This window comes from Lytechinus pictus, unplaced genomic scaffold, assembly GCF_037042905.1.
Source record: "Lytechinus pictus isolate F3 Inbred unplaced genomic scaffold, Lp3.0 scaffold_28, whole genome shotgun sequence".
Classification (NCBI taxonomy): Eukaryota; Metazoa; Echinodermata; class Echinoidea; order Temnopleuroida; family Toxopneustidae; genus Lytechinus; species Lytechinus pictus.
In genome coordinates, this window is record NW_026974148.1 from 71,238 (window position 1) to 143,326 (window position 72,089).

General features: G+C 36.2%; 6 protein-coding genes and 1 long non-coding RNA gene across 7 annotated transcripts; 3 read left to right on the forward strand and 4 right to left on the reverse strand.

Annotated features, from left to right (window-relative positions):
• Positions 1-698: 698 nt before the first annotated feature.
• On the forward strand, positions 699-3,124 carry LOC135158069 (uncharacterized). The gene is made up of 2 exons (XM_064115355.1): positions 699-1,259; positions 1,784-3,124. Exons 1-2 carry the CDS (start codon positions 736-738, stop codon positions 2,661-2,663), a joined length of 1,404 nt encoding a protein of 467 aa, XP_063971425.1. The 5' UTR covers positions 699-735; the 3' UTR covers positions 2,664-3,124.
• A 1,367-nt stretch (positions 3,125-4,491) lies between these two features.
• On the reverse strand, positions 4,492-7,431 carry LOC129274430 (uncharacterized). Its single transcript, XM_054911240.2, has 3 exons — positions 6,695-7,431; positions 6,197-6,445; positions 4,492-5,865 (listed from the first exon to the last, which is right to left on the reverse strand). Exons 1-3 carry the CDS (start codon positions 7,254-7,256, stop codon positions 5,492-5,494), a joined length of 1,185 nt encoding a protein of 394 aa, XP_054767215.2. The 5' UTR covers positions 7,257-7,431; the 3' UTR covers positions 4,492-5,491.
• Positions 7,432-10,037: 2,606 nt separating this feature from the next.
• On the forward strand, positions 10,038-14,729 carry LOC129261234 (uncharacterized). The gene is made up of 3 exons (XM_064115348.1): positions 10,038-10,586; positions 11,019-11,273; positions 12,259-14,729. Exons 1-3 carry the CDS (start codon positions 10,038-10,040, stop codon positions 12,529-12,531), a joined length of 1,077 nt encoding a protein of 358 aa, XP_063971418.1. The 3' UTR covers positions 12,532-14,729.
• Positions 12,827-20,589, reverse strand: LOC129261065 (uncharacterized). The gene is made up of 8 exons (XM_064115352.1): positions 20,458-20,589; positions 19,497-19,733; positions 18,606-18,682; positions 18,251-18,358; positions 17,728-17,936; positions 17,309-17,377; positions 16,545-16,640; positions 12,827-15,682 (listed from the first exon to the last, which is right to left on the reverse strand). Exons 2-8 carry the CDS (start codon positions 19,675-19,677, stop codon positions 15,427-15,429), a joined length of 996 nt encoding a protein of 331 aa, XP_063971422.1. The 5' UTR covers positions 19,678-19,733; positions 20,458-20,589; the 3' UTR covers positions 12,827-15,426.
• Positions 20,590-21,511: 922 nt separating this feature from the next.
• Positions 21,512-22,934, reverse strand: LOC129261064 (uncharacterized). Its single transcript, XR_010296877.1, has 3 exons — positions 22,886-22,934; positions 22,159-22,275; positions 21,512-21,584 (listed from the first exon to the last, which is right to left on the reverse strand). It is a non-coding gene; the product is annotated as an uncharacterized LOC129261064 (long non-coding RNA).
• Positions 22,935-30,052: 7,118 nt separating this feature from the next.
• Positions 30,053-47,826, forward strand: LOC129282034 (uncharacterized). Its single transcript, XM_054917969.2, has 10 exons — positions 30,053-30,874; positions 39,559-39,669; positions 40,883-40,961; positions 41,552-41,795; positions 42,080-42,620; positions 42,918-43,104; positions 43,433-43,681; positions 44,362-44,533; positions 44,856-45,004; positions 45,483-47,826. The coding sequence occupies exons 1-10, from the start codon at positions 30,152-30,154 to the stop codon at positions 45,656-45,658; spliced, it is 2,631 nt and encodes an 876-aa protein (XP_054773944.2). The 5' UTR covers positions 30,053-30,151; the 3' UTR covers positions 45,659-47,826.
• A 1,506-nt stretch (positions 47,827-49,332) lies between these two features.
• LOC129282410 (uncharacterized) lies at positions 49,333-53,301 on the reverse strand. Its single transcript, XM_054918307.2, has 3 exons — positions 52,363-53,301; positions 51,184-51,420; positions 49,333-50,640 (listed from the first exon to the last, which is right to left on the reverse strand). Exons 1-3 carry the CDS (start codon positions 52,728-52,730, stop codon positions 50,472-50,474), a joined length of 774 nt encoding a protein of 257 aa, XP_054774282.2. The 5' UTR covers positions 52,731-53,301; the 3' UTR covers positions 49,333-50,471.
• Positions 53,302-72,089: the final 18,788 nt, after the last annotated feature.

Below are 72,089 nucleotides of genomic sequence, written 5' to 3' on the forward strand. Positions count from 1 at the left end.
CCATTTTCATAAAAAGAATAATATTTGTCCTCAAAATTGGATTACTGTTTTCTTTCATAATGCACATGTAGCTGTTGCGATTTTGAAAGAAAGAGAAATAGCTAGGCCTGTCTATGTCGTGTGACTTTATTGAACTTGAGAAAATTATAAGTAACATTATTCTGGCACCTCTTTCTTCCATTTTCCGATTTCCTTCCCTATTTTATTCAAGAAAATACAAATAGTCGTAGGGGCGTGCAACAACATCTTTCCCAGAGAATTTGTACAGTATCCAAGATCCACACAAATAAGTTAGACTAGACGATACCGGCCGTCCATTGACAATTCTCGCTACCCCAAATAGGAACAAAAGTCTCATAATGCGCGAGACGAGATAATTTTCACTCCGTCGGGTCGTCATCACCACTTCCGGTTTAGAGCTACCTGCTCGCGCGAGGTTCGCGATACTGAGTTTCCACTACGCTGAAATCGATGCCAATCAGCGTAATATGTACATATTATAATACTGTTTTATTAAATTTGGTTTTTTTTCAATTTAATTTGAACTATAAATAAAAATAAAAATATATTTTAGGTGAAAATAATTTTTATTTACGTTTTTACTCGGTAAAAAAAAAAAAAAAAAAAAATAGATATCTTAAAATTTTCGTTTAGCGACCGGCCTGACATCACGATCGTATTCGACTAGATATACACAACAGCATTCATTCCGTTCAATGTTTCGTCGACTACAAAATGGATAAAAAATCAGTTTCGGAACTTAAAAAAATCTTAACTGACAGAGGAATACCGTGCAATGGAAAGCGTCGGGCAGAATTAGTGACTTTAGCAGAAAAGGCCGTTAAACTGTATCGTGAAAGAGAGGGTTGTGATCACGAACTTTCCGAGCGAAAGCGACGTTGTGTTGTTGTGGATGACGGCACTGTTGATCTGAATGGCAAAACAGTGCATTGGACTAGTGACTTAAAGACACTGCCATCCATCACTTGTGGTGACGTTTTTGCATACTTGACGGTGGAATGTGGGTGGTCATCACAAAGACTGAAGCAACATAAATCTGATGATGGCTATCGTATGTTTGTTGACAAACACATAGAAATGGTTGAAGTTGGAAGGATTGTTGACACCAACAATGATTTTGTGTACATTCGAGGCAAAGTCAAACCGGAGCAGCGACACACTGCTGAGCGATATGATACATGGCTCTTGTGTTGTAGTACTGGGGAAGTAAAGTCAGCTGGTTGTGGATGTATAGCAGCGTAAGTTTGAACTTATATTAATTCATGTCATTTCGCAAGCTTGCATTTCGTACTGTCACTAGTGTCAGTCTCAGTGTCAACGATCTCCATGAATCATGGTCATGGAGGGGAGTCTGGCGCTGGCAAACCTGTCCTTTTTTAATTTTGCCACAAAAATCCTGGCATGCAAAAAACAAAAGGGGACAAACATCACTTCCATTTTTTTATTACATTTTTTTTTTTTAGTGATAATCTGATATATGACTGATGAGTGATGTGAACTTCAAAATGTGCTCATCAAATTGAATTAGAAATTTTACAAAACAAGGCTTTTTTTAGTAATCTCATCCTACATGTAGGCTTTATAGACCTATATCATATGTTTTCAAAATCAATTTTTTAGGAATGCCATTTTGTATAGTTATATTGCATGTGTATAATTACCTTATCAATAAAAACTGAATAAAAAAATTAAGTATAGAATCTAGTTTTGAACATTTCACACAATTAATCTTTTCATAATTTTTGTTTGTTTATTCCTACAGGGATGCAGGGTCATGCAAGCATGTTGCTGCTTTGCTTTTCACAGTCGAGAATTTTTCATCCCGACATGTAGACAGAGGGACAGCAGTTGGCACTGATCAGCAATGTAAGTGGAACCAGCCTCGACGTGAATCTATCCCAGTAAGAATAGCAGAGTTGGACTATCGTCACAACAAGGATAAACCACAAAAGCATTCATGTACATCATTTAAACCAGTCTTGACGATTGACAGTGCAGCAATTTTGAAGATACGGGAGAAAATTGTGGCTTCTTGTACGACTAGTGGACATAATGCGATTGTGTTAACTTCGGTATTACCACCACCACCTAAGAACACGCCTCCATCAATCCCAGAGTTGTGTGCTCGATTCCAGTCATCAGATGAGGAAAGCATTGTTGAATTCATCAGTCAAGCAACTTCGGATGAACATCTGGACTACTACCGCAGCCTCAGTCAAGATGATGGAGAGTGGTTGGACGCACGAATTGGGCGCATCACTGCAAGCATTGCTGCTGACGTTCGCAGTTTGAAAGACACTTCAGAAGGGAAGACAGTGATACAGCGAGTCATGGGTACTGCACCAAGGATCCGGACAAAAGCGATGGACTATGGTCATGCACATGAAAGTGTTGCTCGACAGATATATTCTAGTGAAATGGAAACACACCACAAGGACTTTGAATGTAACACGACAGGGTTACACCTCCTGCCAGAAGCACCATTTCTGGGAGCATCTCCAGATGGCATATCTACATGTGCATGCCATGCAAAGAGAGTTGTAGAAATCAAATGTACTCTGAAGCATAAGAATTTGTCTGTGAAAGAAATTCCAGCGATAGACCCTTCATATCATCTGGAATCTTCCAGTGGAGAAGTTTGATTGAAGAAGACATCATCGTGGTACTTTCAGGCCCAACAACAGATGGGAGTTCTCGCGGTTGATAGGTGCGACTTTGTCATTTACACCAGAAAGGGCATCCATGTCATTGACATTCCATTTGACCGTGTTCTGTGGGAATCACTGAAGGACAAAGCAACTCATGTTTTCTGCAAGAGAATAGTGCCATTGCTCATGAAATGAACTTGTGTTGAAAGTTAAAACTCCATGATTGACATTCCTTATGACTGTGTTCTATGAGAATCTATGAAGGTGAAACAGACTTGTGTTTTTTATGATGCTGAGAAATGCATCTATCAAAACTAAATGTGAAATACCGTATGTGTATACCGTCATTTTTTTTCTTTCATTTTACTGGACAGTATGTACTTCGTGCTCGAGGTTCCTGTCTATTTACTGTGCTTGATTAAACTAAGACATGATGTGTTTGAATATCAATTAAATTATTTATCCACCAGTATTTTGTTACAGCTGTCATTTCCATTCATTGCATGAATATTTATAATAACATAACATAAAATTTTGGGTGATTATGTGCGTTCATGAAATGTTAATTTCAAATCCAAAACTATGTTATGCAAAAAAAAAAATTATTTCATTTTTTGTGGGGGGGGGGGGCATCACTTGAGAGAAGTATGATTGTGTGTGAGCAAGTCTTATGTTAGTTTTGTTGGTGTGACTGCCGACTGATGTCTTTTTAATGTTTTGTGAGAAGTGTGGGTATGCATGTCTTGCTAGTGATTGTGCACGTTTTAGTTAAATATACAAAACTTACTCCAGACTGACAAGATATATTATTACTGTCATGTACCGTTAATCACTTTGGAGTCTGTTTTGTTTGTGTGACTGTAGCATTTGGCTGACATCTATGTTTGGATTTTTACTGAGAAGCATGTTTCTGTGTTGGTGTGCATGCCCTTGTTGAATATGCAAAACCGACTCCAGACTGACAAGATTTATGATTACCAGTGTTTTAACATTGGTCAGTTTGAAGTCTGTTTTGTTAGTGTGATTGAAAGATTAGTTTGATATCCATATGTGTGGGGTAGGTATGTACAAATATAAACATTTCTTCCTCTCCCCTTCTGTCTCTCTCACCTCTACCCAGCTCTCTCTTTCTCACTCACACTCCCTGCCCCTCTCCATATACATGTACATGTATCTTTCTCTCAACTTTCCCCTATTCCCCTCTTCTTTTTTTTTACCATTCCTCCCTTTATTTATCTCTACATATATCTCCCCCAACCCCTTCACTCTCTTTCCCCACCTTTTTTGTTTACCTTTTCTCCCTATCATTTATTTCTATATATCTTTCTTTTTCCCTCCCCTTGACCTTTTTTTTTAAATATATTCTTCCTCTCTACTCCCCCTTTTTAAAAATCTTGCTCCCTTTATTTAACTCTTTCTTTCTCACTCCCCTCTTCTTGTGTTTCATTCCCCCCCTTTCTTTTACCCTTCATTTTTTTCTATTATCTCTTTCTTTCTCCCTCCCCTCCCATCTCCTTTACTCTCCTTCTTTCTTCCCCCTCACCTTCTTTTCTATATCTTTCTCTTCCCTCCCCTATCTTTTCTTTCATCCCCTTCATGTTTTCTTCTTCTCTTCCATTTTACCACTCTCGATCTCCCTTTTCTACTTTCCTTTCCCTTGCTCCCTCCTCTCTCTTTCTTTCTCCTTTTTGTATAATTAAGTTTTATAATGGGGCATGTACACATTCAGGTCAAATTCAATCCAATGATACGTTCAATTTATTTATTATTTCAAGCAAAATAAACAAAAGTATTGCTCATTGTTTATACATAATTATATATTTAAAGCTCCATAACAAAATGCAGCATCATCCAGCATGGCAACTTTTGGCTTTCAATAGTATGACAATAAGTTCATTATTATTCTCTATCATATAACGACACAACGATGTAGGGTCGTTAAAAAATAGAGCAAAGGCATTAGGCAAGTAAAATATGTACGATAAAACACTGGTTGTTTAACACGTTCAATAAGTCACGTCAATGCACATTAAAACATGTCTATGGAGCATGCCATGTATGACAAACTAGTAAAGCTTAAGCAGACATGAATTTTATCAAGTGTGAACTGAATGCCCTACAAACAAGAAGATTTGCTCTAAATAAATTCTATAAGAGTAGCATAATTTGTAGGTATATTATGTGCATCCATCTGACTGAAGCATGGACGAGTACTGTTCTGATATGTCCTAGCAGTCTGTAATTCCCTTCCTGGGAGACGAATGAAGACGTTTCAATGGTTTCTTGCGTTTTGATTGTCCAGATTTGGGGTCTCCATGACTGTAAAATAGGGGACCTTTCAAATTGCAAATTGCAGCGACAACCTGAACTAACATTGAAGACATATCCTTGAGAGAGTGCGGTATTTGGTGTTTCAAAATACGAAATGTTTTGATACGTTGAATCGCTCGCTCAACATGGATACGTAGTCTTGCAATGAGTCTGGTCCTATTGATTTCTTCGACGTTCAGACGTTTTCCCTTTCCTGAGGTCCATTTTCTGGTAAAGGGCGGTGCTACCAAGGTTGAACCGACGTGCAAGAGCAGGTCTTCAATATGAAATCCTCTGTCTGCCATAACCTGATCCCCTTCTTCTAGTTTTTCAAGTAAACCAGAGTTCTGTGTCAAAAATTTATCCGAGACATTTCCACCCCAAAAATCACTCACAAAAGTGAATGCTCCATTGGGATTAATACCCACAAGGCACTTATAGGTATTATGACTTTTGTATTGAGAGTATGTGCGATATTGCTCCTTCTTATTTGCTGGTCTATCAATGAAGAATTATGTGCAGTCTATAACAACTCGCGTTCTTGGAAAATACTTCTTGAATTCAAATGGCATCCTACTCCTCACTTGTAGCTGAGATGGCCAAATAAGCAGAGCTGGAACTAGGGTCTGATGTAAGTATGCGATCCAAGTTATTGTTGTTTTGGTGACACAAGTAGCACTCACGCTGAAAAGGTCGGCAAGTAACAGGAGCGGCAGGTTTAGTCTGATGCGCATTAATGTCATGACAAATTCAAAGAAAGGATCCAGATGACGTTGTTGACCTGGTTTCTTGTAACCTTTCTTCTCGTACTGCTTTTCTTTCATGCTTTCTGGTCCAGTCCAGTATTTCATCTTTGAAACTCCATCACTGATGCTATCCCAGACACCTGGATAGTAGAATGAAGAAAATACAGGAAAAAATAGAAAAATTAAGATTATGGAAAAAATACAATTCATTCATATATATATTTGGCTTGAAAAGAGGTAATAGAAGTGAGCAGTCATAAATGACTTAAAGAGACAAAGAGAACATCAGCTAAGAAAAATAGTATCAAGCTGAGGAAAAAAGTTAGTAATCCCATATACATTACTTAAATCACATGTGTGTTACAGTGTTTGGATAAGTTTTCGAATGAGCTTTTTAACATTATGATTTTTGAAAAGATATTTGAACGGTTTAATTTTTTTCTCCAATAATGAAAAATAAATATGACTCACCATTCAACAGGGTTCTTGATTCAAGCCCAGTATAAAAGTTGACCCGTTCATCACTGTCGAGAACGCAGTCAACAGTATCTTCTGCTCTGCTCTTGAATTTCCTTGTTGATGCTTTCACAAGAGAAGCAATATCCTCACATGTCATGTCTGTTTGAGTTTGTACTTCCTGCACCATCGGTTTCATTTCCGCTGAAGACAAATAGTCATGTTGATCAGAATGACGCAAGTTTTCGGGAAGAGCATCCATATCTGTGAAAAACAAAAAGAGAAAGAGAATCTGATTATTAAACAGATTATCATTGAAAAATAACAAGTAACATTCATAAAAAAAGGGACCTACAATGAGCTTATTTAAATAAAGCAGTTTATCATCATTAGATCTGGCACCGCAGACAGTACAAAGTCAAAGTAAGGGCTAAGCCAAAAGGCTCCAGATCGATGGCAAAATTAGACATTTATATCGCCAGGCATGGGCTTGGAATTTAGAATTATACTTACGTCCAACATGGCCATGATGTCCAAGAAAAGACTTTGAAGGTTTGGCCTTCTTTGACCTTGTCCTTGACTCCACCTCAACTTCACTTCCAACAGTACCGATGACATTGTCGTCTGTAGTTAGTGCAGGGTGATGCAGGGTCCCAGAAAAGACCCGGCGAGAGCTGGCTGCTTTAACCGGCGAACTGGTGGGGTCGATATCAGAGTCGGTCTGTTGCCGCTTACGAGCTGAAACTTCCCTGGCGGTGTCCATCTTGTCAATCGCTGTGGTAGGACGTTCTTCTCCAGTGAGACCGAAATTGTTCCAAAAAAAGTATCTAGGATAGCCTTTAGCATGACCATCTGGAGTAATCTGGTCTCTATCAAAATGTCTCGAACAAAGTCGCGATTTTTTTGTCAGATTAACTTTGTCCTTGCGCCGAATCAACCGCAGCCATGTCGCTCGTGTGCTGGCATCGGTGGGAAATTTCACCCAAGTTACGTCCTTCATCCATCCCCATTTGTCAGGGTTCTTGCGCTTCGAATCATGAGCCCAGCACTGTGCGGACTCACAAAAGAAGACCATCGTAACTGATAATCAACAGACGTAATAATACTAATAAACAATCAACGAAATATTCAAATAAACATTAAAATCTTTGCGACGGCAGGAGAGTGTAGCGAGTTCGAGCAGACGATATATGCATATGCATGACCAGCGACGACGGCGTGCGGCTTCCGAACAGGAAGTTGTTGTAACGAAAAGCTATCCCATAATGCAATGCGCGTTCCAGGGATTTTCCCCGGATCTCGGCGAAATCGCTATTTGGGGTAGCGAGAATTTCAATATGATCTTCTCTTGGTGTATATACATCATGATTTCATGTAGACGATTGCTTTAGGGATGGAGTTTTATAGCCCTCGACATTATTGAAATAAAGAAGGTTCGAAAGCAAGGCAATAAGTCCCATATATAAATTCAACCCGAGCGAAAATCACGTTTTGCTCAATTCCATACATGAACAGTTGCTTCTTTGGTCAATGAACAGGGGTAATGGGTATCTCCGTACGTTCCTCCCAGGGACTCTCCCTGCTCCAACATTGCTCGGGTTGTGTGGTGTGTGTGTGTGTATGCAGATGGGAGGAGGGGATCCACGTATTCTGCATAGCCCGTGGCATGGTGTGTATCTCGCGAGGGAAGGCCTTTTCTGTTGCGTTGGAGTGGTATCTCCTTGGTTGGATGGTGAAGGCCCGACTCAAAACATGAATTGTCGCTAATTACACTCCATTGCTACAAGTAGGCACATCGGTGTGATCATACGGGGGGGGGGGGGCAATGTTGGCACCGGCGGAAATTCTGGCCAAGTCAGCTATGTCTTTGGAACTGAAATGACTATCTAGGGCCATGTAACACAAAACTTAGCAATGATCGTATAATATTTTTCTACGATTGATTCCAATGATTACGTACAATGTACAATAAATTGTGAAAATCAAGCGTACGATCAATCGCTAACCTTTGTTATTGGACCCTGATCACTGGCGATTTATTCGTGTGCCCACTGCCCAGGGGACCTTTTCATGAAAGTTGACAGCACTGACAAGTTGTCTTTCTCTGACAGTAACCATATAAAGTAACAGAGGCCAGACGTGCCTTTCAGTCCGATCAAAACTAAGGATTTCATTGAAATTGTCAGTACTGACAATTTAGTCAGTGCTGACAATTTTCATGAAACACCCACCTGGGTGTGTGCAGCAACCCATTTCGGCTCAACTTCACCCCAAACTTTCAAAAAATTTCCTGTGCCCTGAAGATTTGCAAAAGTTAAGTGCTTTTTAGTGATTGCTATAAGTAATTACTACAAAGCACCGAACTTTGTTTTATTCCTTTCAAAATGGAAGGCTGTGAGATTTTTGTCGCAAATGGATACGTGGACCCCAGGGGCATGCATGGGCGGAAATCACAGGGAGGACGCGTCCCACCCAAACTAGTAGGGGGACCAATATCGATTGTCCCCCTACTATTGTTGGTCTTTTATGGTGGAAACAAATACATCATTCAGAATCTAAATAAAACATGCATTTATGGATGAAATGGCCTTACATTTGAGGTGATAACTTTCTTTTTTTGCTTGTCAAATTTATTTCGGTCGAAATGACCTTACATTTGAGATGATAACCTTTTTTTTTCCTTTTCTTGCTTGTCAAATGTTCAAGCCCCTGGTCCCCTTTGGAGAGAAATATTCACCCTTGCCCGGGGTGGACCCATTTTGGCGTCAGATTGGTCTCCCTTCCAGAATTATTTATTCAGTCCTTAGTTATCAATCTACCCCCTCACGGCAGCCTTTGGCATATGCGATCTTTGAAAATTTTGATGAAATTATTTTTCGATGGAGAGCCGACGAGGCGATGAATATGCATGTCACCAAGCTCAAGCTCGTTGTGCATGGTGGACCGGGCCTCAGCAGATCATCCGAAGATTTGCACTGGACGAAAACAATATCGTTTGTCCACCTGTTTGTCCAGTGCCATAGACGATAATGCAGTTTTAATTCACAAATATTCGACAAATATTTGACAAATGGCGTTGTGCATGTGATAGCGAAAACTTCCAATTTTGTGAAAGACCGCTCCAGCTGGTAATACATACGTATAAAAGAGTTTTTGCAATTACCCCCTCTTCATGCAGCAGTGAGCCCTCTTAGATCACTTTGTTATTTGCACTATCTACCCCATTTAGACCCAGTTTGTCGCCATCAAATCATTAACTCCGTCACACAACAGCACCAACAAGTCAACAACATATAGTAGTAAGGAATAATGATAGCAATAATAATGATAATAAAGGGGAAAATGAAAATAACATACGCATTGTTCGTTAATGATTCATCTATCCATTAGTATAGGCCTTTCTCATGGACTGCCATCGACATCATTATCATTACTTTCATTGGAAAACCATAGCACTATTCCGGATATGTTCATATGCGAACAGTAACCAGCATGAGAGTATTTTAGCAAGCTATCATATTGAGGGATGGGGAGGGGGGTGGGGGTATATAGCAACTATCAATAAGCACCACCCCCTCCAAATCTGCACAAAATATAGGAGAGTATGAAATCAGACATAAAAAAAAACAATGGGAAAGCAAGCATGGATGATATTTGCATACATTTTATCTAATTTGACCGTACATGTAGGCCTATATCATTCTGTGTTGATATGGTTAAATAAAAAAAGAATAAATACAAGGAAAACCAGTCTGATCGTATGTAGGCCTATATATAGTCAGTGCCATGAGCCCCTCCCCCTGAAAGAATGGCCAATTACATTATTTTTTTTTCTCGACATGAATTTGTTTTTCTAATGCAGGGTTCATCTGAAGGCTCTGACTCTGAACTGGATGCTACAACACCTAAGAAGGCCAGACTAGAGGGACATGGGGATAAACTGGATCCATCAGAGCCAGTCACCACAATATCTGAACTCGAACCAGAAGGAAATATCGGGAAATCTTCAAGGACAAGAAGGGGGCGAGGCAGAGGAAGAGGAAAGGGAAGGGGCAGGGGCAGAGGTAGAGGAAAGGCTAGGGGAACTGAGGCCAGTTCTAGTCACCAGGCTGTACTTCAAGAGAGCACTTTGGCTAGTAGTAGTACCGGCCGTCGTGGACGCCGAAGAGGCCAACGCATTCAAAGCAGACACAGTGAGACTGATGAGGACCAGGCGGGTCCTTCAGCACCTTTAACAGCGACCACCACACCAACCACCACAATAACAACATCCGTTCGACGTAAGGGAACCAGGAAAACAAAAAGTGCAGGTGGAAGGAATATAGGCCCACAAAATCTACGGAGTATCGAATCGGATGCAGACCGAATCAACAACTTACGGGAAAAACGGAAACAGAAAATGCAGGTATAAATAACAATTTTTTTTATACATAAACCTGGATGAATCTTTGCTTCCTTTCTTTCCAAGTTCGCCCAATGAAACACTACATAGTCCTGTAACAGGAACTTGATTTCATCTTTTTTCCCAATAAATAGGCCTAGAGGCCTACATTAGGCAAGCTAGGCCACCTTTTCTGGAGGGGGGAATGATTTTGGATGCAGTATGTGTATAAGACTTGGAGCAAGGCAATCAGGCATTAAAAAAGTTGAAATAAAGAAGTTTATAACTGAATGAATTGAAAGAAATACAGTTGTGAGATATATTTCAATGAACCCAAGAATTCACCCCGAAAAACCCTAAACATTGTGTCACTCAGCCTGGTGTCACTGTTAGTTTGGAGAAGCTATTCAAGTGTTGTTCGTATCAATCAGCCTTCACATGTCTTCTCACTTACAGGATGACATTTCGAAAATGACCAGGCAGGAGATAGAGAACCTACTCTTCAAAGCAATAGAGCGAAGGCCAGGGATGGTCTTCGACGTTATGTACGCGTCCGGAGGTGATGGCTCTGCACCAAGTGGTTCACCTCCGAGTCCATGTGGCGAACCTGGACTTCATTGGTGCCGATGTGGAAACTGCCGCGACATGCCAACAGATGCTGAAAAGCTTTGCTGTGGCAAATCCCCCGAGGAATGCGTCAGAGAACATGCGGTAAGTCAGTAGTATAAGTAGTGTAAATCACAATTTAGGGGTGATTTGGAATGTAGAATTCAAATTCCTTTAGATGTATCAAATCAGTCTCAAATTCCCATACGTGAGACTGGACGATGTTCCAGTGTCCTGGGAACGACGCTAGACTGGGGTGCTGATGAACATTTGTCATGCCAAAAACGGAAAAAAGTTTTCACTACAAAATGAAGGTCATTTTGGTCCCGAGGAACAAAGTTTACAAGAAAAAGTTTCACTACAAAATGGAGGTTATTTGGATTCTGAGGAAAAAAGTTTCCTCATGACCCACAGTTTAGCACATTTTACTGTAAGTGCTACAGAACTTGGATTACAGATGCACTTGTGGTACTCTCCAATTGTGTATCTTCAGAAGTTGCATGGTCATGTCAAGTGATAGAACTCAGTTATGGAAAATGTATCAACAGGTCTATCTCTTATTTCAACTTTGGTTAGGCCTGCTTCAGACAAAGAAAAAAAAAAGAATATTAATTGGTGTTTTTATTGGTCGCACAAATGGTTCAAACAGATTTATCGACAAATTTTCAAATTTATAACTCTTCGAACATAAGACTTCTTTTACCTTTACAGGGGCCCAGACTGAGGCTTTAGGCAACCCACTTGTCACATGTAACTGTGTAAAAATTACCATTTGCTTGTGTCCTTTGCATGGTCTGCCCCCTCCCCACTTTCTGCTCAGCCCCCCTCAAAAAAAAATTCAAACCATTTCGCAGTCTGTCTTTAAATGGGCCTATGACCATTACTCAATTTGAGATACCTTGTGTAAATATTATATTTCAATTTTTTTATTTTTGAAGAGAAGATTGCTAATGTAATGTAGCCAAAACTTTGTGAAGGGCCTTCCAAGAATTTGAAAAGAAGATCTCATCACCACACCATTGCATGTAGTTGGTTGAACTTATTTTTGCATTATTAGTCCCTTTTTCATTTTTGTCCTTGTCGTTTTCAGGTATTCCAAATGATAACAGATGAAGTGTGCTTGCTTCTACAAAGGGCTATATGGGTTGATGCCTACAACCTTGAGGGTGAATCACAGGAGCCAGGAGAAGACAACAAGTGTATGAGACATGCCGCATATCGAAGCTTTATTTTCTGGCAACATGGTAAATTAGGCCAGAGCAACAGAAGGGTAATTCCCAGTTGCTGTGTATTAGGAATTCGTCGCATGTACCCAAGCATAAATGGACACTACACTGGTTATATTCCTGGAAGTTTCGTTTAATCATGTCATGCCTTCCACATACCAGAAAACAAGGCTATTATCACGAACAAGAGAATTGACACTTTTCATACTCAGTTGTACCTGTATTTTTCATATGTTGCCTTTTATAAAAAAAAGATGTTCCTCACTGTAGGATTCCCTTGACAGAAGACCAAAACAATTATTGGATTCATCATTTTTCAATCTCCCTGCTTTTAAATTTCTATCCCACCCCCATCCTCTCTCTCTCTCTCTCAAACAAAATCAAATTTTTAGTGATTTTATGACTGAAAGAAATGAAACATGACAACTCTGATGGTTTTTTTTCCTGAGAAATCTTCATGGGTTTAATGTTGTTTTCTTCTTATATCAGTGTACATTTTTCACTGTTTCATCTATTTACAATCAACATTGAATAACAGTTACATGTACTTCCCAAAATAATGAAGATCAAAACAGATGCCAGGTGCCATATCAAACTTAGCATCTGGTCTAAATAAATAAGGCATAACAACTACGGCATAACACTGTATGCAATTGTATTATGGGAAACCAAGAAGAAGGTACATGCAATGGTTCTAGTTTTCTGAGCACAGGGGAAGAATATTTGCTATATACATTGTACCATTTGGAATTGTTTGTATTCCAATCCCATTGTAACTCATTCTCCCAACCTCCACTAGAGTGTATCAATGTATATACTTTAACGTTTTAATTGCAAGTGTCGATTACTAGCAGAAACAATGAATTGAGAAATAATAGGATCATACTTCACTTATAACAGTTGCACACAAATATTACAGTATGACCTCCAGTATAACAAATATTTATTGTGTTAACAATGGGATTACAAATTGATGAACCATTGATGAGCATGCCATACAAAAGCAAAAACAATTATCAATGCATTATCTTGTGGTACTCTTGTAGTAAAGGACATTAATATTTCGAGCAGTTAAATGTGATGAATGTTGCTTTCGAAACAGTAGTAAGAAAAATATCAAATGTATTTACATATGTACATGTATGAAGGCAACTGCACTTTAAAATAAATGTGTTCAGTGGGAATGACGTGTCAAATGGAATATTTATTTTAGAGATTACATGGGGTCCTCATCACCCCCCCCCAAAAAAAAAAAAAAAAAAAAAAAAGAGTAAATTGGAATCCATGGCCAATCCCTCATGATGTAAATCACTGCATGCTCATGCAAAAACTGGTAACATGACGTTTGCTCTGATGGAACATCAACACATCATGCCCCCAAAAATATTATGCAACCTCCAAAATTAAATAAATCTAGGTCCCCTTCATTACATTATTCTGAACAATAAAAGGCTAATACAATCATGACTTTAATCCCATACCCTCTTTAATAGATATTAAGACGGGATCAAATGTTGCAGGAACAAATGTTGTTTAACTCCTGAACTAGTTGGTTGGATACTATGTTGCCTTCAACAAGAATATACAATTTACATGACCACAAAAGAAAATGAAACATGATAAATGATGAAAAAAAAATCATTATTCACATGTATATCACTCTTGTTTTGCTTAGATTTGTTCTTTTCCATACAAGTACACACAATAATTCATATCCACTTTGAAACAAGTAAATAAATTTAATGTTTACATTTTGTTTGACCTAAAAACTGACATAGACTATTTTGGAAATCTATACTTAGATTAATTTGGTTCAGAAAAATCATACCAGTATGAACTGATTTGATGTCTGAGACATGGCTGTTTCATTTGACTTGCATTGCATGTACTGCACCAGCCAAACCATGCCCCAGAGCACAGTTGTGTTACGGTCCCCTTTAGTTTCTTGATACAAGCACCCTTCCCATAGCAGTCCATATATCTATACCATAACATGACAGAACCTGAATGACTACCAAATATTTGTATGTGTGAATGATAGATTATAATGAAAAACAAGTATTACTTGCGTTTCTCAAATATGTGTTAATAATTCTCAAATTTTTGCTTCCATTGGTGTATAACGCATCACTGCCTTGGAATGCATGGCACTGCATATTCACTACTGGAATTACATGTTGAATATGCATACGTTGAAAGTCAACCTGAGTTTCGCCCACAGTTACAGCACTAACATCCCATGTCTTCAATTTTTTTTCATAAGATAAACTTGGGTAATTGCTGCAAGAAATGATTTCTGCGCAAGTCTTTAACATTACAGTTAGTATTCACCACATCATCACAGATCTGGATTACGTAAACACTACTGTAGAATCATGAAATGATTTGCCTGCGCCACAATGAGGCTGCGATGAATGCAAGGAATGCTCCCCAGGGAGTGGAAATTGTGCACTTTTCGTGCGAATTGAAAAGAATCCAATGACCGGGGTAATAATATGCTTAAACGCGCTTTGAGCCATTCTGGGAAAAGCGCTTTATAAAAATTGGCTGTTATTATTATTATGAAATCCAAGCTGAAAAGCCAGCACACTAATAATCACATTCCTGACGGGCAGATCGTAACTTTTCTACATGAAACATTGGCTGCATATTTTTACAATTTACATACCATACAAACACATAGTCGTTCTAACGGATTCTGCTCAAATTAATTATGAGATCGTAAAAGAATAGCTTTCTAGAAAAATCATCTCACAATTATATCTATGAAGTAATCAAGTCTGTAGTACGAAAAAAAAAATGTCCTTAAACATGAAAAACCCATAGAATAGACTGACAAATTCTTAAGCTATTAATATTAACTATCTCAAACAATGAAAATCATTAAAAAATCAATCTACAAGTTTTACCATATATTCAACATCACCTCCTGGCCATCTGGGCAGTATATCTGAAAAAAAAGGCATGGTGCAGTTTACCCAAATCATCTAGCCTTTACTGTAATTGAGTTTTGGAAGCACTAATGAATACCTCTAATTATCATCTAAACGGCCTTGCCTCCTGCTCAATATCTCGTCGACGGAAGGTGGTGGGAAAGGAGCGAGATGTGGTCTGATTGCACGAGGATCTCCTGGCATAAGTTCCGTCTTTGCAAAGAGTGGTGTCTCATCTCCTTCTCTCCTTGTCATGATGTCCTTCACAAGAGCTGGTATGTAGTCGTAGGTCTTGGGAACCATCACAGGTCGTGCCACATAGTTCTTAGCATGTTTTGACCATACTGCGACATGTCTGAAAGTAATAAAAAGAAATACAGTCACATAAAAATAAAAACATCACTGAAGGTGTTTATTACCTCCCAATGCCATGGTCATGAATTTTCTAACAATCATTCCAATCATGCAAATGCATCCTCAGTGGGTTATCCAAGATTTTTGGCCATTATGTGGTTACCAAGTCAACACAATTTCTGACAAATTTGAAAAATGTGTCTTGCACAGCTTCAGTGCAATATCTAAATGAAGTAGTACAATCCGAATGTTAAAATATCAACTGTGATATATCGTTACCATAGAAATGCATTTTCCAAATAATATGCCCGCCTGTAACGCGGAAAATGGAGTTATTTGTCAAACAAGAAAAGTAGAAGGTGGTGACTTGACCTTTGAACCTCACAATCAATAATTTCCTGGGATAAACTTTTTCTTTTGCATTTTACTATATGGAATTAGGTTTATTAAAAAATTTTCCTTTAAGAAATACCAAAAAAAATTAGATTGACAACTGATTTAGTACAATAGACATCCTTTCTAACTTCTTCTTCACTATAAGTGTGACAAGTCATTTAGACGTGTATGAAAACTGAAACTAGTATGATTTCACGTAATAACATAAGAAAAACGAAACTGGCTAAGCGACATCATCAGCCCTCCCCGTGGATATTATTGACGACGTGCCTTTAACTGCTTTCACAATATTTTGCTTAAATAGAAAATTCAACAACTTTGTGCTATTTTTCATCAGATTTTGATGAAATTTTCTGCATTTTGCTGTCTGAAATTTTGCTCTATTTATTCAAATGTAACTATTTTCAGCCCAGAGTATCTCTTTAAGAATTATATTCCAATTTTATTGACATGCTAGAGGGACATACTTTTGCTTGCCTTGACCATCAGTTTGAACAGGTCTATCTTTGTGAGCCATGTAGTCAATGACTGCCAACAAGTTCCTAGCTCTGTAAGCCTGGTACCTACAAAGAAATTGAAATATCATAACAGTTAAATAGGTTTAAACAGAAATTACTAAAAAAGCAAAAAAAATTGGAATGTGCAATTCTTAAAAACATCCATTTGGGTGAACTTTAAAGCTCTATAGAAAAGAATCAAGCACATGGACCCATGCTATTTTGTGGGGCATAATTGGAATATTTAGGTGCTAAAGTATCTATGATAAAAAAAGACATTTACATTTTACTTAAACTGTGGAACATCCGTAAACTGCTTATTTCCAATTTTGCCGAGATGAAAGGCTATTTCTAATTTGGCGAAGATGACAGTTTCAAATAACAGTGATATTATATGTTAAAGATACCTACAGGCAGAATGGAATAGTTATTGATACTTCTGAAGATTTCAATCCACTAATTTATGTACTTCATGAAGAAAAAAGTATTGCCGTTAAAAAAAAGTCCAAACTAAATACAAAATAACATGTAGATATTACACTAAAATTTTACAAATAATGAAAACATACGTAAACATTTTAATACTGAGAAGACTTCTCATTCACATTTGATTAAAAATCCAGTTAAGAGTCTCTTTCTTTTTTTAATAACATGCCTGTTTGCATAGTGTACTGATTTTCATAACATATCTCATTATATCACCGAAAACATCCATACATGCATGTTATACATACCCAAATGAATACCGCTTTGATGCATACATCAGAATGTGGTTGTGAAGGGATTCCAAAGTACCTGTATGCCTGTTTTTAGCAACAACAAAAAAGACAAACAATTAGTGATGCTGTCACAACAACAGAAGGGGATATCTTGATTTGGATAGAGCCTAATCAGTATTAGGGGCTTGCTGGTTTATTTATTTTCCACTTCTTTGCTTGCAAAAATTTAGTGCACTTTTCAGCCGTGCATATCCCCATGTTTGGTCAAGTTACGGTCTAAAATAAAAATAAAATATTTCAATAAATTAAAATCATATCTAGTTTGGTTAAATAAAAGTGTTTGCTGCATAAACCTATTACAACCAATCAGCACAGATAACAGAGATGAGAATATGGGCTAAAGTTTTGTGAATGAAAACATTACTTAGAATTACCTGAAGTTGGAGAAGTAGTGGAAGTTGTTAATGAACTTCCTTTCATAGGCAACCTCCACCAGTGCCTGATGTGCCTTGTATCCAGGCTTTAGCCACTCCTCCCTTTCCGGGTTCTCAAGGGGCCCATGGTCACATGTGTTGGCTCCTCCTAGGCCAGACACCCAAGAATGCTTATTTGTCACATGGTGGGTGAGGCCGTGCCACTTAGCCTGATGATACAAATGACAATCAACACATACTTACGTTATTACATAATCAAGTAGCTTCTGAAACTGAAGTAGTATACCGGTAAATGTAAGATATATGATCTCTTTAAGGGTACAAATATTATAGACCGGAACTGTTCTTAGTGAATTCAACACTCAATATAATTTTAAAAGATTGGGTTACAGTACCACAAAAACAGAAATTTAATAACATATAGACAAATTTCATAAAGATTCAAGGATTTTATAAAGTTATATAAAAAATTATCATAGGTGCTTGGTGTGGAATTGGTAATAATTGCAAAGATCATTCTTACTTTGAAAGACCCGCTGTCCCCTTTGCATTCCTTTGAACAGTACCAAAAGTGAAGAACCACATGCCTAGCCCAATATGCTAATGGTCTAGTCGCTGCTCTGGAAGATGCCTGGAAAATGAAGGAAACTTCCTATTTAATATGTAATTATTATTTTTTTCTTGAATCAGCCTCCATGTGACAAAAGACTAATACAAACATTTCTGTACCATCACTACCTGTTCAATTCAAACTCTAAGACCTCACTTGTAAATCTATACACATTAATGCATATCTTACCTAAAACAATATTATCATGGCTAAAACTATTTCTGAAAACAAATTTGATGTTTAGCATTATTCATGAAAGAGATTTTACCTTGGATAATTTCTTTCCAAGATTCTTTGCTCCATGCCAAGTGTCCCATGAGTGAGTAATCTGTGGTCGCTGCACTCCTGAAAAGTGAAAAAAGAGAAGAAAAAAAATCAACACCTTCAACTTCACCAAGTACATGATTGCTTGTTATTGTCCAAGCTTAGGAACTCTCTCCATGTCAATTTCTTTTTCATGCACTTCCATTATATTCGTTACAATCAAGAGACATTTGCGAAGTAAACACAGAAGCATTCACTCAAGCACACCACATCCAACACACTTTGTGCATGCACATTTCAGTGCATATTGTAACATAGCAACAGATTGAGATTCAAGACTGAAAGCTTTCCATCCCCAGAATAGTGTCATAACTGTTTTGGGGCAGCTAAGCAATTAGTTATCCATATCGCTATTACATTTACCATCATTTGGTGGACACTGCAGTACATAATTGAATGTGCGATAATACTTTGCCCATGGCGTCAATCGCAGGGAATGGGGAATATTTCAATATTTCAGATGGCTTGCTTTATCATTCCCCAATAATCCCAGGTAGAACGTCATAATTACTATATCATGTTCATTATGATGACGGACAAGGAGATATCACGATGATAGCAATGATTACTAATGAGAACAGAGTCCCACCTTGTACCTCTGCATCAATTTGTAACTTCCCAACATAGCTTGAAATACAGGCACATGCCACAAATATCAAATGTTTAGTGTTACAAATGTTTATTATGTCAAATAAGTGGAGAATATACAAACTAAATGTGAATGGAAAATCAAAAGAGGTTACGTATTCAAACAACCCCTCCCCCCTCAAAATATAAAAATGAAAAATAAATAAATAAAAGGAAAATACCCATGATAGAAACAGAATTGACATACTCATAACCTTGGCAATGGAAGAGTGGGCATCTGTTACCACCTCCTTGACATCCAGGCCACTGTCTTCAAGAGCCAGAAGGCTCTCCTTGAACCCCTTCATTTCCATCAAAGGGCTTTTGTCTCCAACCTCTCTCTTGTCCACAAATTGGACGTTGAGGACATCTTTTGTGGTGTGCTCCATCAACGTATACGTCAGGAACTGGGCACTATGGCCAGGGCTGTCATTCCTACCGTCGCCTAAAAGACAACAAAGAAATATCAATTTGATTTTAAAGAAGACAAAGATTGACAAACATTCAAATCTGATTACAATGATCATTGAACCAATTGCGAAGTTGTGATTATCACTGTTATTTTTTATCTGTCAACAAAAAATCATTTTTTAAAATACCACATAGTTTTTAACCCAAAGATTAAAAAAAAACGCATAATGCCGAACAATTAATCAAGAATTCGAACTTCAACTAGGAAAGAGCTCCCCAAAATCATATGAATGATAATGATAATATGAATATCCTGGTAGGGAAACATTTGAAGAGACTAATAAGGACACCTCACGATTTATTTTGTATATTATTTGAAAAAAAATGTGAAGATTTGATTCCTAAATGAAAATTGTAGAATAGCAGTTACTAGTGCAACCTATCCGCATACAAGTATCAGCTTCCTGTTTAATGAATTCTTAAATAAATGAAACAGAAATAGTGAGTTTGTGAATTCATCTGTGTTGTGCATATAACTGTTATGTGAAAATTAGCAAAACTTTGGAATGTAATAACTTTCTTCTATTACATCTGATATTGACAAAAATAATTGAGCTTCTCAAATATTTCTGTATTTATTCAAATGGACATTTGGCTGGCCAGGGTGGACTTGGCTTTTGAAAAATACTCTTCAGCAATTCATCCACTTTTAATCGATAGATAGCTATATATTTTCTACAAACAGAATAGAAGATGACTGCATACCACAACCGGAGTGCCAGAATGTTTTTCGATTGTATTCTTCCTAACATTCTTCCAATGGGCCTCTACAGCAGGGCATACGTATTTTTTTTTGCACTGCCGCAAACATCGAGTGCCCCATGAAATTCAGACGGGCAAACTGTGCCATGAGGGACACTTTGCGGAAGTTGTTCCCGGTGAGGATCAAGGCACTCGCCAACTTCAAATCCCCGATGTGCGACCGCCTGATAGTTTCCTGGGAACACCAGGATGGTGTCCCATGTCCATTTGGGCAGATCTGAAAGATATAAAGCGGAAATATTATATTTTTCTTATTCTATTGTACATAAGTTCTGGTTTAGTAACATGAATTATACTTCATTTCTTTTCACGCAAGTTTATATACTGGATCTGTAAGATATTGTGATACAAATTAATCAACTTTGTAACCTTTGATCTGCTCACTCACAAGGGTAAACATACATGTATTATTGTTAGGAGTGCCTGGATTGTTACCAAGAAAAGAGTTTTTGTGAATAAATTCTGAAAGAATGCCAACTTGTGACATGAAAAAGTAACAATTTGCCTGTAATTTGTGTTGACTCAGGTACAATTTGAATAGTAATTATATCCCCTCACACAGAAGATTGACAGTCAACACTTTCATAAAAAATAATATTTAATTGTAAAACTATTGTTTCATTCAGAAAAATTAATGTTTGTGTTACATGTAAATGTAATATAGGGTACATTTTAAAATGCAGATATAATTTTAATCACAAATACCACATCAAGTCGACAAAGCAAAAAAAAAGGATGACTTATTGGAGAGGCAAAAAGAAACATATAAAATCAATGAATCATTACCCAGTCTATATGGGCAGCACTCCCATTTCCCTGTCTTACATGCACAGCAAGACTTGATGCACATTGGGTGCACTTCGATATTGCTTTTTTAGCTATATCTAACAGCCTATTCTCTGTGATGACGAACAATTTGACGTCTTCCGCTTCTTGAGCTGTTGACTTCTGGTGTAGACCAGACCTTGTGAACTGTGACTCCTGTGGGGTGTCCTCCAGCCTAATATCCTCCCCCATCTCATGCTCCTCTTCCCCAACCTCTGTCAGTCCTTTACAATCCTCTCTGCAAAAGACATGGAAACACTAGTTTTTAAAAAAATTGCAAAAAAGACAAGTTGCAGTATCATCAGAGATGCACAAAACTGATTTAGTTCCCAACACAATGCCAGGAAGCCTCAAGATAGAGCTATATGTAAATATTTAAATGTGCATAGCAATAATGAAATAATAAAGATTAAAAAGTACATGAAATCTTTGAGAATTCTGGCATCAAAATTCTTCCCATATAATGTTACAAGGATATTTCATTGAAGTAGCTCAGAAATAATTAAAGATAATAAAGAAGTTTGAAGAAAAAAGGTAAGAATACAGAGAATTAGAAAATAATAAATAAATCACAGCAAAATTTAGGTTAGTAGATAAGTTTAAAAACATAATTCAACAGATTATTACAAAGGATACAACGACAAAGACTGAATACCTAATGAACTGCTTTGATTTTATACATGAATTTGCACAACAACAAAAAATACTTTACAATCCAAATTTCTGGGGGAGGTGATCGTTGGCAAATTAAAAATGAAATATTAGAAATAAGTAAGATTGTGTCTTGCACCAACACTTTCAATATTATTTACCCAATTTGAAGCCGCAATGTAAGCTCGGGGTCCTCAAAGTCAGAATCGGATTCTTCATCCAGAACATCCTCTGTTGGGTAGACAAAGTCCCCCTTTTCATAATAACTAACGCTGATGCTGGTGTAAAAACATAAAATATTGATTTAATATACAGTCATTCTCTACTGCAAAAATAACAAAAAAAAATTAATATTAACCTAGTGGTATATGGTCTCACTTTCCCTGCATGTACTTTATTACCCTGCTTTAAGAATACAAAACAAAATTGAGTACCATTAATCATTGACTTTCAAATCCAAAATTTAATTCCATAATTTATTGTTCGAAATAGACATGAAATGAAATACTCCTAAAATTTGCTTTGCCCAATTGATCGTGGGCCCGGCAGCCACTGTGCAGCGCCAGATCGACGAGGCTCTATCCCTTTAAACGTTGAACGCCAAACAGGGTAGCAACAACTCCCATCTTTTAACGTCTTTTGGTCTGACGCAGCCGGGGTTTGAACCCCCGACCTCCCGGTTCATGTGAGACGAACGCTCTACAAACTGAGCCAACACACTGGTCTTTAAACTGCCTCTTCTAATTGTTAGCACTAATTGCATACAAGGCCCCAATTCATCTTATTCATGTATTTCTAAAATTAATGAAAGAGGAATCACATCAAATACGGTACTGTACACCAGAGCTTGGTACTTCATGCACATATTGAGGTATTGGGGATACTTACTCAAACATGTCGGAATCACTTGCAGCTGGTATACTGTGACTTGATGATATACAAAGGTGGATAGCAGAGCATGAAATTAGTAAGACCATGTTATTTTAATGTAAAGGCATATACCATTTCCAAACAAAGGTTATTAATAAGCTAAAATAGTTTATGTATAGTAACATTAACATGTAATTCTTGATGTTAACATCTAAATACAAAGTATTTCCCATCCCTTTTGGTTACATGATGTTTGCTCAAGCAACAATTGCTCTGTGGCAAATTCCACAAATTAATAAAAGGACCAACTGCAACCCAAGATTTAACACTACCGGTATATCCATCCTGAACAAAACCCGAAGCATAACTCTTAACCTAACATAAAACCCTATTGCAACCCTCACCCTATATCAGTCACTGAAACAAATGTTGTGTCTCCTAAAAAACCAGGGTACTGGTATAAAGCTTGCAACAGTAATTAATACAATGTTAGGCATGACACACAATTTTAAAACTTCCAATCACACCGCCATGTCATGCAAATCTTAACTTCACCTGTTTCATCCAAATACATGTAGATCTATGCAGATAATAAGTGCAAGTTTCATATAAAAGTATTAGCTTGGAGTAAAGGCCTATCAATCATGATCTGCTTACAAAGAAACACATTGACACATATCTCCTTATGATATATCACTCACACGAAAATAAAACCGAGATCAACTTACATGGAAGGTCTTCCTGACCCTATCAATGATATTGCAGAACAAGCATCAGAATCCCTAAATTAACAAAATTAAGAACAGGGTTAAAATAATATATTTTGTATTCAACTTACGTGAACTTATTGTCTGTGTCTGTATGTATGAATAATAAGATATTGGCAAAATAATCATGGGAAGCAAGCAACATGTCAGGTCTGTTAAAAAGCAGTAACAATACATCTACACTGTTTCATCCAAATACATGTAGATCTATGCAGATAATAAGTGCAAGTTTCATATAAAAGTATTAGCTTGGAGTAAAGGCCTATCAATCATGATCTGCTTACAAAGAAACACATTGACACATATCTCCTTATGATATATCACTCACACGAAAATAAAACCGAGATCAACTTACATGGAAGGTCTTCCTGACCCTATCAATGATATTGCAGAACAAGCATCAGAATCCCTAAATTAACAAAATTAAGAACAGGGTTAAAATAATATATTTTGTATTCAACTTACGTGAACTTATTGTCTGTGTCTGTATGTATGAATAATAAGATATTGGCAAAATAATAATGGGAAGCAAGCAACATGTCAGGTCTGTTAAAAAGCAGTAACAATACATCTACACTGTTTCATCCAAATACATGTAGATCTATGCAGATAATAAGTGCAAGTTTCATATAAAAGTATTAGCTTGGAGTAAAGGCCTATCAATCATGATCTGCTTACAAAGAAACACATTGACACATATCTCCTTATGATATATCACTCACACGAAAATAAAACCGAGATCAACTTACATGGAAGGTCTTCCTGACCCTATCAATGATATTGCAGAACAAGCATCAGAATCCCTAAATTAACAATATTAAGAACAGGGTTAAAATAATATATTTTGTATTCAACTTACGTGAACTTATTGTCTGTGTCTGTATGTATGAATAATAAGATATTGGCAAAATAATCATGGGAAGCAAGCAACATGTCAGGTCTGTTAAAAAGCAGTAACAATACATCTACAATTGGTTTTTCAGCTTAAATCTTACAATTCCACAAAATTCAGCTCAAGGAACTGTACCAATTCTAGATACACTCTGATAAAGGACAATTAATCTTGGTTTTGGTTCTACAAACTTTCTTGTGAATTCAGTATTTACTGCACATACTTTCAGTTTTGAATTTGTGGCAACACTTGACATCATAATCATTTCATTCTAATTTGATCTATAACAAGCTTTACACACCCAAAGCAAAATAAATTTAAAAAAATGTTGACATAATGGCAAGAAATGTGCAATAATGGCCCCGTCTTACAAAGAGTTACGATTGATCCGATCATCCTGAACTGTGTACATGTATATACTTTTTTTCCCAAAAAATTAGCACCATGTCCTTTTTATGAAAAAAAAACATTCTAAATTGTCAAGCAGCAATGAACAAAGGAATACACATGTACATCGTATCTAGAAAACATTTTCAATATTAATTTCATATGTTGGCGACTTGGCGCTGTTGGCTTTCCATAGTTGTGGTTGATTGGACCACTCTTAACTCTTCGTAAAACAGGCCTGGTATGCTTATTATCGTCTTGAAAGAAACTGCAGTATAACTGTACATAATTTAACATATCATTGATCATTACTGCCTCAATTTAAATAAACTTACTTATCATCGGCAAATTTGCCTGAGGCTCCACTTCCCTTAAAAGGTGTCGAAGCAAATGCGGTACTCCTGATAATAGAATGAAGGTTTGAAGATAAAGAGGGATTTTTTTAAACAAAATCAATAAGAAAGTATCCCCACAATTACCAGTCTCATAATATGAAATTATGAAGACACAATTTCCTCTTTATAAATTACTTTGACAGATCACATACGTGCAAAAATTAGAATATGCAGAAAATACACATGTACAGGTACAGTATGAGGGACTGCATGACCATCTGACTAAAAGTACTTGGAAAAAACTGATTTTTTGCAACCAGCATGGAAATTATTTGTGAAAATCACGATGTTCCCACCTTCTTATATTGTGCAAAGTATGTGAATGTACATTCTCTGCATCACTGTTATTGCTTCCTTTATTAAAATTTGATGTATTGAAAATAATTCTGACTATATTAGTACATGTACATCCGCATGTTGGGTTACTGACAGGTAATTTTACTGTAGAGTTCACAGAGTCTGATTCTCCCTTCCCCTGAAGAAAAAAGTTTCCCAAATGTAATAATAAAAAAATAATAATAATAAATCATCAATATCCAAATACGTTTATTAAACCTACATGTACTTTAAAGAGACATCTCACCTGTTCTCTACAGTTTCCTTCCTTGTACACATACTTGATTCCCCGAAACTTTCACTGGCACACTCATGGGACTGCTCTTGGGATCTAAGGTTAGATGAGAGAATATACAAATACCCTCAATAAAGAAAATATTCTTCAAAAAAATTATAAGAGTTCAATACACACACACATTTACATGTAAAATCATTCCACTTTGTTTCTGAAATAATTTGCAACCTAAAAAAAAAAGTCAGCAACGAATTGAAGAGATACATGCATTTAATGTACATGTAGAAATGTTCTTACCACAAAATCTAATAAAACATTTATCAACTTATATGTGCCTGCTTAGCTAGGTATATTTTATGTTGTCATTTTTTTATGTTGAATTCTAATATATATCATGTTGTTTATTTTTTTATTTTTGTTCAATGTACAGTGACGAAGTAAATGAGAACATACAAATAAATACAACATTTAAAAAAGTATGTTCGTGATACAAAAATCTTCTGTAGTAAACCAAATCACAAGGCACGGCACAATTTGAATAAAAATGCATGTAAAATATTTGAATCTTACCTGTCATCGACATTTCCCACACTGGTTCCTGCACTGATACCGGTGCAATTCTTGGAGTGTTCTTCGTGTCTGAAGTGTGATGCAAAGAGACAAATGTTAATAAATGATGTATAAGTAACATGTACATGTATACTTCCATAAGGACACATTAAACACTCTGTGATTCTGTGATTTAAAAAAAAATTCTTTGGTACCTTTTGTTAGATTTAGATAACTTGTTAAATGTTGGATCTCGTCTAAAAACTTACAGATAAATAGGTATAGGCCAAGGTATGCTATTTGACATTGTAAAAGTATGTATCTATTTCTGTCGGAACCGGAAATATGCTCCGCTAAGACTTTATCTGGCTCCGCAGCATAAACTCTTTGACTGAGTGTTATGTCATTACACTAGCATGATTAGGAGTAGGACTAATTAGGACAAGGGGATGTGTGCACCTCACGTTAGGCAAGGACAAAAAAAAAAAATCTTTTTTTTTTTTGAAAAACTCCTCCGATACAGCGGATTTATCATCAGTCTTTGAGCTTTGACACCCCACCATAACACGGTCACTAAACACACATGTAACGTTAATTGGGGAATGGATGGAAAATTTGGCATATTTCAAGTAGGTCCTAGGCGCTAACGATAGGCCAAAACAGAGAATGGATAGATTCAATCAGTCAATGCTAACTTATCAACCCGGCTTGAGCCCAGGCCAAGTCCCAAGATCTATCTGAGGAGTGCACACGCTGAAATGGAAAATCAAGTCGGGTGGTCATGTTGTCATTGATTCAGACTGTCTTGACTTGAGGACAAAAGTCAGAAAAAAAATGCATGTAATTAGTTGGTCCACGTGGAAATCTTTCCCACGTATGGTACGGTACCGGTATGTCAGACATGTATACAGTATAGTACCCAGTTGTTGTGTGTCCGGACGATCAATTTTAGAAAGTCATTTGGAAAAATTAATACAAGCGAGGTTTCAACAATTTTTAGTAAAAAATGTTAGGAAATATTATAAAGAACAAAATAAAACTTAGAAATGATTACAAAGCAACAAGTATTGAATTCATATTTTAGTACTTTTTAGTGTAATCCAAAGACAAAAAAAGAAGGCTTCTTCAAAGATCAAGTGTCCGGACACCCGACCCCCCATCCTACTTTCTTTCAACAACAGACACATCAATCAGTATCACGAAATTACGGTATATCTACTTACGTGTTAATGAGCAACTCCAGAAAACTATCATTCTTGCTTTCTCCGGTTGAGAGCATTGCTATCCGGAACTTGTCAAACATTGCTGTTGACAATGTCATGCGACTCCTTTTTGCCTCGTATCTCTCCTTCCACCCATGGCAACGGCCCCGCGTACATATGTTCACATGAACAAAAAAAAAATAATTAGCTCTGACCAAATTTATCGATATTAAACGAACTGGACGAAAACAATCTCGAAATACCGATTACCGTAGACCGCAACGCACTTGAAAAACATGGGAAACTAGTGTGTGCACGAACGGCCGGCCGGCTCGACGCGACCGCGCGCCGGCCCGCAAGCTAGCGTGGCTTTATTTGGTGCGACAAACTCGATTGCAGAATCGCCAAGATATTGACATGTACAATTTCACGCCATAGAGGGAGTAAACAGATATTTGAGTCGGATTTGAAAAAAGACCCGACGCCCTGATTAACGGTCATTTTTTTGCTTTCTCACTTTTTTTTTTCTCACTAAATACACGATTTCTTCGAAATTTCTTTGGCAGTTCCTATTTATTTATCAATCCCATCAAATGGTGTAAGTATGAACAAAATCCGTATTTTAGTCAAATTTACAGGCTACCAAAGCTGGAACTTACCTTTAAGGATGGAAAATAGTTTGAAAATATATAGATACAAACTTCATACAAATTATAAAAAAGAAGCAAAATAAACTGGCATCATGATACTGTGAACAGAGATACAAGATTGTTCATGCAATTAAAAAACATTTTTGCAAACTATATAGCCTCGCATCATAAAAATAGATTGAAAATATCCAATTTTTTTTTATTTAAAAAGAAATAGATATAAACCAGCCGGGCTAACATATTGCAAGGTTGCAAAGATATAAACCGGGGATATAAAGCAAAAATATAGTAGGCCTAAAAATGGAAATTAAATATCCTATTTTTAGTTTAGCCTATTTCACCTGTAAAATAGCAAAAAAATAGTATGAATAGGAGAACAAAAATTGAAGCAATTTCATTTATAAAAATATATTTGTAAGAAAATAGGCCCTTTTTACAAAAAAAAAGTAAAAAAAAAAAAATAGATGGGAAATTGGACAAATGTATTTTCTCGCAACAAAAACTTCAAGGGGCCAGTATCACATTAAAACTTGGTTATCAAACATGTAAAACAAAATCCTAGATGGCATTTTAACTGAGATTTATTTTTTTATCAACATTCAACGCTGAATTTTCTTATGTTAATTGTTAAGTGATGAACCTTAAAGGGATGGTCCGGGCGCTGAAATATTAATTCTAAATAAATAGAGTGAAATTCACAAAGCAAACTGCTAACAATTTCATCAAAATCGGATGACAAAATAACGAAGTTTATTAATATTTTGTGAAAACAGATATGTGCACATCGTCATGAATATTCATTTGGTGGGCTGATGATGTGTCGACATCCCCATTTTCCTTTTTTTATGTTAAATATGAAATTATGATTGTTTCATTTTTTTTCAATACATGTGTATAAATGTGTCTCCATTGTGATGAAGTTGCTGCATTTAATAACTAATGCGGTTAAAGTTGATATAAGAAGACGATCACAAAAGTAGAGATCTTTACATCATCAGAAAGCTTTCAACCTACTTAATATCAATAAGTTAATTTAAGACAATAAAACGAATTGAAAATATTAAAAATAAGCGATTAAAACTACCTAAATATGGAAGTCATCGACGCCAATTCTCACGGCGTGAATTCGGTTCGTTTTGTGTGACGTCACGTCATGGCACTATTTGTTTTGACAAAGTGGTGGGGCCCTGTGTTGTGTGGAAAGTCTTCGTCGATATACTCCCGATACATTGTTGTTTGAGAGCTTATGATGTTATTACGAGTCAATTTGTTGTTTTCTTTCGATTCATTTTGAATAGATAAACAACACAAAACATTATAATACCCAAAATATTATTTTTATATCATGTAATATACTTTTTTTTTTGGGGGGGAAGAGAAACCACAGTGGTGCAAGGTGTGTGGGTATACTGTACTGTAATGAACAAACATACTTGCGAAACTTGGAGCAAATAGAACGAAGTGTGTTAAACTATCGTCGATATTTCAAACTTAATTGTGACTATACACATAATCAACTATGTTTTTTAGCCTAAATCATCCCATCGAAGAAATACTTAATGTGAGGATATTAGTTAAAAGGGAAGTTTAAATCACGATTTCTCGACTGTCAAATGCAAGCCGACGACATTTGTTGTGATATATCTATCCGCGAGTGATGCGGCTATTGCACACAAGCGAGCGGAATCGACAAGGTTTGAGGCGCCTGGCCTGTGGGGCTGGTAAGTTGCACGCTCCGATCCGATAAAGTTATGCTCTAGTGATCCGGTTACTCCGTTGCTGCTTGGATTTTATACTCTCGGAAATTTGGTAATTTTGTTTTGATAGTCTGATTTTCTGCTTTATAGTGCTTGTCTGTGTAGAGATTAGTAATGAAGGATGGTGATGGGCCGTCAGGTTTGGAGAAAGAAGAAAAGGGGAAGGCAAAAAAGAAGGATTCCGGAGGGTATCGATGCATGGTGATGCATTGTTCGTCGACTTATGCAACCACTACTGTACATACGATGCCAGGGCCGATGCCTCGACCTGGAGGTACCGGTAGGTTTAGCTCCTACCAAATGGCATGGATCAACTTTATCAAAAGACACCGTGTGTTCGACCACTCATGGTTGAGACATATTCATGTGTGTAGCCTGCATTTTGATCAATCACAATATGATCAGACACAGCTCAAAATGTTTGAACTGGGACTACGTAAATTGCCTCCGAAGCTGCTGGCAAATGCCATTCCCCATATCTACAATCCTACTGCTGACCCTGCCAGTGGCAGTGGACATGGACACCGTGATGGCACCCTTCTACATGTATCTCCTAAAGTGAGATCTAACTTTAGTACTTCAACATTGGCTAGCCCTTCATGTCCTTCCGCTAATGTTGTCCCGTCTGCCTCATCATCATTGGATGATCAGGACCCAGATAGATCATCTACATTTGTTGGCCTTGAGCATGAACATGATGGTGAAGACTACTCTCACTCTCAGACTCCAGTGAGCGCAGTGTCGGCACCGCTGGAGCCAGTGGCTGGAACTGCAACTTCGCCGACCTCTCAGGATGTTCGTAGGAAACGACAACGAACTTCATATAGCCGGAAGAAAGTGAGTAAATCATTTACAATTTAATAAGGCATGTTAGGAGTCTAATAAAAAATCAGTGTATTATTTTTTTTTGTCACGATAGGTCATTTGGGCAAAAATAATTTTCAGAGTAGAATCTAGAGTAGATCTACATCTAGACTTGCCTCTCATCATTACGGGTGTCTAATGTTAGTTCCAACAATCAAATATGGATATTTTACATGTCTAGAGCCAAATCTAGACTCATTAAATGAAACATCAATATGAGGGGGGGGGGGGTGTAATGTAGGCCTTCATATATATCTATATATAGAGTGTGAAGCTCAACACTCAGTCATATTGGTGTATCGGTATATGGAGATCGTGGCTGGATCGTGGGCGCACGCATGGTACGTTAGGTCGTGACCTCAGTAGTGCCGCGACGGACCATGCGTGCGACCACGCCATAAGTATAAAAGCCCCGATCTTCGAGTGATTCGAGAGAGTTTTCCAGAGTTTTCCAGTCAGTTGTTTGTTCCAGTCAGTCATCAGTCAGTAATAGTACAGTCAGTAATGAGCACGTCGAGTCAAAGGACATATCTAGTGGTAGCCATCGCCCGCAGATCGGTCATCATCAGACGCGGATCCTAAGAAGGACTGGTTCAAGGTAAACCCTCGTCTCCACTATGGCGGGCAAGGTTACTACACAATGGCGCTACGTCTAAATTCGAACCTGCGCTGGTTTAATAATTTTATTAAAGTGATTCAGCGCTTAAAATAGCTTTCCTAAACGTAGATTTAAGTATAAAACCTATATCACTTCCAAAAAAGAAAAGGAAAAGGAAGGAAATATCGTAGCTAGTTTATTAGATAATTTTGTAGTTTTACACATAGGTCATTTTGGTTGGGACCCGCCGCCACCGTAACGATATATCTTTTTACACAACTATTCCAAAAAAGATTAGTGTTTTAGGGTTTTAATTGCCGTTTTGTGCACCGTTTTACCCTTACACAATTCCCTTAAACCAAAATCTGGGTGTGTCGGGACGCCACGTAAGGCACGCGGAGTTTAACAATCCATGCATATTTTCTTTTGTCCGCCGCTCCCCGCGTCTATTGTTCGTTAGTTGAGAGCGCATGCCTTGCCCGATTGTTGCTTAATTGTGGCTGATTGCGGTAGATAAATCTACCCACCCCCATTTTCCCTGACCTTTTTTATTTAAATAATAGTTAGAATTTAATTGAATTAAACTTTGGAACTGTACTAAATAAATCAATAGCTGACTTTTGCTGTTGGTGATTTTATAGACTCTCGGTGAAGGATTATTTGCTTTACCTTGCTTGTATTTTTCTCTTAAACTGGCTGGCAATATAGGATTTTATTGCAAGCTGAATATATCTCGACGTAATAATAAATTCGCGCGCCTTCCAACAGTTAATTGCTTCCTTTAGCTTTTACGATTGGAAATTAGTTCCCGAGCGAAAGCGAGTTTGTATTAGTACATTTAATTTTTGTTTTTGGCGCCGTATACTGTTGCCAATCTGAAGAGTAGGGATTGGGATCTCGGATCTTGGTTATATTATGAAGGATTTGTTTTTGTGCTGCGGCGACCACAAATTAAATAACATTGCCGTGCAAAGACTTAAAATTCCGTAATATTATTTATCGTTTACATTCATCTGTATTCCCGTACGTGTTACTCTTCAGATTTCGGTAACTAATTCGCCCTGAATAAATCAATTTGTTACAGTTTGAAAACCTGGTTGAAAACGGAGTTGCCCTCTTGCAAAAAAATATAAGACGGGTTTCTCGCTCCGGATATAATTTCTTAACTTATTTTTCTTGCAAATCTAAAAGAAGAAAAATAATTATTTGACGAACGCTATTGATCGTGAAATACATATGCGTCGTCGTCTTCTGGATTGTTAGAGGACGGGATTTATTGTAAACTAATTTTACCACCCATGATCACATTCTTGTCAGCAATCCATTGCGGTATCGTTTTTAGTCAGTCCACTATTACAGGCTTAACATTTATAAATCTCAACTATATTTGATAAATGGTTCGTGCGCGTATTTTTCTGGGAATTATAAAGCTTGTTAGTTGTTATTTTTTACATTCAGGCACTCATAATTCTCATATACACGCGCCTCTCTAACATTTCATTTCGATTAAAAAAAAAAAGAAAAGGAGGGGAGTGGAGTGAGTCAGAATTATTTATCATCTCGAAAGTTCATTGACTTGTTCTAATTTAGGTTGTGCATTTGCCCCTGATTTTAAGGTTGGGCTTTTTCACTCTAGTTAGATTTGTTGAATCAGGATTTAGACTTGTCAAAGGCTGGGCTTCTTGTTTAATTCGCAGACTCTCGACCAAATATATTAAACTTTCCCCTAATTAAATTTGTTTAAACATATGTTAGTACATTAGTTAGGGATTTATTTAACATTAAGGATTGCTTCCCTCACTTTAAATTTATTAGAGAATCCAATGTTTTAAACGTCTTACATGTAGTTGCCTCCCTATAGGGATACCTTTTTTATATTCGTGGGTTCCTGTTATTAGCAAGTTTGAAATAGTAATTAGCAAAAGCAACGTTATTGCCATAATTGAGTAATTGCAAGTTGGATTTGGGGGTTTGTCCACTGAATTATTAGGATATGATAGCGTATTTCTTACTTAATTTTCAGTTTGGACTTAGCTTAAATTCCAACTGCTAATTCCGGCGGCGGTATCGCAAGTCACTCCCTCAATCCAAGCGTCGCTTAAACTTGTCTATTTCATTACAGTTAATCCAGTTATTATCTTGTAAAAATAAGTCAGGATTCATTGAAGTGAATATATTGTTTTGTTTTCTGAATTTCAGGATCGTAACTGTAAATAAATTCTGAAGATTAAGAAATTGAAGTGCGTTACTGCTGCACCGTTTTAAGAATTTGAGCAGCAATTAGATTATTTATTCATTAAAAGTGTTTGTTATATACAGTCAAGTAGACTGAGTAATATTTACCATTCATTTGGCGAGAAGACGCCTGACACAGAGCCAAGTGGGCTTCTTGATTTTGATTTAGCTCATTTATTTATTGTTGTCTTTGACAAGCAAGAGCTCATTGTCTATATCTGTATAACTTGTAAATATATATATCAAAATTCGTACCCTTAATGTACGAGGGTGTACGGGCTTTCAATTAGTGGTTATTGTATGTTCATGCCTTCACTTTATATCTGTGCATGAATAAATTATCAATTGTAACTTTGTTTACACATTGATATTTTGGGTTGTGCACTTGTACAAACGGGATTCTGAAATTATTCAGCATCCCGATTGCTAATTATTACATTTAAAATAGTTGTCTTTGTAAATGTTTTCAGATTGTTATCGTATGTATGAGTACACATAGCGTCCAAATTGCGTGCGTTTGCCAAAATTTGATCGCATAAATTTTTGTAAGCCTATTTGAGCGATGCGCGTTGCATAAACTATAAGCATTTCAAGTACTTGTATAAAGTGTACTCAAATTCACAAGTTGGGCATACTATTTATAATTTGTATAGTATTACATTTTGTGACTTGTGAATTCCCTTTCGCGAATTGTATCTATTCAATACCATTCGTAAAACAATTTGCGACTTGTATTTTTGCAATTTGCAGGTTGTTCATTTGGACTCCTCTTGTAACTTATAATATTTTGTAGAGTATAGTAAAGATAACATCGTAGTATAGGTATATCAGTAGTATTGTAGGTGTAATTGTAATCTGTACACATTATCTCCGAGAGACTTAAATTACCTTTTATATGTCCCTCCTATTATTCGTGTAATCATTTTGAATGATAATTGAAATAATATGCCTGGGACACGGGACTATGAATATTATAGTTCAAGTTCCTCCAGCGATGAATCTTCCCATACAATTGACAGGTACCATCGCTGGTGGAGTGAACGTAAAGTCTCTCGTAGATACAATAATCGTTTGGATTCCTCTGAAAGAAGGAATCCTAGGTTGATGGAAGATCGTGATCATTCCCCTCAACGTTCAAGGCATTACCGCAATGCTCGTGGCAATGCGGTAAGTCGTGACGACAGGCAAGGGGAAGAAAATAATCATAACCGAAATAGGGATTATATTGACAGATCCCATTCGCGCCGCAATCGGAGAGATCGCTCTATTTCCCCACGACACGATTATAGGGGAAATAATTGCTATTCTAGCGAGACTCCATTGCGAGGCGAATGCGATCGTCATCGCTATGACTCATCAAGAAGCGATCATCATCATAGGTCTCCCCTCCGTCGCAGTGGTAGGTCACGTCGTGAGTCCCCATCAAAACATCGGGATCATCATTATAACTATTATGATAATCAATACAATTCTCCACCACAAGGCCGAGGTGATTACCATGAGTATGATTACCGAAGACACGATCCATCTCCTCCACGTCGTGGGAGACGTTATGAATCCCCACACTACTATATGGATGATTATTATTATCACGAATGTAACGAATCTCCAATCCGACGTAGGGGAGATGATTGCGAATCCCATTCACATAGATACCGAAATCGATCTCCATCACCTTATGAAGAAAGACGGAGGGGTGAAGGTTATAGGCGGGATCCCCCGAGAGAATCATTTTATGATTCAAGGATGCGAGGATTGGATACTCGCTCCCCTTCACCTATTCGTCGTTCTCGATCACCATATGAAGGACGGAAGGATGACGGTTTTAGTCGGTATCCTCCTCGAGAATCATTTTATGAATCAAGTAGGTGGGATGCTCGCTCTCCTTCATCCGTTCGTTACTCAGAATGGAAGGGGAAAGACCACAGGCAGTCTTCCCCTCGAAGATCTTTTCGTGATCCTCATCGGCGGAATACTCCCTCTCCTTCACCCGTCCATTCTCGAGTAAGCACTGAGTACCCTAGCACATCTTATTCCCGGGTAAGATCGAAAGATGAAGGAAACCATGGTTTACCCCCTCGATCCTCTCATGATCATCGCAGGCGTGAGTCTTGGTCCCCTTCATTTTCTCATCATTCAGACATCGATGGGTACCCAAGTGTTTCTTCATCTTCTGAGAAATGGACAATTGAAAATTATAAACGGCTAACCCCGCAATCATTCCATGAGCGTTCGAGGGATACTCGTTTATCTTCATCTGTCCATCTTCAAGATAATAATGATGGATACCAGAGTAATAGTTGCAGATTAGTGGCATCTTCTCCAACATATGAAAATTGTGAAACCATAGACAATAATATGCCCTCTGCCACTAATACTTTCTCACTGAAGCATATCAGGGTTACCCCAGATTCAGTAGAATATAAGGGACCGAGTGGGTTTAACTTTCCCCCTCCCTTTAAGGCTCAAACCGAAGATACTGAGGAAACTGAAGTAGAAGTTACTACTCAGTCTCTTAAACATAGGTCAATTGAACAACGAATTCATGTTTTGGAAGACAAGATGGACTTCGTGCTTAATCGCCTACAAATCCTTAATACACTGGAGTCCTCTGTCGAAGACCTAGCCACTCAGATTTCCAAACTTGAGCAACTAACACGAACTTCACAAGAATCAAGGGGTTCCCTTAGAACTACTCCTGAGTCTATAGAGAAGCAGACCTCTCTCAGCCAACCTAATTCCTCCCCAGTCTTGACCAAATCCTTAGAGGAGAGTATTTCAGGTAATGGATGTGAGAGGCTTGATCCTAATGAACTCGGTGACCTATATGCTAATAAATTAGTATCCATCGAAACTGAAGAATATCAGGGAAACGATCTGGGATCGGAGGAATGGGTCCGACCCCGATCCCAATATGTAAGGACCAACACCCACTCTCTCCCCCTGTTTCAAGTTCACATCACATAACACCTGTCCAAAATAATAATTCTTCCCGTTCAGGTAGAAGTTTTGATCTATCATTTCTTTTGGTTGAGTGTGATGAGTCGAAACAGTTGGGCCAGCAGACAACTAGGGATGCACTGGGCAAGCAAAGTAGCCCCCCATCTCACGAGGAAGGGACTCCTCTGCATGTCCATCCATTCTCCTATGGAGATAATCCGTCATTTATGTGCACCCCTTGGCTGCTTCCTCCTTGGCCTCCACCTTAAAAAAAAAGTGGAGATGAGAGGGAGAGGGTGAAGTAGAGTAAAGTAGACAGGGATTTTATTGCAATATTACACAATTATTGTATTATTACAATCATTACATATTAGAAATATGCATAATTATATTGCCAGTTATTTTTGTATTTGTGCTCAAAGTTATATGAATTACATCATTTATATATTTGAAGTCTGTTAAATTCTGGCACATACACATTTCATGAAACTTCCCTCTTGCCACAAATTCCAGAATACAGTTTGAGGGGAAGGTTCTTCTGATTAGAATATAAATTTATGCTACAGATTCATGACTCTATAATTAATGTAATTCATGGTAAACATTTCAAGATTCTTATATACACAGATACCTTTTTGTAATTAATATAATTCATAGGAAATATTTGAAATGTTGCAATGAGATCCCTAACTCACTTTATAAGAAACGTGCAGTAAAATGCTGATTTTGTAAACAAGGACTTGCCGTTTGTTGTGGCAACAATATTGTCAGCAATGTAATCTGTATACTTGGGATTGGACTTTATTTTTATGTAATATACAATATGCACATTCATCTTTTAATCAAACAGTCATACTTTGACCTTCAATACAGTCAATGAAAATTGTTTAAACGATATTATGAACGATGTGCAGGTACCAGAAGTAGATTTTCCCACCTCTTTTAAGAATACTGGAGCTAAAAGTCTGCTGACAATATAAACATTCTAATCATAAACCATGTTGCGAAACCAGTCTGACAGCACGTTTGATTCCAAGAGGTTTTGGGTCGTCTGCTCAAGTGCATCCTCTACTGGTTTCGATCTTTGTAATACAAACCTGCTTGAGAAGAGAACAAGAAAAACAGGGTTTGATTTGCTGAATATGCATGTATATAAAAAGGTCCTTTCTCTGTTTTTACTATTGTCCTTTTTTGCGCAGGTTTACCCTAGGAGGTTCACTATTACGTCATATTGCCATTCTGGGTATTCTCAAACATATATTGCGATAAGTTGGAATCGTATTGGAGAGGTTTACATGAAATCATGTTAATCTGACCTATTTAAATAAAAACCTTCTAAACAAATATCAATACGACAGAATTAGAATAGACCCTAAACAGTGACTTTTGGAAAATATAATTTTCATTTATATGACCGTTGTTGAACCTCATTGGGTAATCCCAGGTAACATTGTAGGCTTTCCTATACTGTCCATCTGCAACTATTATCCACACGATTATGAATGCCCTCCGGTGAGATTATGGAATAAAAACTTGTACAAGGGCATATATATATACTTTACTCATATACTGACAGATACCTAATATGTTTTCGTCAGTCAATAGTTTGTTCAGGGGGACACATTATTTACATGCCAAATGGAATAGAGGTTTTAATGGATGACACCGTGTTTAGTAATGTAATATTTTATACCTTTTTAAATTAAATTTGATGTGTGTTTTGTTGATCGGGGATCTTTATTGGCATCATTAATTTGTAACAGGCCAAGACAAAGGTGATGTTTAATTCCCCTTTTAATCTTTTAATCTCCCCTTGGTTTTTTATGGTTGGGAGGAATATGGAGATCGTGGCTGGATCGTGGGCGCACGCATGGTACGTTAGGTCGTGACCTCAATAGTGCCGCGACGGACCATGCGTGCGACCACGCCATAAGTATAAAAGCCCCGATCTTCGAGTGATTCGAGAGAGTTTTCCAGAGTTTTCCAGTCAGTTGTTTGTTCCAGTCAGTCATCAGTCAGTAATAGTACAGTCAGTAATGAGCACGTCGAGTCAAAGGACATATCTAGTGGTAGCCATCGCCCGCAGATCGGTCATCATCAGCAGCTTCGATACTTCGAGGACATTACCAGACGCGGATCCTAAGAAGGACTGGTTCAAGGTAAACCCTCGTCTCCACTATGGCGGGCAAGGTTACTACAGGTAAATAGACTTCTGTTGAATGCTGGTGTTCTACTTCTGACAACTTGCTTTGGTCTAAAGGAAAAGCAAATTTATTCAATTTCGGTCAGGTCTGAACAGCAGTGCTTGGGTCTGATGGGTCGTCAATTTTTTTTTTATGCCATGCCGGTGACGATATTTCCCAATTGAATAATAGGGACGTTGTATACACATTCCAAATTCATCTTGTTTATTAATTTTTTTCCAATAAGAAAAATCATAGGAGGCACAACATGCCCCCCCCACCCTTGCACCAACTGCAACTTTTGGATGTCGTTACACATTCTACATGTAGCACACATGAAATTAATTTTCTTGATTTTGAGTAAGATGTAAAATTTACTACATGATCTCCAAGCAAAAGAGGGATCAGAGAGAGCATAACCAGTATATTCACAATGTTGACTTGATGACCTGAATAAGTGTTCCTTAACTTCCTTTAGTTTCTGATAACACATCAATGTATATGTAGATTTAATCTTAGCAGATTTATACGTAGGACTCCTCTCTCTCCTGTTCTCCAACTCTATACTCTTCAATGTACAGTATTTATAGGTTCTGTTTGTACTGCTTTTTACATTGTCATGACCGTATTTTGTTTTCCCCACCAAAATTATATTCATGAGATCATGATGACCATAGTTACTTCTCTACTTTATTTGGTAGGAGGTTGTCGAGATAACCGAGGAGTATACACGGAAAGATGATGAGGAACGAGCCTCGGCACGTACCAAAGATATTCTTGGGCGTAGTAAAGGTTTCCAGTGCTCGGTGAAGGTAGGTGAAATTGAACTATTGAACGATAATGCTATGACATGAAAGGACAAGTCCACTCCAACAAAAAGTTGATTTGAATAAAGGAGAAAATTCCAGCAAGCATGACACTGAAAATGTCATCAAAATCGAATGTAAAGTTTTCATGTATGACATTTTTAAAGAACTAATGTCACAAAATAGGCAAGTGAAGGAACTGATGACATCACTCACTATTTCTTTTATATAAATATTCAAAATATTTTAATTTTCTCAATTGTCCTGTGAAACAAAGTTTTCTTTCTCCCTGAACGTATGGAATTGCCATTGTTTTAACATTTTATGGTTCAGTCAAGCTGGTCCTCATTGCCAAATCTGTTTTAAAAAGAAATGTTGTGTACTGTAATTCAAACAAAGAACAAAAGAAATATTGAGGGGCATCATACATGTACATGTAGATTCTCTCATTTGCTTACATGTGACTAAATTGTGCATGCATATAACCATTTAAGTGAAAAATAAGCAGAACTTTTAAAATGTACATGTAATTATTCAACCATCTTTTTTTTTTACATCTTAATATTGATGAAATTTTCAGCTTGTTTGTCTTGTTTGTTTTATTTATTCATTATTCTTGACAAATTGGATAATATATGAGGGGCTCAATGTCCCTCAACCCTGGGTGTATTGTTGTTGCACAGGTTATTTTGATGAAACTGGATTTGTTTTTTGAAAAAATTTCTTCACCTCCAACTTTTTAAAAATTGAAGTAAACCATACACTGTGTGTGTATGGGGGAGAGTGTATTTGTACAGTATATAATTGTCATGGGTGTTATCAAGGATAGTACTTTTTTTTCTATTTCATGCCATAGGCAGATTTTTTTAAAGCAAATTAAACAAGTTCAGTACATGACACAAATGTTTTATGGATATTGGAGGGAAATGTACAAATTTTTTTCTGCTTGTTAATGGCCATCATGGATGTTTTGATCAGAAGCAGAATGTTCATAACAGTTTGAATGCATACAACATGTAGTCCTGGTAGTGTAGCAAAAGTAACTCAAGAACCATCACTTATCCAAAATACACATTTATTTCAGTAGCATTAACTAATTTACATCCTTAGGTTCATGGAGTTGCAACTTTTTAGTTTCTATTTCAACTACCAAGTGATTCACATGTCTCTTTAGTCAAAATACTTGTGAGTAACCATTAATAAACTAATCAATTTTCAGATGGTTCATCGGAGAGTTGGCATTCGGAAACAGAGGCGCACCTGCAAAGTGCAAGTAAAGCCCATCACTGTGTCAAAGGGTAAGTGGAGAAAATGATAAAAGCAAGTCTTTGTGATTTTGATAAATGGAGGATCATTTTGAATGCGTTCTAATTGAGCATAATACATGCACCAACAATGTTCATGATCATGGGAGGCTTGGGTGTTGACAACCTGAAATTTTCAGTAATAATAACGTCGACTTATCTCTAATATTCAATGTGAACAAATTTACTTGTATGTATAATACAGGAATTTTTTACCATATTATGACCCCCCCCCTTTTTTTTTTTAAAGGAGGATACATAAAAATCTTCAATGTCAAGTTTATACACGTACATTCCGTATTCCTAAGTGATGGTACATGTAATTTCCATTTGACTGAGACAGAAATCTGTTGAATGATCCCGAGAGATGTGATAACAGTTTGAGCCACAAATTATTTCTATGGTCTTCAGGATTTCTGTTTAGTTTTATTTCTTGTTTTTGTTTGCAGTTTTTCATTTAGATTTTTTTTTTTTAGTTACTGTTCTAATTTATTATTTAGTCTTACAGTCCAAATAGGAAAGTAGCCTACATGTAGTGTAATAGGAAATATGTTGCTTTTACATTTTAATGTTCTTCATGATAGGAAAGCAAGTGAATTTTCCGAAAGAGCGTGCAGCAGATCTTTGTGATGCAGTCACACAGACTGAAGGAATTTTTGTGTTGAAAGCAGCCAACCAACATGTTGAAAAAGAAGCAGTGGATGATGTCGAGGATGAAGCAACGGACGATGAACCAGCAGATGATGAACCAGTGGATGATGAGACCAAGGACCCCACATATATTCCAGGTGAAGAGACCAACTCACCACGCAAAGAAGGGCAGTCAAGGTAAATTTTGTTTTATCCTATTAAATTCATTTGACATAAATATACAATACCCTATTCTTGACATTGTTCATTAATTTTAGTAAAATACAAAGCTGTTTGACATCACAAAAATACATAAATATAAAACCTGATCTAAATAATATATGGTGAATATGCAACTACCTGTGATCAGTACATGCAAATTCAACTGTATTTGTCATTTTTCTTTTCAGTAATGCCTCGGAATACTTGTAATCCTGAATTCTTTCTTCTTATTTTCTATTTGTTGTTTGTCTTCTTTACAGATCTGAACCAAAGAGCCCTTTAATGCAGGAGAAGTTTATCGTGTTTGAGAGTAACCTGATGGAGCTCTTTGAAGTATGCATCTCTTGCCTTTCTAAGAATGTGCATGTGGAAAAAGTTTCTTCACAATCTTTAGGATCTGCACTGAAAGTTGTGACAACCTGCCTAGACTGTGGTCTTCGCCGGGAATGGCTCAGTCAGCCAAAGGTTGGTGACATCTACGCGGGCAACATGCTTTTGTCTGGTGCTATTCTGTTTGGAGGAAGTAGTCCCACTAAAGTGCTTCGTGTCTTGCGACACATGAATGTGAAGGCCATTACAGTGGAAACATTCATGAAACACCAGCGAGAGTACCTTCAGCCAGCAGTCATCAGAGTAGCCAAGAAGGAGCAGAGGAAGCTGATCAACGAAATTCCAGAAGGGGAGCCTCTCATCCTTGGTGGTGATGGGCAGTCTGATTCTCCGGGCCACTGTGCAAAGTATGGATCGTACACCTTGATGGATCTCAAGAGGAACAAAATCTTGGATGTGCAATTGGTCCAGGTATGGCAAGAAATTTTCTTTTACAATTCTTTTACAATTCATAATCAATATTTGGGTGAGTGCTATGGGAATCAAACAGATCAAATTAAACTGGCATGCATTGTTATATAGATATATGTATGCATAGCTTGAAAAAAAAGTTATTTTTATAACTTTAAGCCACATTACTCTTTCAAAATGTATTTCTTCTACTCATAATTTTTCATTGCAAAGGGAATCAATTTGCCATTTTTTTTTCCTATCACATTTCCTAAATTGGTATTTAAATTGTTGTTGCATCCTTATATTTTCTTACAGAGCAATGAAGTTCGCAATAGCAATGCGATGGAGTTGGAAGGTCTGGCAAGGGGACTCACTAGTCTGAAGGAGAAGGGGGTCAATATACGTATGCTGGTGACTGATAGGCACCTCCAAGTGGCTAAATGGCTCCGAGAGAATTATCCTGACATCAATCATAGATATGATGTGTGGCATATTGCGAAAGGTATGCAGGAAGTACTTTCATTTCTCATAATTATCCTTTGTTTTTATGTTTTGTTATGTATTATGTTGAATTGAGAACAATGTCCGGTCCATTATGTTGAATTAAGAATAATTCCAGGTCCTTCCTCCATTTTCCCCTTTATTTTCAGAACATGATGGGGGGGGGGGGGCTGGGTCACCATATGCCCATCAATGAAAAATTGTATCCTCTGTAAGTAAGGTTTTCTTTCATGTTTGCTCTGATAGTAACAGTCCCTTGTGTAGAGATCATTTCTTATTGACATGCATAGATATATTGAATAAGAAACTTGGTTGAATTATCATCTTAGGTCTGAAGAAAAAGATCATCGCAGTGTCCAAGCTGAAAGATTGTGAAGTTGTTGGCAGATGGAAGCGGTCCATCAACAACCATGTTTATTGGTGCGCCTCATCAACCCCAGATGGTGATGGAGAGGTCATGGTGGCCAAGTTCAAGTCTATCCTAAATCACATGCGGAACATACATGAAAACCACAGTGACGTCTATCCTGCATGCTCTCATGGAGAGAATCATGGACAAAGAGAGTGGATGAGGCAAGGTTAGTATTGCTAGGACAGTTTTTTTGCATGTTAAGTAACATATTTAGTGAAGATTAGTGGATGCAAAACAATGATAACTGCTTGATTGCTAAAACAAACGATTACTTGCCAGTAAAATTTGCAGGGGCGATTTTAACAATTTAATGATGCCCTACCAATTTTGATAATTCAGCTTTGATGTGCAAGTAGTCAGGTTGTCACAATTTTTAGGCAGGAGAATGTGTCTTAACTTTGGTCTCCCTAAATTCAGTGTGAAAGGAATAATGTATGAACTTAAACTTGCCTACATGTACATCCAATGCTGATTTATGGTACATATGGTGTGCAGAGTGAGATTTGAATTGACTGTGATAAGAGAACATGCATGTATCATGACCTGAGAAGCGAGTCAATATCAAATGTCAATTTATTTAGCTATGCGAATTCACATAAAAAACAAGATACTGTAGATTGTGTCTTAATCGTGTCATGACGAAAAAGGGTGATGGCACAACAAATGATGACTGTGATGGGTATGCAGACTTTTATAGATATACACCATGTGTAAGTTATTTATCTAATCCTTTTCATTTTGATAATTACAAAATAGTACATACTACATTGGATCAAAGAAGTACAGGAAGCAATGAGAATATTTTACATTTAAGTTTAACTCCTGTTTTATTTTTTAAATTCACAGGTACGAAACCGTTTGAAAAGTTGTCTGAGGAACTATCAAAAACCAGACTGTTGAATGACATGAAGAAAATGTCTCCTGTTGACCAGACCAGTTCAGTCGAGGCCTTTCATAGTGTGATGCTCTATTGGTGTCCTAAGATGCTGGCCTACTCATATGCCGGGATGAAGTGCAGGTAAAAAAAATTGCAAGTCTATGTAGTTGATTTTTGGGTTGAATGAGTGTGGAAATACGTGCTTGACCGAAGCGGTGATTGAAAGTAAATGGCCCTCAACCTCATTACAAAGATTTATATATTATTCTTCATCATATTCTTGAAGAAAAGCTTTGTCATAGTTTTAATAAAATAGATTAAAGTTTTTACATATTAGTCATGATATGTCTACATGTACTGTACATGTATAAAGCCCAATAGTGATATCGTGGTAGAGAACATCTTGTACTAAAATCGATTACAGTTATTATTTTGTTTTTCTTTGTACTCTGGTTATTTGTAGATTACATCTTGCCGCCTTGCACTGGAATGAGAATGCTGGTCGAAGTCATGCAACTAAGGCAGATGGGACACCTATGTACCGTATCAATTACCCCAAAGCCAAAGAAGGCGGCCACACAGTTTCCAAAGCGTTGACAGCTTGCACATTCAGTGAGTATATTTCAACCTCCCTTCCCCTGTAAAATAATTGTTAGAAAATAGGGGGTCTTATGTTAATGTGTATGTACTTATGAATTTTGTCGACTGTACTCTAGGTGATTGATATTTTGTAAGGTAATAAAATCAATAAATTATGAAGAAGTATCCTAAAGACAGTTCACATAGAGATCTGCATTGTTAGAAATACTTGCCATGCGTGTGTTTATTCATTTGCCTCCTGAATGATATGCCAGTGCATGTCATGGTGGCAATGTAATGCGATTATAAGATTTTTTTTTTTTTTTTATTAAGCAGATTTTCACAAGGTTTTGTATTTTCTGTATTTGTTTCATTTTCACATTGCATATAATAGAAGAGAAGCAAGTGCTTCTTGCTTATTTTTCTTTATTTACATGTAATTTTGATTTTTTTTTTTCTTGTGACTTTTAGATACTAAATACATTTGAAATTGATATTTTTTTTTTCATAGATTATGTGAGAACACTCATGGAAGAGACAATGCAACTAGTGTCTGGAAAACAAAAGATCCGGTCTACCATCCCAGAACTGGAGGGAAAGCCACCATTGTGCTCAGGAGTTGATCGTCCAAGTAAAGCAGAGGCCATTGATCAGTTACAGGTACATCGTCGATTTTCAAAGGAGTAGAGATGACATTGTGAACATTAACCTATCTATTCCTGGAAGGAAAGCTCTCAAACAAGTACCTGTGGCACCCTGTGAATCCGACCTATTTTTGGAACTATTTTGCTCCTGTCAGGATTCTATGTACATCTATATGTAATGTTTGTAGATTGATGGAAAATACAAGTGCTAATGCAAATTTATATCATTTGACATGAAAACAATTATGAGAATTTAACGAAGGAAAATATGCCTAAGTCAAATCTTTTGGGCCCACAGCCATCTATTTTTCTTTTTTACCTTTAATTGGTATATTGCACATTATTTTCCATAATACATGTATGTTCTATGGAAGGCTGAACCATACAAAATTACCTGTATTTGATATCTGATTCATTGACATCTTTAAAATCATAGTCTTTACAGTGTTCCTTTGCAATATACATTTACACTGTATGTGTACATATTGACATTGTTTTGACACATTATGGCTTGACATTGAAGCTGGAGTTAATCTTTGAATAAGTATTGATGCATTTCCTTTAACTTGCCAAAATTATACAAGTTGCAATAATACGATATGTTCATTGAGATTGACATCATTTATATTTTCATTATGGAAGGATTTACTTGTAGTTATTACCAAATAGTGGGCTTCATAAAGAATTTGGCTGTCCTTCCTAATTCTTGTTTGATGAAATAAGTTTGTGGTGAGCTGCCTGATGTATGTTCATTGCAAGATGATCATAACTTGACTTTTGCCATCTTTGCAGTGTCGTTCTGCATCGTTTATATAAATTGTCATTTCAAGTTGGAGCTTGATGCAATTGAAACTGGAGTTTATCTTCAAATGGTATGAACATGTTTAAAAATGACAATTCCCTCTAACTTGCCAGAAAAGTCTTACTCATGTTGCAATAATATGATATATATTCAGTGAAAACTCATTTATATTTTTATCATAGTATTTAATTAGCTATTGCCAAATGAATGATAAGGGTCTACAATCATGTATGCATTAGCTGCTATTTTTCCACCTTGTTTGTAAGATGACTTATGCTTTATATTTTTAAAAGATTGTCAGAGTTTTTGAAGTGATAAAGTTCTGAATCATTACTGCACTAACTATCTCCAGTGGTGAAAACAGATGTTTGTCATTATATGCATTTTATTTGTAATTTGATGATTATGTTTAGACAAAAAGGGGAGTTTTTGGAAGAAAGGTCTCCAGATTTTGTTTCTCAAGTCAGTTTGATGGTACATTTGTTAATTTTTTGTTGAAGGTGGAATACTGATTGTTCGATATAAACACTTTTTTTTCTAGACTTAGAGCAGTATTTAGACTAGTAGATTTACACTATGTACATGTATGTTTATATAAAGATTATCTGATTCAATGGACTCTGAAGTTTATTCTTATGCTTTATTAGGAAGCAGTAAGTACTATTCATCTCAAGATCTGAACCTTATCAGAAAGTATGCTTAGAAACTTTTGATGTTTTAGTTTTTTGTTTGTATTATATGTAAAAAGAATTATGTTAGGTGTACTTCATTAGATGCTTGGTTCTTTTCAACACCATTGCTTTACTTGTACTTCTCAACCTCAATAACTTGACAGGAATTGTCGAGATGTTGGATTAGTTGAAAAAAAATGTAGGGATTATAAAAAAAGTTGTTTGACAGTATGCTTGGTACTTTTCAACACTTTTATTGTACGTGTATATGTACTCATCAATTTTATTTGCATTATTACAGGCCTTGTTTTGCATTAACAAAAGTATGCTAGTTAGTACTTGCAGTGGCAGATCCAGGGGGGGGGGGGGGCTTCTGATCAGTGCCCTCCTTTGGAGAGTCAATATTTTCAATGTGTATAATAATTATTTCGTTTCTTTTTCTCGTCAAATTTTCCTTGGGTAAAATGTGCCCCCTTTTTGGAAAATCCGGGGTCTGCCCCAAGTACTTGCATACATGCATCTTGTGGTCATCAAAATTCATTGCTGTACAATTACTTTTCAGTGTTAGTATCTATATCAAAAAAATGTTCATAGCCTTTGGAAAAGAAGTTGGTTTCTTTTCAGTCTGTTCTTTTTCTATATTGATGATTTGATATTACATTTGTTTTGACCAAGACTTACATATATATTTTGTTTTCATAGCCAATAAAAAGTTGTGCATTTAGAGAAACACATCTGAACTATTTTGTTTTTAATACAATCATTTATTCTCTTCATGAATGGCAGGTCTGGAGGTAGATCAAAGTTTGGTATTAAGTATGTGCCACTGGGGTGGGTGTGAAAATATCTCCTCTACCCATCTCGATTTATTTTATGAAAAATGTACATGTGTCTTTACACATCTTTCTCATACAATTTATATCAATTTTATAACAAAATTTTAATATTTGAATGCATCTGTTATAGGATTGCAGACCTTTTTAGAATATGGCACCATATTCCAAACTTAGACCTTCTCATAATTTTTTGTCTCATCATTGGCCATGAACCCGTGGTTTTGCGATAGAAATACATAAAAAATCTGAGGAATCCTTTGATAAAGCGGGAGGGGTACCGTAAGTGTTCCTCGAAGCAGCGCTACAACTAATAAGGACAATGATCTTATTCCTGTTCCTTGTCATAATAATAAATGCACAATTTCTTTGACAAGTTTACCCTCAGCCAATCAACGTGATCCATAGGCCTATTTGCACCTCAAACAGTTATTGCAAGTTTGTTAAAAAAAGTTTATGAAACGTCCCCAGGTTTTTTTTTCCTTCTTTGTTAGAATGGAAAAATATCATGGGAGAGGGACAGGGGACTGTCGGCCCTCTTGAAAACTCTGTTAAAATATGTTTCCCCAGATTTTCATGTTTTAAATTACCATGGTATTTTGATGGGGGGTGGGGCAAGATCCACATCCTAATTTATTTTTCTTATTGAATAGTAGGGATAGGCAGTTACACAATGAGGGAGCACAAACCCTGATGGTAGATGTCCATCAATGAGAATTCAAACATTAAATTTATTTTATATTATACACCTCATGATTTTTTTAATTATGAAAAAGGGAAAGTAAGTACTTGCTACTGAAACTGAATATTCCTTGTGAAAGGAAAATGAGTACGAAAGAAAACTTAATTTTCATATTGAATGTGCAGTCCAATTCAGTGTGAAAGCTAGAAATGGGGTTCTATGCTTCCCAAGAAAGTCTTGAACATTGTGATCCCTTTCATAAAGCACATATAAATATGTAGGGCAATTCCATAAAATGATAAACCTTTTTGAAAATCCGACCTAATTTTTCTAGTCTTCACTTGATAAATTGGCCAAGTCATGGTCATTTGACAGCATTTCAGACTGTCAAAAGAACCAAAAATCAGAGACAGAAAATTTCAGGAAGGTCCCAAATATAGGGGTTCGGACGCACACATTTTATAGAATTGCCCTGTAATTTACATCAACAATCATTTAAGCATCATTCATCAAAAGAAAAAAAATTCAGACAGGAAATTTCAAAATTCCTAATAAGTCTATTTGTTTCTTCAGAATTATCATCTACATGTACATTACAAAAGGCAAACTAACTCATCTTCATTACTTGATTTCCAAGTAGAAGGGCCTTGGAAAAAGCAAGAAAATACATATCTACATGTAATTCCCAAATGACTTTGACTAGACGCAAATAAAAAAAAAACACAATCAAAATAAAGCAAAATATACATGGACCATAGTTCAATATTACAATCACAGAAGGCATATACCAAGATAGTTCGATCCAATACATTTCAAATTATTTTGAATTCAAAATACAAGTACAGTTGTAAAAGATATATGGCCTTTTAAACAATTAAATGACTTCATTTATCAATATCTGCAACAGGAAGAAAAGACATTACATTATTTACCAGGCACCCAAACAGCTAAGCAATAACAAACTGATGAAGATGACGAAGTTAGAATACATTGTGCAAGTCCATAAACCCATTAACTAATGTTTTTGTCTAATGAAACTTCTTTAAAAACAATTTTACTCTGAATTACACTCTGAGATGGGAATAAATGTATGTTCTCATGGTATGAAGATGCAACACAAAAACATTGCTTTCCATACAGGAATTAAACATATATAACTCAATATTTTGAAACAGATAATGGACTAAAAATCAATATCTGCACAGCTACATGTACGTCAATACAGAATGACCATTCGACAAGTAACTTCACCTGTACAATGTATCCTTATTATATTTACAATTGTTACTATATATAATTCTAAAAAATAATTATTAAAAACCATCAAATGCAGGATTTTTTCACCTGCAAACCATTTACATTTTGATTTCCAATAGATGAGACATGTAAATATTTTCCTATAAAGATAAATCATACATGTAGGCCTAATGCTAATGATAATAATCAAAACAAGGAAAATAATGAACTGTACTTGATAATATGACATATCAAATAATGTAACTCCTAAGGTCCGAACATGTCTTGAAAACTCTGAATTCCAAATCCACTTAAACAAATAACAAATTTAGTAAGTAGAAACCAGTTCTACATGCAGAATGAACAATGCATCTATACAGTCAATTTAACTCATTATATTATACAGTATAGAGAGACATGCACACTGATGTAAGTAACATCAAAATCAGAAGATAACTACATGTGAGTGAAGGTACATATATAGGGTTCATGTAAGTACACTTTCAAACATTTAAAATTTAATGGATGGCATCTTCAAATACTGATCAATGTACAGAGCTTTGCATTTTGAGTGCTGAAACGTAGCAAAAAACTGCCAAAACAAAATTATGATATATATATACATAAGTCATTTATCTTCTCAATACTCGCAGAACTGTCCCCCTGTAAATTCCAGCACCATCAGGATAGGCTCGCATGATTTTTGAGTGTATGCAGGCAGGTAGTTGCACCCTTATGTCTTTGCCGAGAAAACCCCAACACCAGCGGACAACTTTTCTATAAGCCACATATCTGTATTTCCTGCAAAATAAAAATACAGAAGATTAATGTAAAGAGAGACTTAAATTAAAATACTAAAACCAGAAATACATGTATGCAATGGTTTGAAATTCCCTTCAATTTTTTGTTTGCCGCAAGAATGATATAAACCCCAAGTTTTTATTACTGTAACACCATCAGAAAAAAAACATGTACATGTAAGAGACATTGTCAATTTACCATGCTTGGTCAGGTCCATACATGTAAATAAAAATACATGAAGAGCATGACACTACATGTACCTGATAAAGTGCCTGCTTAAAAAAGTCTTCCTCCTATTTTAAAAACTTTCTTTCAAATTGAAAAAAAAAAATATCCAGCTTAGACACAAAAATAATTACACTAATTTCCTGGTTAATATGTCAAACATTGCATAACCCCAAATAATTTAATTTTACCCTGCCTCTTTGAAAACTAATGCACAGAAAATATATTAATCAAGAACAAAATTTTTCTGATTACTGTTGAAGGCTATACATTATCTAGTAAGGAGGTAAAGTCCATGTCAATGACCATGATACTTACTCATTGTTTCGGTTACCAAAGGCCCTGGCTGCTCGCCTCCACCTGTCCGTGTACTCCATCCATCCAATATATAAAGATATTGGGTTCAGGATGGCTGACTCAAACGCCTCTGTTGTAGTGAGACAGTCTACGCCTAAAGCGTCCGTTTCAAATGAAACTTCAGGAATCTCCCTGCAACATGTGCAGTCACCTGCAGAGAATGAAGGTTCCACCCTGCAGTGGCCACCACATAGACACCTAAAAGTAAAAAAAGAAGAAACATCAGTATTAATCATCTTTTTTTTACTCCTCTTGCCTGCGGATTTTAATGCAATGTAAGTCTATGAGATATTTTGGGGAAAAGATGCAAATTATGTGCAGTGGGCACTGGCACATCCAGAGGGAGGGGGGGCACATCTGACTCGTGCCCCCTCCCTTTGAAAGCGAGTATTTTTTTTTTCATTTTGTTTGTCAATTTTTTTGGGGGAAATGTGCCCCCCCTTGAAAAATCCTGGCAGTGGGTACGTGTAGATGAAGATACGCTGTTTGTGGACAACACCTCATCTTGATCAAATTTTAACACAAAACTAGTGCTGTAGTGGTGCTCTCCATTCCATGGGGGGGGGGGGTCAATTGTATATTTGCAAGAGACTTGACATATTAGAGCTAATAATAATATAAAGCAGACCTCATGCGATACTTATTACATCATGTTTGTACCTCCTAAATGTATTCAATGCATACACTAGTCAATTTTCTACCATCCTTCATGTAAGATAAATTTTAAAGAAAAACGTGGCAATAAAATTGTTCGCAGGTGCTGAATAGTGTTGGGCTACTACCGGTACTGAAGTCTCACTCAGCTCAGCTTCGGACTTGTTGGGTGAATGATTTTTTTTTAATTCCATAAAAGCGTTTGCTCGGTGATATAACCTTATCGTTTTTATTTTCTTTTACATTCAAATTAAAATTACTGGTTTAATGACAGAAAAAATTGTAGCCACTAACGAATAAGATCTAATGATATTTCAATCCCGACTGAACGAACTGAGCTAGCTGAGCCTGAGAGACACTGACACTGTCAGTCAAATTGACAAGTGACAGTGACTAAGTCACAAAGGCAAGCAACTAAGAAACGTGGTATTATTAGTAAATGAATGGAGTCTCTAAGCTAAGTCAGATAATTAGACAATAACTAACCAATCATTATTCATTAACCGATGAGGATCGACATCCCGGGGAGCATCTCCGTCGTTAAAAAGGCCATCATCATCGTCATCTTGTCTCGGTGGTGGTTCATGGAGATACGGTTGCGGAACATCGGGTGCTCCCTCGGCTCCTAGGCGGGCCGTTCCCCTGGCGCTGGCCTCGGTGGCTGCGGCTGGCATAGGAGCGTTATAGTCCTCGTCAACGACTCCCTCTTCTCCGATTTCTCCATCGTCTTCTCCTTCCTCACTCGTTGACGCGTCCTCCCAACTACCGTCGTCATCGTAGCTCTCTTCATCACTTTCCTCTTCACCTTCCTCTTGAAAGTCCTCAAAATCCATAAAAAGATCGTTCTGTTCCATTCTAGCGCGTGATCCCGTATAAAGCAGAAAGCGAGAGTCGAAACAAATGTAAACAAACACCGCACGTGTACGTAGAGCTTGGGGGAAAGCAATCGACCGGATCTACTTTCAAAGTCAGGCCGGTCTTCGGCACACGAACGTTCAAAGATTTCAACACAAAAAAAAATAAAAATGAGTGAAGAAAATGTGACATAAAAGAATGTTTCCGCAAATATTTCGAAATCGTAAGCCCGATAATTATTATTTATTATATCAGCGATATATATAAGGCAAAGGAATATGTACACAACCATTATTTAGCTGAGTTTTTAACTTTTGAAAAAAAAAGGAAAACATTTTCTGGAGCTCTGTGTATGATTTTATGTGGAACATCCGGGGAACATAATGAGAGGGCAGGCATGACGTGACGTCACATAGACCGAGGTGGAAATCGTGAGAAGTTTCCTGGCTCGTTAGAGATGCTATTTTGGAGGCATTTTAGTGGAGGATACCAAGGTGCCAGACGACTTTTATGGTATTATATGTGGATAAACAGATTATATATGTAATATGCTTTCCTTACATACCATATTCCAGGATATTTATTTCCTTCTTATGTCAACTTTAATCAGTTGTCATTCCAATTGTTTAAGTTCTTGGTAGAAATATTTTGAATAAACCTAATTTCATATAATGTACAAAAGAACATGGGATATGACATCATCAGCCCACCTAATGAATATTCATGAGACATGCCTAAATAGAACTGTTTCACGGGAATATTGCAAATCCTTAAAATTTAACTTAACTTCGTTATTTGTCATCCGATTTTGATCAAATTTTAAACATTTTGCTTTGTGAATTTTACTGAGATATATGAATATCTCTAGCCTTGACCTTCCCTTCAATTATTTTCTTGTATCGTTAGAAAGAGATGGATGAAGTAGAAGAATACGTTCATCGCAACCAATTAAGCTCTAAGGGTGTTAGGTTTGTCCTGCATATTTTAACACGTACCCTTTTACATGTAGTCACTTTTTTTTTCTTATCCTGTTTTTATGAAAAATAAGTGGCGAACAAACAAAACAAATGATAATTGAAATTTAAAAGAGCGCATGAAAGAGAAATAAACCTGCCCATTTGGGGGTCAATAATTTTTCGTATTTTTCAGTTCGCGCTTTGCTCCTAGTTTTGATCTAGTACGTATAGTACCCTTTCTCGTAGAAATAGAAGCTATCAAACTTAAAACCTCTGAGTCTCAGTAGGCATAACCACCCCCCTCGCTGATATAGACCTACACAATGGGACTTAGCGTTGGGGGCCACGGACCCCCAAAAAAGTCTCACAACAAAGAAAGGAGAAAATAGAGAAAAGGAAAAAAACGAGGTTAAATATAACTTTCAAATAGGGCCTATGTCAAAATCTAGCTATCACAAAATTAAATTTTCATTAAAGATTGTACTTTTTAAAATGAATGGTGCCCTTTTAAGCCATATGGTCTCCTAAAAATATAAGACTCAATACGCTACTGACCTCTCCCAAAACTGAAGAAAAAAGGTAAATCCCTCACATGAAATAACACTTTTTTTAGTATGTGGTACAAACAGGGCTTCCGTGCAAGTACTGAAGGAAACTACATTTTTCATGTACCACAGAAAATACACCATAACGTCTGTGATACAGTTTCAGTCATATTTCTGGGGTGGCTGCATGAGAAGTACCGTAGGAAATTTTGAAAGTACAGCACTGGGGTTGCCATAGAATTTTAGAAGTGCCTATAATGAGTCATGCAGGAAATTTCTAAATGTTCATGTACCACAGAAGTATCACAGGGTTTCCATAGAAGTGCCTTTATTAGGATCGAGTACTGCAGGAAATTTCCAAATATTCATGTACCACAGAAGTATCACAGGGTTTCCATAGAAGTGCCTTTAATAGGAGTACTGCAGGAAATAAAAAAAAATATCATATACCACAGAAGTATCGCAGGGTTGCAATAAAAGTACTGCAGGATATTTTAGAATTTTCATGTACAACAGAAGTACGACATAACTATCACAGAGTGATACCACAGAACGTATGTCGTTATTCTGTATTCATGTTATGTACAACAGAAGTATCACACAGGTACGACAGAGTACCATTAAGGTATTGCAGGAAATTTTCATATTTTCATGTACCACAGAAGTATGACAGAACTATTACAGAGTGATACCACAGAACGCCAGTCGTCATTCTGCGATACCGTCATGTACAACAGAAGTATCACACGAGTACAACAGAGTACCATAAAGGTACTGTAGGAAATGTTCAAATTTTCATGTACCACATAAGTATGACAGAACTATCACAGAGTGATACCACAGAACTCCTGTCGTAATTCTGTGGTACCGTCATGTACGACAGAAGTATCACACAGGTACAACAGAGTACCACTAAAGTACTGCAGGAATTGTTTGTAAGGGGTATAAAGAAATGTCATATTTAACCCGTTATCGTCGTTATCATTTTCATTTATACTCTCTGAAGTCATTTTAAAATCCCCTTGATAGTGACGTCAATGATGCAGCAACTAACAGTTCGGTCTGATCGGTTTTATTGATGTACCCCTTTCTTTCTTTTCCTCAAAACATCTAATATTATTGTATATACTCCGTTTACTTTTTCTCTGACCAATGGTTTGATTTAGCAAAGGAAAAACATCGTGTCTTCGCTGATGACGTCAATCGAGTCTTCATCGTTCCATAATCGTTCCTCGTCTTCTTCGTCGTCGATCATCGGCATACTTGTTCTTCGTCATAATCGTCCATCTTCGTAGTCGTCGTGGATCGCCGATCTCTTCCGTCTTCGAACTCCACATTTACCCGATTGAGGTTTGAGCCAGCAATTTATAAACTTTCCAAGACTTTCGGTAACATAATTTTAAAGGCCTATTTTCAGATCGATCTACTCCCATAAACTTGGACAATCGATGATGTTTATACTCCTTCTCTTATGCACATATACTCCATTTTATGATTTCTATATGCAAATATTTATTGAATATCCATTTGCCAATATACCTATGTTCACAACGAATCGATGATAATGATTTATTAAGTTGTGTACATTAAATTGATCATTTCATTTATATCTTGATTCTCCTTTGGTCTTTTATCTAGGATGGTTAAGTAGCCTGTATATTAATAAGTTAATTAGAGCAGTTTCGCTCGTGACAATGATCAAAGACAATTAAAAAAAAAATATCGCATTTATATTTTGTGATAATTGATCATGTATATTTTCTATATTATCTATAACATCAGAGAGTGTACATATGTCTTCATCATGTTGTTGGGCAATTGTTGGGCAATGTCCTAATTATGTTGAATGATTATTAGAAATATAAGATGACCCAAAATTGCAGGTCATGAAAATGTTATTGACTAATTATCATAATGCTATATTCCATATGAACATGTTAAAACTATGTGACGATTTAATGTATTAAACAAGTTTATTTGATGAATAGTCATAACATTAAACTTGCTGACAATTTTATAATCTAAGGTTCGAATTGTTTAAGAATACAATGGCTAATTAATGTTTGTGCTGATGATGTAAAAATTATAAACATGTAATAATCTTTTTGCTTGGTTTTTCCAGGTGTTGATCTACCCTCACATTAAATGCCACATAAACTTGCATATGACTGTATAATGCGTCATTTGTACCTGCTGTTACAAAATGGCGTTGCGAGTAGGATTCGAACCTACGCGGGAAAGAGTCGTACCACCAAGTAAGTTCTTTGGAAGTTTATATCTCAATAACTGTATTACCCTTAGGAAGATGTGCAGCGGTCCAGTTTGCGCATCTGACATCCAGCGTATGCATAAGTCTAACATTCCGCTCTACGTCGATCTCCTGCATCAACCAAGTTTCATCAGACAACAGTTACATCCTCAGGCATCAGTTACGTCTTCAAGAGGGGGTTCCTAATACAAAAACGGGCATCTACTCTCAAAACCACTATCCTACTCACAACGCCATTTTGTAACAGTAGGTACAAATGACGCATGACACAGCCGTATACAAGTTTATGTCGCATTTAATTTGAAACTAGATCAACCCCCTCTTAAGTTCTCAAGGTGGACAAAACTACATGCAGATTGACAGTCACATGCGCTAGACACATACATAGCATCGTCGACGAATTAAGGGTTCGGCCACCAATACACAGCTTTTGACAGTCTGAAGACCAATCAAACCACATTCAAATAGATCATCTAAATAGAACTAAATAATCTTGACCTCCCCATAGCAAGAGGTGGTCAGTCTATTTCCCTCTCATTTGGTCATGTGTCAAGATAGCTATCGAGAAAACTATCCTGAGATCACCCTCACTGACCCAAGGTCAAGGAGAACTTCCCTGAAGGGATATCCTCAAAGTTTTTATTGATTGAAAGGGATGACTTAAATACAATGCTTTCAGGGATAATACAAAGAATGCTTCAATGCTTTCATTTACCTCCTCAACCGATCATTTTTGCATACACATAAAAAATCTCTCTCTCTCTCTCTCTCTTGTACTTATATTTTTTGACCTGTTACATAAATTACTAAGAGTTAATACCGTGTTATCAGGGCATGTCAGGATCAACCCGCGTTTTTGTTTACCTAGCGATTTGGTAACCAATCACCCCAAATCACATAACTAACCTCACATACCCCAAGCATCTTTTTTTTTTTTGTGAAAAGAGCTATAATGTAGTCGAAGTACGCATGAGTAATTGCTCTGCACAAGATTAATTTTTGTTTAAAGTTAATTATTACATTTATTTCATTTCACTTCCAAATGCGATTCGTTTCCATGGTTGTTTCAACAATCAACGCAACATGATTTTACATATAAATAATATTGACTTTCAAAAGAAGAAGAAAAAATAAGTTTGATTTTATCGATATAGAATTTCAGTTTTGGAATGGAAAATAAATAATTCGGTAAGGGATTGAAGAAAAAATGACTTGTTCGGACACTGCTAAGAGGGTGTAAAATGAAAGGACTTCTCTGATTTTTCTTGGACGCAGTCCATATGACGTTGATGAAAAAATGGCAGCCTCGAAAACCGATGACGATGACGTAGAATGACGTATGTCGAGGGTTATCGGGAATCCACGAAGTCTATCGTAGAATGGCGTCACCGAAGTTTAGGCGCTTTTGACCTTTCGCATGACATCGAGAAAAACTGAAACAGGACTGCAGGTTGACCAAAGGACCCTTGAAAATTGATAGATTCCCATTATCCGAATGGCAAATCCTTTTTTTTTTTACATTTTAAATATTCGTTTTATACGTCATTTGATGAATACATGTCTTTGTAATTATCTAATAAGTATCAACAAAATATTTAGATAATATTAATTTATCAGCACAAAAGCATCAATCCAAAAAGAAAAATAAATACATTTCTGGAAAATACTGATAAACAACATTCCTTCACTGCAATATGATTGTGATAATTATTTTATGCCGGAAATTGTTAAAATTCACAAAGTAATTGTATACCTAAGTTTCTGACAGAAAACAGGCTTCTGATTGATAAAAATTATTACAACGAAATCTGGAGCAAAAATCCAAACCAACATAACTTTTTATATTGAAGAATCAGATTTTTTTTATAGCTGAAATATTAAATAGACTCGCCACCATTGTGGAGGAAAAACTTTTCCCGAATTGATAAGAAAATGATTGTCATTTCTTCCTTGCTCTTCAGAGCACAACTTCTTTCAAAGAGTAAAAAATGAAACTGCTCCTACTCTCTGTGCACAGCAATTAGGTGTGTACAATTAATAGACCTCGTGTGGGTCTTGGAATTTTAAGTGTTTATTTCACCTGTTACGAAAACATGGGACCGATACAACAAAAGGACCTGCAAGAAATGAATACATTATAACCCTACCTATTTGAATTATTTGAATACATAGGTTTCTATCATACAAATCAGTAATACTGCCATCACAAGGCCAAAATGGTAACTTATTACCTTTTACATCTGATTACTCTGATTAAACACAACTTTCAGGATAACACCGATGTTTTAAGTTTGTCCTGTTAATATTTTACTTTGTAAAATAAATATTTTTTTGCTTTACTGCCGACAAAAAAATAATTGCTTGTGACAGGGCGGATTATTTTGTACAACATGAATTATATAATTAATCATACATAATTTCAATCAGTGCAATTTCTTTCTAGTGTATACAGCAGCTGCTCCTCTTAATTTGTTTCAGTGTAAAGCGGGAACACAGCGTTATCACAATACTATTGCTTGTTTCAGTAACAATTAATCGTTTTCTACCAGTAAACATCGAGGTATGGGCAATATAGACAATTTACGTGTTTTGGAATTACGAACCTTCGAAATAAAAAACTGGACATTTGAGTCGGCCGTGGGTCGAAGCCATGGCCTAGCGTTATTTAGACGGGCGGTGTACCAATTAGCAATTCTGATAGTGAATTCTTCAATTTACATCAGATAAAATTTGTTTATTATGTTAATTTATACCACTAGCATTTACACAACAAAACCTTGATTTATATTAATAAATATAATACAATTGTTAAATCATATCAGGCGAAATTCCGACAATTAGCATGATTAGCGAGGTGAACACACAAAAAATATGCCCTTAAATTTGAAGTTAAATTATAAACATCATTTATCTACGGGAGACGGAAGTGTTAATACGGTTAGCAATAAAGGTTGGGACTTGGTAGTTGAATATTTCAATATCCGTCTCCAGCCTCTTGTAGAGCGATTGTAACTGCGTCGAACTAACTTGTGAATAGTATTTTGACAGCATCCCCGAGTAACTGCTTTTAGTAGGATTTGATGACTGGGGAATATCTATTTCAACACCATCGACAATTTTCTGAACACCTTCGCGCACGTCTTCGCAGAAGGTTTCAAAATGTCCAATGAAATCGTAAGGCACATGACATGGATAGCACAGACGATGGAACTCTCTCCAATGTTCTTCCTTTGGAATATTGAGTTTATTAGATAAATTACCAAGGTATTGAACGAAATTAACAAATGTCACGTTGAAATCATTATCTCTTGTAACTTCTTCGTTTGCATGTTCGTTTATTTTACGAGACCAATATTTATTCCTCCAGGATCCATTTAAATCAAGCTTGTCCCGATATGCTGACAGAATCCGTGAAAACGGCTCGCGTACAAATATTAGTTTACGGTACGTTTTAAGTCTAACTTTTGCATCTTCCAGACTGTATTTACGCAATAACGGAAAGTGCTTGTCGGCAAGTTTATGAACCGTTTCGTGTTCGATGTTGGTTGTCTTGATATTCCCATTTAGCACGAGAAGTATTCGCTTCATCGTTGTACAACCAGCCTTGGGTATATAGCAGTAAAGAATCTTTAATTTATCTAACACAATGATGTGATTCATTTTCTTCAAGGTGTCGACGCTCAGATGATCAAAGTTGACTAGATGCTGATTGGAGTTCAAACGCTCACATGCCTGCAGTAGATGTGTGCGTCGTTTCTGCTGAATATCTTCGACAGGGGAGGGTTTGGTTATCTAGGGTGACAAACAAAATAAAATGGACGTGATTTCAAGACCCCAAACTAAATCTTAAAGTAAAAGCAATAACTCGTCAGTGATTTTACGAATCGTGTCAAACCTAATTTTTGGCCATAGTTTCAAAGTTTTATTCATATTGATTATTATTATTATTATTATTATTATTATTTTTTTTTTTTGGGGGGGGGGGCATATTCCAAAAGCGTGTGGTTAATTCTATTGATTTGCCAAATTTCAGATCAAAATTCGTATTGTTCAAATAATAAGGTCATATTCAATATTTTTAAGAACCGGGTCATCCCCTTCATTTTATTTTACGAACTGGCTCAAAACTTTCTTTGTGTACTATAAAGTGTCTGGAATGGCGCGCACAGGTGTGTGTGTGTGTGTGTATTTGAGTTTTGTCAGACGTGTATCAATCAGATATGATTATTTACGTCTGGGACCGACCTTTAACGTCACCATCCGAAAGACGTGACCAGGGCTCGAACCTCTGCATCAATTTGTAACTTCCCCACATAGCTTGGATTACAGGCGCACGCCACAACGCCCAGGTCAATGACAAGACCAACGAACGTAGAGGGCAGCAACACTTTGCAGTATTGCTTTTAGGTAGGTCCACTCTGCTCAGATTTTGTGACCACTCTAAGCCCCGCCCCTCACTCAGAGAACTTTTTAGGTAGATTGTAGAGTTGATTTTTTTTTATTTGTTCAATTTAACTATTTTTTATGGATGATGAGAACTCCAAAAATGAATGTTTAATATTATTTCAAAATACTAATTTATTTTGTAAAAAAAGTAAGACACAATGTAATCATGATTCTGGTACTTTGCACATTAATGAAAATACATAGTCTGATGACATTGTATTGCCGTTCTTCTGCCAAATTTCGCTGCCCCTACCTAAACTTCACCAGCCAACACCAGAGTCAAGCAAGACGTTGACCTTCTGCCTGGCTACGCAGAAACTTCCCCGGGGTCATATAACGGTGCGGGTACAGCTGGCCGCACTGCACTGGCGCAGGATAATCTGAACGCGACTCGACATAGCTAGATATGGACCTGAATGATATGGGCTTGGTCTGTCATTGTTTTGGCACTAAGGCAGTTGAGCAAGTGAATTATCGGATGGTCTAATACTACTTGGTCTACTTATCAGTTCGTCCAACAAAAACGTTCACTGAGTGAGGGGCGGGGCGCGAAATTATTTTTCCCACCGAGTTCTGGACCAACATATGAATATTCATGACTTGCGTCTTCGGATTGAGAGTACGCATGCGCGTGGACTTGGCCTCGACCAGTGCCGATCGTAAGCATTCACGTTGCTCAAAATGAATTAGCATGGTCAAATTACCGGTACCCTAACATAGTTACATATGTCTTATAGGCTAAGATCTATATATATATAAATCAAATTTTTTAACACTTAATAAACTAGCTGCCATTAATGGCAAGACATGTGCTAGGGTAGGGCTAGCTTAGGCTTGCGCATTAACTTTACCTCAAATCTGGACCTGTCTAATTAATGCCTAGTACTAATCAGTGTTATAATTTCTGAAGGTTTCCATGGCGAAGAAGAATAGTGTAGTAGGTTTCACGACACACCGTGTATCTTTCTTGGGCAGATGTTGGTCCTGAAAAGGACCACCCAATCTCGACGTTTCGACAAGTGTGTTCTTGTCGTTTTCTCCTGAGGACGACAAGAACACACTTGTCGAAACGTCGAGATTGGGTGGTCCTTTTCAGGACCAACATCTGCCTAAGAAAGATACATGGTGTACCGTGAAACCTACTACACTAATCAGTGTTGTAGTGCCTTGATGCTCGGCCTTGGCCTTAAGGCGCCTTAATGCCTAGCTACTTTTTCAAAGCCTTGGCCTCGATAGGGTCTTGGCCTTGAGGATTTTGAGCCTTGAATTTTTTTTTTTTTTAAGGCATTTTCGAGGCATTTTGTATTTTGTACTTTCATTTGTTTTAAATAAGTAATTATAAATGTTTCAATTGTTTTTTGTTTTATATATATTTAATAACACTAATGGTCAATACTACCAATCACCAGTGACAGTAGCAGCAGCAGTAGTAAGTGTACTAGCAGTGTCATCAATTGTAATTGTCACCATTATCAAGAAAATCAAACAAAGAATACATCAGTTATGAAAAATAACATTATGTATTGGTAATGTGTTGTAATCATATGATGATAATGACAGTAAATAATAATGGCCATGATCAAGATAATAGTGCTTTGATGACAAGAATAATTTTTACATCTGACTGCAATTTTGACAACAATTTTCATACTTTAAACAAAGCTAACTCTAAAGAACGATAACAAGGTTGATTTCTATTCCATTAGGATTTTCCTTGTATTATTTTCTTTGGCCAACAAGAATGTTTTTAGTCTAAATGATATTCTGAAAAGATTTGGTAAAGTTGAACACAGTCTCCAATTGTGTCATATCCAAATGGGTTATGTCAATGGCATGATGAGCCAGAAACTTTGAGGGGCCAAGCATGGCATATATAGAGCAAAATTTTTGTCAAAAAAAAAGAAGAAAGCGATTGAAGCGAGCGAGTGAACAAAATTTGTCCCCCTCTTTCTATAAGAAAAGCTAATTTTGCAATAGATTGTTTAAAAAATAATATCACATTTACTCCATCTTTTCCTTTCCCTTTCCCCCCTTGTCTAAGTTTATTCTTGGTGGTGGGACTTCTTCTTCTCTCTATCTCTCTTCTAAATTTTATATTTGTTTTGGGTCAGATTGACAAAACAAAGGGGAAAAAACGTTTACTTCTTTTTAATCATATATCGTTCAACATTGAATCTCATTTCTCTACAGTTTCAAGGAAATAAACAACGTATTTGTTTTTGTGTCAATATGGTTTCAAGAAATAATAATTAACAAAAAATAATTTAATAATTAATAATTATTAATATTATCAATAAGTATTAATAATTAATGATTAATTAACTGTTTAATAAAAGTGGTTGTAAGCAGAACAAAATATGAAAACTGACAAGAGTCCTAAAAATGACTCATTTTCAGTTTAAGCATTTGAAAATTTTAGCTTGCGCTTTGTGCTCTCTTGATTGATTGATTGATTGACAACGAATTTATTCATTCCAAAATTTCAACAAAGTTACAAAGTAAAGCAAAATATAATATAACATTTTGAAATGAAATAGGAACCTTCTGGAAAGCAAAGCTTGTTATTGAAGGTTTCCTTCAATAAATAAGACTTAATGCAAAAAACAATATATATATATAATATACTAATCATATCGTTCTTGTTGAAGTTCAAAATAGATACAATAAACAAGTCATCATATCTTTCTTGTTAAAATTATATGTAAAAATTATATGTAAATCCTTGTTTTTTTTTTTTTTTTTTTTTTACATATTCTCCCAAGTAAAAAATAAACAAGGCTGGATTATCTTACAAGATATGAAGAAAAAGTGAAAAGGACACACAAGACAAAACGTTACGAAACCAGGACGTGACAGAACGGTACAAGATCAAGACATGACAAAAAGTTATACCAAAACAAGACAGACGAAATATTACAAGAACAGACAAATTGAAAAAAAAAGACAACAACAACAACAAAACAAAGGACAAAAACGAGTAAAAGAAAGAAAGAAGAAGGAAAGAAGAAGGAAAGAAAGAAAGAAAAAAAAAAAAACAGGTAGAGCGAAATAAAGAAGACGGGAAAAGAAGCGAAATAAAGGCAGGGTGGGGGAGGGGGGAATCCGGAAGAACAGAAGATCCACAAGATATCCTAAGTAGGATGAATGATGTGAGTGTTATAGTTATTGGTTAGATTTTTTTAAGTGCTCTATTGAAGCTATGAATAGTTGGCTTATTTCGTAAAGTTTGCGGTAGTGAATTCCAAAGTTTGATACCAGAAGATATAAACAGTTTGTTTGTTAATAATGTCCTCGTTCTAGGTAAATGGAAAAGTCCAGCAGATCTTGTAGGGTAGTGATGTACATTGATATTTCGTGTGAACATAGAATAAAATACGTCTGGTAGTTCATCTTTACTAAGGTTGAACATAAAAGATCCAAGATTATAATGGTAAAGATCATGTATCTTAAGAATTCCATGAGTTTTAAAAAGAACATTCGTATGTGCCCGATAATGAGAATGGCAAATAACGCGCAAAGTTTTTTTCTGAAGTAGTAAAAGTCTATTCAAATGAAAATCAGCACAACTCCCCCATGCAATAATACAAAAGTTCAAATGCGGGAGTATCAGCGTAGAGTATAAGTTTAATAATATACGAGTCGGAAAATAGAATTTAACTTTATTTATAATTCCAATATTCCGTGAAATTATTTTGCATGTGTTATCTATATGTTCTTTCCATGACAGTCTGTCGTCGATAGTTACTCCTAGAAATTTCGTACTTAATTCTCTTTGAATATTAATATTATCAAAAATAATGTTACCTGGGAGTTCATCAATGATATTGCTGAAGTGCATGTAATTTGTTTTAGTGAGATTAAGCGATAATTTGTTGGCTTTGATCCACTCTGAGACTAGTTTTAATTCTTTATTGAGTGTGTCAAGTAAATGGTTGGGGTCCTTATGAGAAAAAAATATATTTGAGTCGTCGGCAAAAAGAATGAATGATAAAGTACTTGATGATTTATAAAAATCATTAATGTAGACCAAAAAAAGAAGCGGACCCAAGATTGAGCCTTGAGGGACTCCACATGAGATAGATTTGGGAGGGGAATTTACATTTGCTATGGAAACATATTGCTGCCTACTGCTGAGGTAGTTCCTGAACCACTCCAAGGCTATCCCTCTGATTCCATAATAATTAAGCTTGTATAAAAGGATATCATGGTTGATTGTGTCGAAAGCCTTGGAGAAGTCCAGGAACACCCCAACAGTATGCTCATACTTGTCAATTCCATTGGCAATCTTATTAATCGTTGCCAATAGGGCATGAGTAGTACTATGTTTTTCGCGAAAACCAAACTGCAGGGGATAAAACAATTTATGTATATTAAGAAACTTTGTCGTGCGTACAAAAATTACTTTTTCCAAAACCTTCGAAAGGCATGTCAATAATGATATGGGGCGATAATTTCCCAACACGGTGTTGTCGCCTTTTTTAAAAATAGGGATTACTCGGGCTTGCTTTAATGAAGAAGGTACAACTCCTGTAGAAAGATACAAATTAAAGATATAAGTCAAAGGTTTAATAATGTGTATCAGGTTTCTTTCCAGGAGAATGTTACTTATATCGTCACATCCTGAACTCATTTTATTCTTTAGTCCAGAAATTATATCAGCTAGTTCTTTTACGTCTGTTGGTGTGAAATATATCGAATTTGGATTAGGGACATTAAGAAAAGATGTGAAGTGTTTAGAAGAGGCATGGATTGTGCTGGCAAGATTTTGGCCTACGGATGCAAAATAGTCATTAAAAACATTTGCCAAGGCAAGGGGATCCTCTACCAATTCACCATCAACATTTATTTTCGTGGGCGTAGACATTCTGAAGCTACCTTGTATAACGTTTTTTATAACTTTCCATGTATTTTTAACATCGTTTCTATAGAGGTCAAATTGATTATGAAAATAATTCTTTTTACATTTTCTCAGTATACCTGTCAGAATATTTTTGTAGTCAGTGTACTTTTTTATATTACTGTCGCAAGGCTTTGAAATAGTTTTTAAGTAAAGGTTATTCTTTCTGTTTATTGAGCGCAAAATGCTAGGTGTAATCCATGGGAACCTTGGAACCTTTTTGTAATTAGAGCAATTGAATCGCACTACGGGAAAAGAGCTATTCATTAATGGATTCAATTTATTCATAAAAGCGTCAAATGCATCCTCGGCATTTTGAATACTGTAAATTCCTGACCAGTCAACATTTCCTAACTCTTCATTGAACAGATTCATATTATTTTCAGAAAAATCACGTCGAGTATTATGATCAACTTTGTGTTCAGTGGCGTTGGTATCTAGTTTAAAATGCGAAAATATGGGAAAATGGTCCGACAAATCAGAAAGAATTATTCCCGTAGAGAGAGTATTTCTGGTATTTGTAAATATATTGTCGATGAGAGTAGCCGATGTACCTGTGATTCGAGTTGGCTTGGTTATCAAAGGAAGGAAACCTGCTGTCATTATTACATCTGAAAAAGTTTGAACAAAAGTATCAGTATCGTATTTTAGTAAGTCAATATTGAAATCGCCGAGTAAAAAACACGTTTTATTGACCATCTCATGGAGTGCCAATAACCCATGGAATGTATTTAAAAGGTCATCGTGGGAGGAGTTAGGCGGCCTGTAAATCGTTCCAACCAGAATATTTTTGTCGTTGGGCATAAGAATTTCAACAAAAAGTGTTTCAATAGCATCATTCATTAAAGTAAGATCAGGCCTTAACCTGTATAGTCCAGGATAGGCCCCATAGAGAATTGACCAAACCTTGTTTTTTTATATATACAATATTTTTTGATGGTTTCTTGTCAATTCGAGGGTGCTGATTACGAATCTGGATGATGCCACTCGTGTAACCTTGAGCATTTTCCGCAAATTGGCAAAATCCAATATGGCCGCCAAAATATGCAAATTACCCATGAAAATCATAAAATTGTCCGCCCGTTGGCTATGAAATGCATGAAATTGTGTGGCAGGAGTGAAATACTCTTTGAAAAAATAATTTCTGACAAAATATTTATTTTCCTGATATTCAAAATGGCCGCCATATGCCATTCTATACTCTATTATGTACAATATGAATAGGGAAAACTAATTTTCACACAAATGAGCACTAAACTGCAAAAATCGCGATGTATGAACGAAGTAATATATGCAAATCATCATTACTAACGAGATATATCATTTATCATGTCATATATGAGAACATTGCTGTATTTTGATGTCTAAAATAGCCGCCACTGGCCCAAAGAGTATTATGTACAATGGCAATCATAATATGGCCGGGGCCAAAAAAATGACAAGAGTGAGCACTAAAATGCATATTATTAAGATAAACGAGTGGAATACTGACTAAAAACATATTTGTTAAAATGCCATTTATGTGATAAATGCTGTATTTTGAAATTCAAAATGGCTGCCATAGGCCCTATATTTCTCATGTACAATGCGAATGGAGAAACTAATTTTCACACGAGTAAGAAAAATAAAATGCATGTAATTGTGATCTACGAGTAAAATATTGTCTGACAACATGTTTTATTTGCAAGACATATACTTTATTTTGTCATGCATGAGATAAATGCTGTATTATGAAATTCAAAATGGCCCCTGTAGGCCCTAACAGTATTATCTACAATGTGAACGGGGACATATAATTTTGTAAGAATTTGGATTTGCTTGACTATGACATCCATATAATCCTGTTGTATGAGTAAAATGTTATTTGAAAACATATTTTTAAATATAAATTATAGCATTTCTTCTGCCATATAGTTGATAAATACTGTATTTTGACATTCAAAATAAGTAACCATGTCTACAAGCCCTAACTAAATTATGTAACATGCGAACAGGGAAACTAATTTTCACAAGAGTGAGAATCATAAAATGCATATAACTGTGATGTACGAGTAAAAATATTGTCTTAAACATGATTTCTAACTAAATACATCACATATTGGTCGTGGAGGTAATAAATGATGTACTTTGAAATTCAAAATGGCTGCCATAGGTCCTAAAAGTATTGTGTACATTGTAACATGGGACATATGATTTTGACATAATTTGGCTTTGTTAGACTCTAAATATTGCACATAATTGTGAATTGTGATCTAAGGGTGAATTATTGTCTAAAACCATGGTTTCTAACGAGATACATCAAAATGCTGTGTAATTTTTGTGATAAGTGCTGCATTTCTTAAATTGAAAATGGCCAACAAAGGCCCTTATCGTATCCCAGAAGGAAAAACCAGTAAGACCAGTAAGAATTTTTACTGGTTTCCAGTTGAATTTTACTGGTTTCCAGTATATTTTTACTGGGCCAGTTGATTTTTAACTGGACCAGTAAAAATCAACTGGAGACCAGTTCCAACAATTGCATTCCAGTTGAAGCAATTAGTAATACCAGTTAAATTGTTTTTCATCAAACTGGTGTTACTGGTCCAATAAATGGTTTCCAGTAGATTTTTACTGGTTTCCAGTATATGTTTACTGGACCAGTTGATTTTTAACTGGACCAGTAAAAATCAACTGGAGACCAGTTCAAACAATTGCATTCTAGTTGAAGCAAAGTAGTAATACCAGTTAAATTGTTTTTCATCAAACTGGTGTTACTGGTCCAATAAATAATGATTTTATTTCAAGTCAGATCATTTGACGAATTATGGAAAATGAATCTTGCAATTCAGAGAAAGTTATCGTTATCGATTGTTATCATCATTCTTCTTATAATTATCATAATTATTATTTGTATGATTATTATGATCATTGTTATCATTCTTATTAATGTTATCATTGTTATTGATATTGTAATTATTATTATTAATATCATAATTATCAAGTATTAACATTATCATTAAAACAATTATTTCCTTTAGATAAATTCCTCTGATATAGTCAACTGGTCTAAAGTAAGTCATTGTTTGAAATTGAACTGGTCAAGACCAGTAATACCAGTAATTCTGATGATGCTGATCACGTGGTTTACCTCATTTGCATATTTCCTGTTTTTAAAAGAAAAATCAGGATTTAGCATGGAATATCCTTGCAATGGCACTCATTGTTGTTTAAAAACTTTCTAAATAAGTGTGTGAACTAATTCACAATGAAAATGTGTAATTTCATATATCACATTTAAAATAACAGCAGAAAAATTAATTTACTAACCATCTTTTCCATCACATTTCACTGACCATGGTATATAACAAAGCAAATGCATGTAATAAATTGATCCAGTAAGACCAGTACGAGGACCAGTTCGACCAGTTCAAGGACCAGTCAGACCAGTAGAAAATACCAGTAAAGACCAGCTTAAATTGGATACCAATATGAAGACCAGTGAGACCAGTAACAACCACCAGAAACAACACCAGTATATAATTCCAGTTATTCAAGACCAGTTTAATTTTTAACTGGACCAGTAAAATTTTAACTGGACCAGTATGACCAGTTAGACCAGTAAACCGATGTTCCAATTTCCAGAGTTACCAGTTAACATTCTACTGGTCTAACTGGTCCAGTGGAACTGGTTTTTCCTTCTGGGATAATATACAATTTGAGTGGAGACAAATAATGTTCACAAAAAGGGCATATGGGCAGCCATTTTTAATATTGAAATACAGTATTTATCAACTAAATTATATAAGATATGATATATTTTGTTATAAATCATGTTTTCAGACAATATTTCACTCATACATCACCATTTGGCCAAACGAAGCCAAATTATGTTGAAATGATTTGTTCCCATTCACATTGTGCATAATACCGCAAGGGCCTGTAGCGGCCATATTTTGACTTTAAAATAACAGTATTTATCAAACTGGCAGAATAAATTATATATCTTAATAGAAATTATGCTTTCAGACAATGTTTTACTCATAGATCACTATTACGTGCATTTATGGTGCTCACTCCTGTGAATATTGGTTTCCCACTTTGCATTGTACATAATACAGTCAATGTCTATGGCGGCCATTTTGAAAGTCAAAACACAGTATTTAACACAAACCTGAAACCTGAATGATATATTTCGTTAGAAAATACGTTTTTAGACAGTATCTCATTAATTTATCACATATATATATGCATTTTAGTGCTCACTCTTGTGATTTCTTTGCTCCTCTTTCTCATTGTGCATAATACTTTTAGGGCCTTTGGCAGCCATTTTGAATATCAAAATACAACATTCATCACATACATGGCTTACTAATAATATATTTCGTTAACAATTAAGTTTTTAGTCAGTATATTCCACTCGTTTAATCTTCATAATAAGCATTTTAGTGATCACTCTTGTTAATTTTTTGGCCCCCATTGCCATTGTACGCAATACTGTTTGGGCCAGTGGCGGCTATTTTAGATATCAAAATACAGCAATGTTCCCATATATGACATAATATATGATATATCTCGTTATTAATGATGATTTGCATATATTACTTCGTTCATATATCGCGATTTTTTTGCAGTTTAGTGCCCATTTTTGTGAAAATTAGTTTTCTCTATTCATATTGTACATAATAGAGTATACAAGGGCCTATGGCGGCCATTTTGAATATCAGGAAAATAAATATTTTGTCAAAAACTATTTTTTCAGAGAGCATTTCACTCCTGCCACATAATTTCATGCATTTCATAGCCAATGTGCATACAATTTTATGATTTTCATGGGCAATTTGCATATTTTGGCGGCCATATTGGATTTTGCCAATTTGCGGAAAATGCTCAAGGTTACACGAGTGGCATCATTCAGATTCGTAATCAGCACCCTCGAATTGACAAGAAACCATCAAAAAATATTGTATATATGAAAAAACAAGGTTATGCCTCTTCTATCCTGGACTAGTAATCGAATTGTTGGAATTCAAAAAGAGCAACGCCTCCACCTGATTTCCCTATTCTATTATTTGTGACCAAATTATAACCTGGCAGCGTATAAAAGGATAGTTGAGTACAGTGGGAAAACCACGTTTCTGACAAACCTATCACAGAACAAGAGAGCTTATAATTCAATAAAAGGGAACGAAGTGATTCAAAATTTGTGTTGGCACTGCGAATGTTGCAATGTAGCATTAGAAAGTTACTGTTGTCAAGTTGTTTCGACGCTATCTGTTTATCAGTAAAATAGAGCGAGGGGGTATGTTGATACGTATTATCATTAGGATCAGAAAGAGAATCAAGATTAGCTTGTGCATTGAGAGTTTGAGCTACGGAGTCATGAAAAACAGAATTTTTACATTCATCAAACTTCGAATTAAAGGCAGCCTGGAAAGTATCGTGTAATTCATCATTATCTATATCAGAAAATGGGAAAGTTGTGTTTACAGCCATCACAAAGGATGTCTAGGGGATCTCCAGAGATAGGGAGGAGTATGCAGATCAGCTAAACGAAATGACACAAGACATGATATTACGAGAATTACAGATACGAATACAGACAAATAACGACAAACACAAAAAAAAAAAAAAAAAAAATATACAGTAACACTTAAATCCTAGGAACCTTCAAATTATAAAAAGAGGGAGAATATTCAGAGCTGACTATATAACAGGAACAAAATAAGCAAAGTATTTTAGGCAATAGTACAGACATTAACCCTTCGAGGGAAGACGTAAAATGTGTCTGTATTTTCCATGTATATACCTATAAAAATGTACATGTATATTTTCCATGTAGATACCCAAAAAAAAAAATCCCTGTAGGATTTTTTTTTTCCAAATGAAATATGCCCTTTTCAAAAAAGAAATACCTTTTTTAATGATAAAACATAATACATTTTAGGTTCGAAAATCGCAGATTTTGAATCGTGCTTGCATCAATTATTGTTAAGTACAGTACTGCTAATGGTTACAAAAATGTATAGAATGTTGCTTTATGGTTGAAATATAACAAATATTTGGCTCGCTTCCTGCACTCGCATCAATTATTGTACTCGTTCTCTTCCCGTTCACAAAAAATGCTTAGAATGTCCAGTTTTCAGATTGGAATATCACAAATTTTTGAGCTCGCGCTTTGCGCTCGCATTATTTTTTATTGGTGAGTTATGTATCTTATTTAAAATGCAGTAATTAACTGCTTAATTAATTGCTTCCTTTACTGGTCA

Coding starts and splice junctions, on each gene's coding strand:
- LOC129261065 (XM_064115352.1), bottom strand. CDS start 19,677: ATGGAGCACACCACAAAAGATGTCCTCAACGTCCAATTTGTGGACAAG. Junction 16,641..17,308: donor TCAAAGCGGTATTCATTTGG/GTATGTATAACA, acceptor ATTTCTTTGTAG/GTACCAGGCTTACAGAGCTA. Junction 15,683..16,544: donor GATGGTCAAGGCAAGCAAAA/GTATGTCCCTCT, acceptor TATTACTTTCAG/ACATGTCGCAGTATGGTCAA.
- LOC135158069 (XM_064115355.1), top strand. CDS start 736: ATGGATAAAAAATCAGTTTCGGAACTTAAAAAAATCTTAACTGACAGA. Junction 1,260..1,783: donor GGTTGTGGATGTATAGCAGC/GTAAGTTTGAAC, acceptor TTATTCCTACAG/GGATGCAGGGTCATGCAAGC.
- LOC129282410 (XM_054918307.2), bottom strand. CDS start 52,730: ATGGAACAGAACGATCTTTTTATGGATTTTGAGGACTTTCAAGAGGAA. Junction 51,421..52,362: donor CGGTTAATGAATAATGATTG/GTTAGTTATTGT, acceptor TTTTACTTTTAG/GTGTCTATGTGGTGGCCACT. Junction 50,641..51,183: donor TTTGGTAACCGAAACAATGA/GTAAGTATCATG, acceptor TTTATTTTGCAG/GAAATACAGATATGTGGCTT.
- LOC129274430 (XM_054911240.2), bottom strand. CDS start 7,256: ATGGTCTTCTTTTGTGAGTCCGCACAGTGCTGGGCTCATGATTCGAAG. Junction 6,446..6,694: donor ACATCATGGCCATGTTGGAC/GTAAGTATAATT, acceptor TGTTTTTCACAG/ATATGGATGCTCTTCCCGAA. Junction 5,866..6,196: donor ATCAAGAACCCTGTTGAATG/GTGAGTCATATT, acceptor TCTACTATCCAG/GTGTCTGGGATAGCATCAGT.
- LOC129282034 (XM_054917969.2), top strand. CDS start 30,152: ATGAAGGATGGTGATGGGCCGTCAGGTTTGGAGAAAGAAGAAAAGGGG. Junction 30,875..39,558: donor CTTCATATAGCCGGAAGAAA/GTGAGTAAATCA, acceptor TTTATTTGGTAG/GAGGTTGTCGAGATAACCGA. Junction 45,005..45,482: donor GTTGACAGCTTGCACATTCA/GTGAGTATATTT, acceptor TTTTTTTCATAG/ATTATGTGAGAACACTCATG.
- LOC129261234 (XM_064115348.1), top strand. CDS start 10,038: ATGCAGGGTTCATCTGAAGGCTCTGACTCTGAACTGGATGCTACAACA. Junction 10,587..11,018: donor AACGGAAACAGAAAATGCAG/GTATAAATAACA, acceptor TCTCACTTACAG/GATGACATTTCGAAAATGAC. Junction 11,274..12,258: donor AATGCGTCAGAGAACATGCG/GTAAGTCAGTAG, acceptor TGTCGTTTTCAG/GTATTCCAAATGATAACAGA.